Source organism: Tetrao urogallus (assembly GCF_951394365.1).
Source record: "Tetrao urogallus genome assembly, chromosome: Z".
NCBI classification, from domain to species: Eukaryota; Metazoa; Chordata; class Aves; order Galliformes; family Phasianidae; genus Tetrao; species Tetrao urogallus.
In genome coordinates this window covers 29,462,751-29,534,839 of record NC_136816.1, presented here as the reverse complement: position 1 = coordinate 29,534,839, position 72,089 = coordinate 29,462,751, and the positions used below count along the sequence as shown (strand labels likewise).

The 72,089-nt window shown below is 41.0% G+C and overlaps 1 protein-coding gene across 1 annotated transcript; it reads right to left on the bottom strand.

Annotated features, from left to right (window-relative positions):
- Positions 1-19,649: 19,649 nt before the first annotated feature.
- Positions 19,650-69,291, bottom strand: ST8SIA4 (ST8 alpha-N-acetyl-neuraminide alpha-2,8-sialyltransferase 4; the record flags this gene model as incomplete). Its single annotated transcript, XM_079548654.1, has 5 exons — positions 19,650-19,932; positions 45,731-46,024; positions 53,075-53,332; positions 64,635-64,766; positions 69,179-69,291. The coding sequence occupies 5 exons, from the start codon at positions 69,289-69,291 to the stop codon at positions 19,650-19,652; spliced, it is 1,080 nt and encodes a 359-aa protein (XP_079404780.1).
- Between the last annotated feature and the right edge of the window lie 2,798 nt (positions 69,292-72,089).

Genomic DNA, 72,089 nt, shown 5'->3' with positions numbered 1-72,089 from the left:
ATAAAACCATAATCTTATTCTAGGGAATCCCAATGATCCAGGAATTTTCTTTTTAGGAATTATCATCATCTTTCCTAACATCTTCAAATGCTCCAGATAACAAAATACAAGAAGTGTAACAGAGAGAATATGGAGTGGATTCCTATTCACTTGCCATTCTTTTACAACGGATAAAGCCACATAGCTTTGTCCTTCCAAACAGCTCATTTCCAATTTGCTAAGTCAGTGATAACTTATATGACAAATTGCCTGTCGGTTCATCCTAGTAACTTAACTGGAGAGTCCAGCACAGGGCAAAGAAAATGACAAAGGACTAAACACACCTCTTCTGCTGCTATAGGGAAGACAAGTTACACTATAATTCCTCAGCTATAACAGTCTGATCCTAATTGAGGTACAGATATATTAAGAGGAATTCATCAGTCCTTGCAGAGCTGCAAACAGGCATTACAGGTGCCTTTGCCTGTCTGAGTCTGAGTTTCTCCTATCTTCAGAAGATAGATCCTCTGCCTCATGCTGCAGTGGTGGATATTGGTGTGATTATTGAGCAGGCAAGCAGCTCAGTCAGAAGACTCTGGAAGACACTGGAAGTAGGAAAGATGAAAGGTGGACAAGCATGATACAGCTGGCAGAGGAAAAGCTGAGTTACTTCAGGACATCACTTTATGTAAAAATAAGGATCTTGACATTCTTGTTTGATGAAGAGAGTGGGAGGTATTATAGTACTTATTGCTGTTTGTATATTACAGAGCACTCTTCTACATCCTGTAGAAGCAGATCAGAAAGCATTACCATGATGCAGCATTCAGGCTACTTCATCCTTCCTTGAAAATAAGCAGTTAATCCAAAAGTAATACTGTACTATAGTACCATTTTTTCTGCCATGTGATTGCATCACTACATAATACTCTTCATACTTCAAATATTCTCTCTTTGCACATAGATTAAGGAGTCAGCTTGCACTTGCCAATGGTCCAGCAGGAGTATGAACAGAGAAGTTGGAGAGCATATAGACAGAAAGAATAAATCCTGTGAATTTATCAGGAGTGGAGGAGGAGGAGAGCTGAAGTCATCTACTCTTATTTTGCTACTTGTTTCCTGAGTTTGGTTGATTGTTTTTTTTTGTTGTTGTTGTTGCTACTATAAAGTTATTAACCTTTGTTCTGACAGTTTTTCTCATTTATCAGAAAATTATGAAAGAAAATGTGAGAACTTACCTACTTAGGCTCCACTGTTGAAGCTTTTGGACCTAAGGGTAATTCCTGTTAGACCAGCAAAGCAAAGGATGAATACAAAGTTTTGAACAGCTGCTGAGCCATGAAACTGATTCTGAAAATCCTGATAGCAAAGGCATGCAGTTGAGATGAACTTAACAGCATCTGTCAGCATCTGAACAGAAGCACCTAAGAATAATATTCAGGAAGTAGTAAGGAATAGAATAAAGGCTGATAAACATTACCTGGGCAGCACATTTTTTTTTTTTTTTAAATGAGGTGGGCACCAGAAAAGACAAAACATTGCTACGGAGCAGAGCTAATTCTGCCATCCAGGGAAATAGCACACTTCAGCCTTTCTGTTTTAGTGAAAAACTTGGTGAGTTTGATTTTGCTTTGCTGGGATTTCAGAAATTGACTGTCTACTCAACAACTTGAAACAAAAAGGCCAGCTAAAAATAGCACAAAAGTTTGCATATGTAATATAAATGATGCATTTATTTCAAGATAGTTTCAATGTACAGTGTGTATTTTCAGCTAGTTGGGATTCTGGGTGCTTCTCCTTACCCACCTTGACTCTGGAGCTAACTACTTTCCCACCTTTGCATTGATCTCGGGCTTTAATTCTGGATAGCATCCTAGCATATTAACAGAATTTCCTCTGGCAGGAAGACTTCTGGGAATGCCCATAGGATACTGTTATGTCAATCTGCACATCTACACAGTAACTGAGTAACTCTCAGATTTACAGATTACAGTTAACCACAGTAAGCACAGATTACATATCTTTCAAATTTTGCTATGAGAAAATGGTGGAAACATCTTGAATTACATATTTGTTTTGAGACAGAAAAGACATGAAGAGGTTAAGAAAGCTTAAACCAGGTACAGAAAAGTCAGGCTCACCAGGCTACTGTTAAAGACTACAAGAGAAAGGACATTTGGAAAGAATCATAGAATCATTCAGGTTGGAAAGACCAATAAGATCATCTAGTCCAATCATTATCCCATGTCTGTGACCACTCTAGACCATGTCCCTCAGTGCCACATCTACACTTCTCTTGAAAACCACCAGGGATGGTGACTCCACCTCCTCCCTGGGGAGGTTGTTCTAACACCTTATCACTCTTTCAGAAAATAAATTTTTTGCAGTATCCAACCTGAAACTCCCGTGGTGCAATCCCGTCCTATCACTGTTACCTAGGAGAAGAGGCCAATTCCCATCTCACCACAACCTCCTTTCAGTACAGTGTAGAGAGCAACAAGGTCTTCCCTGAGCCTTCTCTTCTCTAGACTGAACAATCCCAGTTCTTTAAGCTGCTCACCAACGGACTTGTGCTCCAGACCCTTCACAATTTCACTGCCCTTCTCTGGACATGCTTCAGAGCCTCTACTGCCACTATAAGCACATCTTGATTACAGTTCAAGAATTTTTCATGGTCTCGTTTAGTGATTATCAGTTATATGCTTACATTTCTGCTGTAGTAGGTAATTAAAAGACAGCACTTACCCAATAAATAGTGGTGTAAATTAATCCAATCAATTGTACACGGTTACAAACATGATTCAGCATAATATGGCCTCTTGCATCTGTGCTATCGAAAAGAACACAGCTCAAAAATACCAGTTTTCATACCATTCTCAGATATGCATGAACTCCAATGGGGTGTGAAGGCTGAATACTCTATTATAGACTAAAAATAACAACTTCATTGCAAACAAAACAAAACAAAACAAAACAAAACAAAAAAAGATTTTTTTTTACCAGTTTATTTATGAAGAGTGGAGCTGTATATTTTTCACATAGCTGGTGAAGGTATAGAATTTTTTTATTGGTTGATTCAATAAGCTTTAAACCCTAGTGCAGGGTTTTGGCAACATTTTATATGATTTCTGCAAATTATTTTTCATTTTCTTTTAAGTTTTGAATTACGTACAGAGGTTAATTTTAGTTCTCACGGGATTGTTTAGTTATGTGCTCGCTTTTAACATTTTCTGATAAATTATGCTACTGTTAAGAGATGTTGGGAGCATGGCAACCTCCGTCAGCTGCTTTGTCTCAGGTCTTTCCTGCCCAGTCGCTGGGGCACGCCATGGTGCCAGAAGACCTGGAGTCATGGATACTGCCTTATCGCTTGGCAAAGCTGAGCAAGTATCTCAAACAGACAAACTATCACTTCCCTTGACCTGCTGACAACACTTCACCTATTTCATTCCACCTATTCGCCCAGAATATCATTAGCCTTCATTGGAGCAAGGCCTCATTGCTGTTCCACGTTCACTTTGCCATGCACTTAAATAGCAAAAGTAACCACCAGATGGCTGGTAATGTTGCCCATACTCTATGTCACTGTACAGAACACTATCCTGGGGAATGAATGACAAGTCTTATGGCAGCATTTCTCTCCAAAAAGAACTGAGCCAGGCACAGGATTCATTTCCGAAACAACTTCAAAGACACCTGGTCTAAGGAGAATGGCATTGAATAGGTATATCAAATTTTCCTGTCATGAATCAGCCTGTAGAAAAATGAAGAAGTACAAAGGACAGTAAAGGAAAGAGGAATGGGTGCTGGGGACATTTAACCCTAATGAGGTTCTGGTAATTGATTTGACCCTGCTCAGTCAAAAACGTTACATACTGCAGAATAGAATAAAGTCCTTGTACTGCATACAAAAAGCGTTCTGGGAAAGACAGTCTGGGTTATTCCTGCCTCAGGCAGAGGCGAATTTTTCAATAACCTGAGCATAATCAGCACTACAAACGGGAAGGAGAGAAGAGGTCTGAGTCTTGGAGGCAGAGAGTAAGGTGAAGAGGAGGCTAGATCTGGGGTAATGAAGATGTACAAGGGCTGGCATTATGGTCCGTTTGTGAGAATCCTTCTTTGTTTTTTTGGCTCAAAGCTTGCTTCCTTAGGTATTTTGTTGAGGAGGCAAGTGATGGATGTTGTGTGGCTATCAACATCGCTGTGTGGACAATTTTACATCTTTGGAGCTGTTTGCCTTCGGAAGATAGTGCTCAGGACTGTTTACTGGCAAAAGATCTAGCCTGTTACCAAATAATAACTCCTGTTTGCTATGGAAGACTGGGGGACAATGCCATTGTATCCTGTGAAGGCAAGATACAAGTTGGTGCCTCCCTGCTCCCTCTTATCTGCTGGCAAGGCCAGAAAGATAAGAACAAAGGAGTTTCCTGCTGAGATCCCAGAGCCAGGAGCTGCCACTCAAAGGAGAGCTGGCACTTTGGATTTGAGCTGTCACTCCAAAGACAGCTGACTCAACCACTTTGAAACCATTGAAAAGGGGCCATCATCGCCATGGTCCTCGTTGTTGTCAACAGAACAACTCTGCCTGACGACCCACCGCTACTGAAGATCAAAGACTGAACTACGAACCTTGCTGGATCCATGGTGGTGACTATCTTCCTCTTGCTGCCTATAAAGACCCCTTGCTTCTTCTTTTCTATCTTTTCTATCGCCCTCCTTCCCTTCCCCATTACCCTAATTCATAATCGTGTCCGTCCTCCCCTTCCCCATTTCCCCTGATTAAGAATTGTAATAAACTGGTTGGACCAACATTTGAACCGTTGCTTCTTAATCTCACGCTGGGTATATAGATAATAAAAGAACCTCCTCTCCCTCCTACAAATTGGAGCGAGACACCGTTAAACTGGAAAAAAACTCCCTGGGAGAATCTGTAGTGGTGCAGGCCTGGAGCTGAGCAGTGCCTGCTTTTGAGATGGTATTGCCTCTCACATGGGGAATAAAGTGCCGACATGAACACCTCAACCCTTCCCACAAAGGGGTAGGATTGTCATGTCCTCTTCCTATGAGACAGCCTCATGCACTTCAGGACCCCATAGGCACATCAGGACATGGTGGGCAATCAACAGAGAAAGCAGCAGGAGTGGAGACAGCAATGGCAAACGTGTTGTAAGCAGTGCTGCCTGCTGTCCCTCTATTCACTCTCACTCATGAGGAAGAAGGAAGAGGAACTAGAAATCTGGGCTTGGTCTTAGAGTTACAACATCATCAGCATGGACAAAACATGGTGAGAAGAACCCTGTGGCTGGTGTGTCACAATGGACAGTTCTGGGATCCTCAGCAGGGATATGCTGGGCAGGTGATGCAGGGGAAGTAGCTGTTCATGAGGGAGGGGCTGAGCTGTACGGAGTTCCTGTTTGGCAACGATGTGGTTGAGAGCCTCTGGGCAGGCATAAAAAGACAAGTAAATAAAGGGGATGTTGTTGTTCGGTAGTCATCCCACCCAGGCTGAAAACATTGATGAATTATTCTTAAAGGTTCTAAGAGATACCTCAAGACCAGCTGCCCTTATCCTTATGGCTGATTTCAAAACCACAAGATGTAACCTGGGAACACCACAGATCTAATACAGATAGATCCAGGAGATTCATAAAACAGCTCGCAGCACTGCACTGCACTGACAAAGCCATTGGTAGCAACACAGAGATTTTTCTGTTATATGGTTTTCCTCAGTCTGACACAGTCCGAGCTGCTGAGGCTGGTTGTGCCTCAGCTGCAGGCCCGGCCCTGTTCTCGCCAGATGCCAGCCCAAACGTGGCGAAAGTGAGGAGGGGACACCTTCCCAAACAACCAAGGATCAAGGACCCCGAACCCTCTGCACAGGTGCAGAAGACTCAGTTATGCTTGTGTAACCTTGTAAGCCTGTCATATATCAGTGGGATCAGTATCAGTGATGGGTGTGGAGTGAGACCTTTGGGATTGTAAGTAGAAGACAGTGTAAAGAAATGGGAGTGTTCATTAGTGGAGATGAGCCACCTTGTGCCCTGCGTAGAAATGAAGCAATGCCTCCTCTGTCAACATTTGCCTTTGCAACGTGTTAAGGGAGGTTGTAAAGAAGCAGTAACAACAGCACGGGAGGCCTCCAGGCCCAGCAGAGCTCAGACCTCCCTCGTGCACAGCGCTGACAAAGGCACTGGGAGCAACACGGAGACTTTTCTGTGATTTTATTGCAGTCAACTCTTGGAAAGGGTAGATAACAGCAGGACAAGGGGAAATGGTCTGAAGGTGAGGGAGGGAAGGTTCAGGTTGGATGTCGGGGGGAAGTTCTTCACAGGCAGAGCGGTGAGGCTGCCCAGAGAAGCTGTGGATGCCCCGTCCTGGGAGGTGTTCAAGGCCAGGTTGGATGGGGCCTCGGGCAGCCTGGTCCAGTATTACATGTGGAGGTTGGTGGCCCTGCCTGTGGCGGGGGGGTTGGAGATCCGTGATCTTTGAGGTCCCTTCCAACCCGTTGTTGGCTGTGCCCCAGCTGCAGGCCCGGCCCTGTTCTCGCCATCTGCTGGGGCGGTGTCCTAGTGCTGCCGGCGGGGTGGCCTCTTGGCAGGAGGTGCAGAGGCCTCAGAGTTGCGAGCCCTCCTCTTCGGAGCTCGCCGAGGCTCCCTGCGTGAGCGCTGCCTCACCCTGCTGGTGCCGGAGGGACCTGGCACTGCCTCCCCCGGCTCCTCCAGGGCTGCTGCTTGGCTGGTCCGCAATGGAGCCGGGATGGATGGAGGCTGGCTGGGACCCTCCTCGTTGTCTTCCATGGTGCTGCTGGAGGGCTGTGGGCCGGGATGGGGATTCTGTGCACCACGGGCAGCTGCGGGGCTGCCCTGCTGTCTTGTGGCAGCATGGGAGGCCTCGGGGCCAGGCAGATGTGGCACCGGCCCGTTGCACACCTGTGCAGCTTGCGCAACAAGCCGTTGCACAAAGCTGGCAGCCCGGCTTTGCAGGAAGCTGAATAGCCAGAAAGTCAGAGCTCTCTGGTTCAGGCCAAAGAAACACAGGCCAGAGATGACTTGGCGCTGTGCTGCAGAGGCTGCCCTGTGGTCAGACCCAAAGAGCCGACTCAGCTCCTGGCGCAGCCAGGGCAGCAGGGGCCGGAGTACAGCCGGAGTCTGGCGGGAAACGGACGGCCAGGTGGGCACCGCCCCTGTTTGCTCTTGAGCCGGCGTTGTGTGGTGAGGTGCTGTTCCGGCCCTCTCCTGATGTCCGACGACAAACTCTTCAAAGTTGTCGTCCGCACGCACGGAGTGCAAGATGGACTGCACCCTGCGTTTGCAGAGGGGGCACGTGGGCCTGCTCTCAGCCCACCGCTGGATGCAGCCAAAGCAAAACTGGTGCAGGCACGGCATCACGTAGCTGGCGTCATCCATGGTGTCCAGGCAGATGGGGCAGCGACAGTCCAGCTCAGTGGCCATGCTGTCCAGCTGCTGTGGTGGGCAGGGGAGCACAGGGGAAGAGGATGCTGCAGCTGCAGAGGTCACGCTAGGAAAGGAAGAGAGGCCACGGTCACTCGCTGACCCCGTCAGCGGAGGAACGAGTGCCCGGGTCCCTCAGGAAGGAAACCCTCCCAGTGGGCTGCCCAGGCCGAGGCGTCCCCTTACCGGTTCCCTTTGCTGCTGCGGCCTCCTGGGTGCCCCGGCTGCCTGAGCCAGGCAGGGCGGGGAAGAAGCTGTGGTGGCTCTGGGGACGAGCACTGAGAGCGGCTGTCGGCAGCTCCCAGAGCACGAGACCAGCACCAAGGCTATCCTTGCTGCTCGCTCCAAGCCTCACGGACACGCTCGGCTGGAGTGCAGGCACAAGCCAGAGTGAGAGACTCTGTGCCCGGCTACAGGCAGTGAGGGCCAAGAGGTCACAATCCCTGCTGCGTGTGTCACTATCCCTCACGGAGGGCGTCGGTGCCAGTGATGTCACAGCGGGCGAGCGTCATCTGCAGCGCTCCAACCCCAGCAATGGCATCCGGGTTTTCCGCGGTGCCTCTGTCCGTTCCGTTCCCTATATTGTGTCTGCTCGCTGTTGGCATTTTGCAGCAGTGTCTGGGGCTTTGATCGAGTCTTCCCACGTCGCCCCAGTCGTGACAAATCTCCAGATCCATTCAGCACTGGGATGCCTTCAACAAAACCCACGTTTTGCCTCTTCCTGAGGCAACAGGACACGGGCCTCACTGAGTCTCCCAAGCCAGCACTGCTGCCCTGCCCGCTCCGTGCATTGCTTCCTCCCACATCAGGTCAAAGACGGCCGTGGCTCGCCCCTGGAGATTTTCTCCTGTTTTTCTCCCCTAGCTGGGGGCAGCAGGGCCAATCTCCTCTGCCCAGCAAGCACCAGGCCTAATCCAGGCTCTGCCTCCTTGCCAGAGTTGCAGCCAGGTGTGACGCCGCCCATCCAGAGGGCCTCACAGGAAACTGCTGAGGCAATGAAGCTGGAGCACTTGTCCTGCAAGAAAGGCTTGCGTTGCCAGCACCAGTTCAGAGGCAGCTGACATGAACTGCAATTGGGAGGATCGGGCTGGAGACAGAAAAATCACACTAGTGAGATGTCAGAATCCATAAGGCGAGCTGAGTGCACAGCTGTCGCAAGCCCGTGGACACACAGGCTACTCCAGAAAGAAAAATGTAGCAATGACATCCTCCTTTGCAACAACGTCTAGGCACTGCAATATGAGAAATCAACCTTCACCATTCGGTTCATCAAGAGAATCATTTAGTTCATCGAGAGATTTAGTTCTACCAAGAGAATCTTTCAAAATCTAGGAGGACGGGTGGGAGGTTAACTAACTGGCTTGTTCTACCTAGTGTGCAAACTGCTGGAGAACTTCAAAGCTTGGTGTTTAGGGAACAGACTTCAAGCAATCATCTTTAAGGGAGTAGATTTTAAGCAATCAAGATCATTGCAAGATATCTTGATTCTGGTGGGTCGTTTACGTTGACCCTAACCATTAAGCTTCATATAACCAAAGAACACCCACAGATTTTGCTGAACATACGATGCTCTTAGCAAAGAAAATAGGCCGCACCAGTGAACTTCTGGTGGTTAAACTTGGTAATGAGGCAGTGAGAATACCAGACAAGTTTCTGAATCCTGATGAAAGAAAACATGGCACTGCAGTCAACAGCTCTGCTGCTGCAAGTTCTGACTCTGTAGGAAGACAACCCCATTCCTGTTCTCAGGAAGTAGGACAGAAGATAAATTTTCGTCTTATTATTATTACTAATATTTTATTTTATTAAGAAGGAGAGCACATAGTTTGGAAAGCTAAGGGATTTCTGCTTGGAAGATGGTCTGCTCATGATGGTATTGCTTGCCTTCCCCTTGTCATCCATCTAATTGTGATGTATTAATGTTGTATGGAAATTCTGTCTTCCGGAGAAACTTAGGTTGTGATATTTTGGTTGGTCATACAGCTTGGTTTTTACCATTTAGATTTTCTGTGACAGCATCAAAGAAATACAGATTATGTTTATTTACTTTCATCCTACACAAATGCAAAAACATACCAGGAATCTCAAGAGGTTCAAGAAAGGAGAAGACCGTCATCACCGTGGTAAGAGAATGGTTTAGAAAACTGACAGGAACAGGAAAAAAAGACACAATTTTCTCCTTAGAAATAAATTCGTGGATACAGTTTTCTGTCTCCAAAGGCCTGAATATCCGTGTCATAGTCCTGTGCTTTTGTACGCTTCCTCTTTAGCTACCTCTCCTGAGTCCGTGCCTCAAACTGGCCTTACAGAGGTGCCAGAGAAACAATGTCAACCTCAGTGCTTGGACAAAGGCTGCCTCTGAGGCTGTTTTACTCCAGAAACATCCTGTAGCAGACATCCAGACACACTGTGGGCCTCTCTGTGAAGCTCTCATGGAACCGAAGGCTTACATGGCATTTATTATGATTTTGTGGTGCATGTGTTTCTTGCAGGGTGAAGCTGAATGGCATTTCCAAGGTCTTTCCTACGCACATCTAGCACCACCTCCCGCCCCCTGCCCATTGCAAACGGAATAGTGCATTGCCTTCTTGAGGAGTTGTGTGGTGATCAAGCCGTAGCGTAGGCTGGTGAATTTCATGGCTGTAGCTGTTAACCAGCCATTTACTAAGCTGCCTCACGCTCATTACTGGCTGTACAAAACAACCTGTGAGTGCAGCATTAGCACAGAATGTACATGTAAGTGGAGATTTACAAAGTTCCCCACAAAAGTTAGCTGATTGAAAAAGCAGTTCGTTAAGAAGTAAACCTCTAAAATACTGCTTCTCATGGGGTTTTAATTTTCCCTACAGCACTTGCTGATGAGCGAGTATTACTGCAACTAAGCAACGTGCCTTGTGGTCCGGAGCCCCTGTTTTTTCCTCAGAGTTCAGTAGGTGTTCTGAGTTCTCCTTACAGAAATAATCCCCATCAGCTCCACAGAACAGACACACCTCTGCTCTTTGTTGCTGCCAGCACTGCTGAAACACACCACCCACCGCCTCACTGTGCTCACGTCCACTTTTGGTCTCCACAGATTTGCAGCAAATGCCGCTGGATGTCAGCGGATGCCATTATTTCCACATGGAAGAATTCGGTGACACACCTTTGTTTCATCTGCACCAGATGCCATTCTGTCAGACTGCCCCTCAAGTTGCATTGTAAGCCATTGCTCTCAGCTCCTGGGACTGTATGCTGTGCAACGCTGGTGGACGTAACTTCCCCAGGACACGTAAGGTGCCCTATCCTGCTGTTTGACTGCTTCTTGGTTCTATTCTGTATTCTTTCCCAGCTCTTACGGTAGTACCTCTTCAGTAACCAGAAGCTGACCGAGGTGCTGTTTAGTCTTGTAGCTTACATTCTCAGCCTGTGCGTGTATTTTTGAGGTCTTTGGTATTATTCCACATTGAAGTTACGTGTAGCGCAACAAAAAACGCCTGGTATTGACTGCCAGTTTGCACTAAAAATTTGCACAAGGTGGTAACAACCCTAGTAGCCCACCAGCTCCTGCAAAGCTAACATTAGGTTTGTTACTAACAACAGCAGTACCGTTTTACTGGGACAGCCCGCAACAGGCACAGGCTGTATAGCTGCTTGTGGTGACAACAAGAATTTTTTTTCTGCGGGTATTTTTTATTACAGCAGAGCATCTGAACTTCAGACTCACAGGATCACAGAATGGCCTGGGTTAGAAGGGACCTCAAGGACCATGAACCTTCAACCCCCTGCCACATGCAGGGCCACCAACCTCCCCATTTAATACCAGACCAGGCTGTGCGGGGCCCCATCCAACCCGGCCTTGAACACCTCCAGGCATCCACAACCTCTCTGGGCAGCCTGTTCCAGCACTTCACCACTCTCATAATAAAGAACTTGCAGAGGGGGCATGTGGGCTACCAACAGACACAACCAAAGCAGAGCCGGTGGTGGCACGGCTTCATCTATCTTGTGTCATCCATGGTGTCCTGGCAAATGGGACAGCGATGGTCCAGCACAGTGGCCATGCTGTCCAGCTGCTGTGGTAGGTACGAGAGCGCAGGGGATGAGGGGCTGCTCCTCACCCCACCTCTGCAGCTGCAGGGGTCAATCACCATAGGAAAGGAAGAGAGGCCACGGTCACTCGCTGACCCCGTCAGCGGAGGAACGAGTGCCCGGGTCCCTCAGGAAGGAAACCCTCCCAGTGGGCTGCCCAGGCCGAGGCGTCCCCTTACCGGTTCCCTTTGCTGCTGCGGCCTCCTGGGTGCCCCGGCTGCCTGAGCCAGGCAGGGCGGGGAAGAAGCTGTGGTGGCTCTGGGGACGAGCACTGAGAGCGGCTGTCGGCAGCTCCCAGAGCACGAGACCAGCACCAAGGCTATCCTTGCTGCTCGCTCCACACCTCATGGACACGCTCGGCTGGCATGTGGGCACAGTGAGGGCCAAGATGTCAAAATCCACTGCTGCGTATGTCACCTGTCCTCATGTAGGGATGTCCATTACCATAGACATTACAATGGGCGATCGTCAGCTGCAGCAAAGCAACACCAACAAATGCATCTGTATTTTCCCCAGTTCCTCTGTCCATTCCATTCCCCATATCATGTACAGGTGGCACTTGGGTTTTGCAGCAGTGACCAAGGCTTTGACTGTGTTTTTGAACAGGCCGCCCCAATCTTGATTCATCTCCAGATCCATACAGCACAGTGGTGCCTTCAACAAAACACATCTGCCTTTGAGGTAGCAGGACATGGGCCTAATGACTCTCCTTATATGCCTGCAGTTCTGCCCAGTCCTCTGCATCAAAGGAAGCCCTTGGCTTGCTCTCAGAGATTTTTTCTATTTTTCTCCCCTACTTGAAGGTAGCAGGCCTATTCCAGGCTCTGCGTCCTTTCTTGAGCCACATACAGGAGTGACATCAGCAAGGAAGAGGGGCTCATTGGAGACTACTGCAACACTCAAGCACTTGCTCTGTGAGAAAAGCCTGTGTGGCCAAACCTGGTTCAGTACAGAGCAGAAAAGGGGAGTTATGAGTTAAAGAGGAGTTATGAGGTTCAGGCTGGAGAGAAAGAAAGATCATGGTGAAGCTCATTAAACACCAGTGATACATGGAATCTGTAAGTCTAGAGGTTTTGAAAAGCTGAGTGAGTACAATCCAGTCACAACTATTGTACGTCCGTTTACACCAGTTAAGTCCAGGAAGAGAAAGCACTGCCAGTCTAAAAGGTAGCAATTACATCCTCAGTTGCATCAACATCTAGAAATTGCAATATGAGAAATCCACCTTCTTCATTTCGTTCATTGGTTTCCAAGAGGATATTTCAGAATCTAAGAGATCAGGTGGGAGACTGACTATTTGATTGTCCTGTTTTGCTTTCGAAAGAAATTCCTGCATTGAAATGTTTGGTGCAGTGCTTTGATGTGGCAAAGGATAAGTGGTAAAATTTACAAAAGCAATTGAGGTTGAATTTTGACATCATTAGGTCTATGGTTGGGATTAGTTTCATCTTTCCCACACAAACTGGAAGGAAAGTGGAAAACTAAACATAAAAAGAGAAAATAGTACTCAGAGGAAAATAAAATGTGAGACCTCCCTAAAACGGGGTTTTATTCAGTGCCCAGCTAGCAGCTCCCACTGTCCCTCACCATATGGAGATACTCATGCTGAAAAGAATTCTATTCAAGTAACAAAAAAGAAATGCCATAGTCAGGGTGAGATGCCCATGGGTCCCACTCACTGCCCTCAGGTCCCCTCTGTTTGGGGAGCAGAGCCCCTTTGCCTCCTGCTCCAGCTGGGGACTAACTGTTGCAGGTGAAACAGTCTCCCTGGATGACTCCAAGAGATCAAAGCCCTTTAGCTCAAGGCCTCCATCTCTTGGGGTGATTTTAACAGCCCAAGTCTGAGTGCCATTGGCTTGTCAGAACTGCCACGTGCTGCCCACTGACAACCTTTCTTCTACACCTCCATATCTCCCATTTGCACACTGCATGTGCGCCCGCAATTGGCACAGCAGCACTTCTCATGGCTTCCATTCCTCTAAATTTCCCCAGATTCAGAGGAAACTGCCAAAGATGTCATGACGTTTTCTAAACACTTCTGAAAGCATGTCCTGCAGCAGCCTTCCAAGGAAAAAGGCGTAGAGACCTGCAAAAGAAGATTTGGAGTCAACCAACCCAAACCTAAATTTATGCCTTGGATATATGTCTGTATGTCTATCAATTAGGGAATTTAAGAACTCTGATGGGAGTGTTGAAAAGATTAATCAATCTTTTCATCCTGTCGCTAAGCATGGTTGGGGCCCAAGGCAGGGTTTGTAGCTGTAGCCAGAGCCCTAGTGCATGCGGGGCAGCAGGACAGACTTCTTGTGTATCACAGACAGGCTTTGAGTGCTTGAGAATTTGAAAGTATGAGAATGAATGAGACCAACTTGTGTTCTTCCACTTTTTATCTGTAAGTAAATCACCTACCTCTCCTGTTTGCCCCCTCCTGGTATTTACCACACTGGCAGAGTTTTTGATCCTGTCAGTATACAGCCTCAGCTGCATGAAGCAATCCCCTGCTTTTAACAGCTTCCCTTATCCTATAACCAGTAGTCATTGCTAAGCCTCTGTCCACACTTTGTTAATCCCCTAAATCCTTGCACTGTTTCTCCAGCACAAGGTTGCTCACTCCTCATTACAATGGTGGAAACCACTTTTCCTCTTCTGGATTCTGGAAGTCCCATTCTGAAACTGTCTCACTGGGACTCATGCTGAAGGCGTTAGTTGCTCCTGCAAGATGGTAAATCTGCCTGTGCTGCAGCACCAAGAAGTAACAAGCCTGACAGTAGTCACTTTTTTTCCAACCTTAAGCCTTTGAAAACAAGCTGCCTGGGTCCTGAAGTTTTGTTGTCCAACTGCTTTCTATGTACTTCATCCCTTCATTACAGATTTGGTTATAAGCAAGTCCATGGATATACCTGGATTGTTTTATCCCAAAGCAGTCTAACCATGCCAGATGGAAGAAATGAGTCTGTGAAGGTAACCTGACGCCAACCCTGGTTCTTGGAGGCACTGATGGGTGGGTGTCCGTGGGTAATTTTATCAAATAAATGTGGAGAACTGGTGACCAGGCCTGGAACCACTGAATTGGGCTGCTGGCAGAAATGATCAGCTTCAGCTGAGGGATACTGGCAGACGGATACTAAGCATAAACCATGACCCCGCTTTCTCATTTTAAGCCATGACAAAGTTCAGATACTAGAGTGCAGGTAAGTTACTGCACTTAACTTACTGCTAAGTGATTGAAGGAACATGGCAGCTTCCTCCACCTGCTCTGCCTCAGGCTGCTGCTGCCTGGCTGCTGTACAGCTGGCTCCAGCCCAAATGCTGCCCCCAGCAGCCCCACACATAGGACCCCACATCTGAGGGGCACAGCCTCCAACCCCGGGGATGGCAGAGCCAGCAGGCCCTGCTGCAGGCCCACATGCAACATCCCTGCGATATCATCAGCACTCACACACCCTCCGCTCCCAGCACAGAACAGCACAGCCCCTCTGTGGCACAGCCCCTCTGGGCTTCTCAGCTGCCTGTGCACCCCCAGCTGCCTGATGCCCCCAGTTTGACACTGGGGCCTGGCACCCCGTCCATTCATTCCTTCCTCAGGAGCCGGCACCCAATCCTTGACACTCCAACACGTGTGAGACAGAGACAGAGATCACAGAGAGAGATTGCTGAGAGAGGATTTAATAGAGACAGAACAGGCTGTGGTGATCAGACGCAGACCTCAGACAGACAAACGTACTGACTGGCAAGGATTCACACGCGAACAGCCCCTTCCTACCTATCTCTTCTATCTGCTCCCCATTTTGCTGACCCCTGTCCCCTTCCCTTACAGGCCACCCTGTCAGCTGACACAGTGCCACTGACCCCTCTGACATCCTGGACCCTCATATCTACATCCTTATCACTGCGAAGACCTACTTTGTGTGCAGTTTCTTGCCAACCCATCAGTTAGTGTGAGTGACCAAGCTGGTTTCTTGTTCTTGTCTCTGTTACATTTGTATACCAGGTTTGTGCCTCCGTACATTTTATTGCTTCCCCCTTTCCTTGGCATCCTACTTAACAAGGTCATCAATCAGATCATCATACTGCAATAAATACTTTCACACTCCACATTAACAAGCAGCATGACTGCTTCTGTTACCATGTATGGATCAAATTTGTGTCTGTCTGTGTTCTTGTTTATGGCTTCCACCTTTTCTTAATGTCCACTTTTGTGCTGAGAAAGTCCTCAATCACACACCCTTAAAGGAGAAGACACTCTCCCACTTATCTTCACAATTTGCACGTAATTGAAAAATCTTATCAACACTGTGTTAGAAAGGAATATGGACTAGAATATAGCAGAAAAATGAAAAAAAAAATCTTTATTTTTACAGTTGTACAAATAAGAAAACAATCCCCAATAGCTGTACTTGGAATAATATTAAAGTGTCAAACATGACAATTCTGACAGAATACATATCAATACTTTAAACCACAGAAATTGTGTTACATATGCTCAGTAGCAGTAGTACTGTGCAGGAATGATGCTCTCTGTAAACGCTCTTCCTTTATTTTATCTACATTTAGAACAATTGTGCTTTTCCCAACACACAGCAACAGTGCTCTTAAAAATAAATAACGTGCAATTTCAGATTAATATCCTGAAATATGCTAATCTAGATCCCCATCTAAATCCCGGACACATCTCTCCAGGAAAGTCACTGTAAGGAGTGCTCAGCACTTTTTTCAGATCAAACACTAATAAAATGTTCTGAACCTACACCTATTTTTCTTCAAATTGCAATCAATTGAAAAAAGAAAGTTTTTTAAAAAAAAAAAAAGGTGCTGACCTCAGGCATGTACTGATTCTCTTGTTTAATAAAATAATGATAGTTTTTACTAGACATTGTACTGTGTAAACAAGCCAAAGTCTGAAAGGTTCAGTGGAGAGTGGCTCAGAGCTGAGAGAGAAAGAATTTTCCCAAAGCTGAAAACTTAACAATGAAAGGTATTTATATAGCATATATTCATATTATCTTTATGAAATATAAGAGAAAGACTGTCTGCCGCAGCAACATTAATATACAAGATGTTAAACAATTTGTAATAAATCTACATGAATGAAATTGAGTTCTTCAACGTAGAGCTGCGATAAGATTTGGAAAAATATGCAGGGCTGTCCTGATGTAGCTCCTGGTTCTTATTTTTAACGTGTATTTTAAAAATATGGCTGGCAATTACCATGGCTTATGGGAGGATAAATTGGAGGAACACTCAGTCAATGGGTATTCCACAGATGATCATCGCAATATTAAGTATCTTTCTTTTTATGCTATCTACTTCATGTTTGTTGTGGGTGGTGTTGGATGATAGAAGTAGCAATTTTAATAAAGCCTGTTATCTGATAGGGAACACAGAAGGTATGAATATTTATAGAAAAACAGAAATGATCTATGGAGGTTTGGAGGTATGGAGGTTTGAGCTGTTCACCGCTGCACTGAGAAGGATCAGTAGGTGAAATATATCCCACTGTAAAGTCCTTATGCAGCTGCTAAGCATTTGGGGTACCTTTGCTTCTCCACTAGGTCAACTGTAGGGAAAAAGTCATACAGGTGACCCGGGACCTGGGATGCCAGGAGAGACATGTACAAAGATCCCACAGCAATACAGAAGCAGGTCTAAAGGAAAGGTGAGAAAAGATGTTTGCAGAGTCCACTGCTACGGCTCCCTAGCAGTAACAGGGCTAACAACCAAGGCCATTAAACCTACCAGGAAAACTCCAGGGTACATCGCAACTCAGGTCAACCTAGAGCAACTGGTAACCACTGTCACAAACTAATTCAAAATGGACAGCTTGCAGCACAGTTTGTACTTTGATTTACTTGAATTCTCTTTTTGCTGATAGACTAACACCACTTCGAAGAAAAAACATTCCTGGAGAAACAGATGAAGCTCACTAGATGCTCTTCTGAGCTTCTGCGAGACTGGCATCTGTGAATTCACCAAGGGAAAGTCAATCAATGTGTACAAAATGCATTTCAAAAACTTGACACTAGCTGTTGGGAAACAATATTAATATGCCCACCTTCTATTAAGGAAATATCTTGTCCTAAACTGCAAGTTTTCACAGTGTACACAGAACATTCTGTTGCTGATCAATATCAAGGTAAACATTCTACCTTCTAAACATTCTACATTCTACTAAGTACTGCTACTTAGTTCCTAGTCATGCCTTTGTTTCAGTGGTGTTCACGTTAGGATCTTATCCCACACCTCTGTATATAGCTGAAGTAAATTGTCCAGGTGAATAAGGAAAGATGCTACTCTGTCCTAGGTAAAGCACAATAATTTCTGTTTCTCATCAACTTTTAGCAAAACTGTCTGAAAGGCAGTGATTTAATCTACTAAAATGGCATAATCAGAGACCTCTAGCCATGTGTGATGAAATATATGCGAATACATAAAAAGAAAAGTAGTTAACAAGTGGTGTTTTTAACTAGTAATATTTGTTAGTGCCATGCTACATACTGCTCAAACTAGGATAGATAAAACCAAACATCACTGGAGATGAAAATCTAACCTAGAGCTGAAAACATCACAAGAAAATACTCCTGGCATCCATCTCCTTAGTCTAGCCTTACGTGAGAAGGGTGAAACCATAGTGTTTTTACTTCACCTGCTCCTGAAGAGCTAAAACATACTGTATGCACACATGTACTGCATATTGTTGTATGTTTTACTGACCCTCCCATGCCCTCCTATATCCTCTTCATTTCTGAAAGAAAAGAGGGAAAGAATTCTGAATTTCATGGATAAACAAAGTTGATGCTCAAAAAAATCAGTGTAAAATAATGCAGCTCTGTGTTATTTCAGAGAATTATCCATCAGAACATCAAGTTGATAGAAAAGAGGTATATCAGATGGGGTTATCATCCAACACATTAGAAATGTGAGCTTTAAAAGAACTTTTTGATCTGCAGTTCATTTATTTTCCATTTAACTGGACATCTTCCTCTTTAACCATATTCCACTGTGTCACCTGAGTTTCTTTAGACTTTGTATTTTCCATTCAATTAGGAATAAAAATCACATATATATTTGAATGTATGAAACAATTTCTTTACTCTTGCAGATTTTTCTGAAGAACGAAATTATATAGGCAAAGTCTTCACTTTTGAGATGCTTAGTTCAAAAACTTAAACACGTTCCCCTCAGCAGCAAAGAAGCATCGTTAAATCTACTTTATTTCTTCAAGGAAAAAGGTGTATACACTGTAAGAGTAATCTTTGGTACCAAAAATAAGGGCACCTTTTTGTAAATGTCTTCAAATATGAACACAACAGAAACACTCTTAAAAAAATGGCTCAAATGACCTATCTCTGAGTGCTCCCATGTACTGACAGCTGTAGCTAGAAAAACAATTGAGAGGTTAAGAGTTGTGTGACAGTAGGCTACAACACAATAACAACTGACACAGTATTTTATGTTTCCCTCCACCCTCCTACCTTTATGTTTTTTTGTGGTTTTTTTTTTTTTTTTTTTTTTTTTCCTAAGACAATTCCATAAAATATTTACTTTTAATTACTCATTACATCCTCAAAATCCTTTAAGGATTCAATTACTCAAAAGCAACAAAACCCAACCAACAGCCATAAGAAAAACAGCAACAAAAGCTCAGGTTATAATACAAGATCAGAAACAGTCCCCTGACTAAATGCATTTACTTGTTTGACCTTATGGATTTCACTTTCTCTACTCAATTCCATCATGATATATATATATATTTTTTTCTGCCAAAGCCTAGTTTCTTTACAGAAGAAAATATGTTGTCCCCAGGTGATGTCTTCTCTCTGACCACAGTGGTAAGTCAGCAGTAAGCAGGCTATATTTTTTTTTCTTTAATTCATGATGAACGTATCATTGGATACTGTAAACACTACTGAATATACATTCAAACTTTGTTCTTAGTGAAAGTGGCACTTACTTGAACCCTTGCAGTCAAAATAGCTTAGTTTTATAGCACTTTGCAGGTATAATAGCTGGTTATGTAATTCTGATAAAATTCCTTTTTCCAATGGCTGAAAGGGTATTGAAGCATATCCTCACTGGGATCCCACTGCCATTCCACAGCATCTTTATGATGAAGAGCATATTCCAAACTTCTTACTGTACTTCACATGTGCTTTACTGCTGTACACATTTCCCTGTTGTTAACTTAAGTGCTCCTCTGTTATGTAATACATATAACGTTTTAAACTCTAATGGCATCCTGTGAGGACTGGCATTAGAAAAGTACCGATACTTCAGATCATCATAATAATGATATTTGACTGGTTTTCCATGTAAATCCTTTGGGAATGGCCAAAATCCATACAGGTGAATTTCATCACAAAATCTGGTAGCAAGTGTGTACATGAGGAGACCAGTGCTGGGTCGTTTGATGTGGACCTTGTTTGTCAGCCAGTAGCTGCAAAGAAAAAAAAAGTACATTAAAATCCTCTCATACAACTTCCAGTGAATAAATCATGTAAATCATGAGAAAGTGCTCAGAGACAAAAACAAACTGGTGGAGCAGTTGAAATATTGGAAGGAAGGGATGCCATCTGGAGCACGTTTGAGAGGTGTGCACGGATAAATATCATAAAGTTCAACAAAGGCAAATGCAATCCAAATCCTGCACATGAGCTGGGGCAATCCAAAGCACAAAAATGGACTTACAGCAGCTCTGATGGGAAGGAACTGGAGGAGCAGTGCTCTGCGCTGCACTGTATCACACTGTGAAGTACTCAAACTGACAATGTGAGCTCGCAGCACAGAAAGCAAACTGTATTGTTGGCTGCAGTGAAAGAATTGCAGCTAACAGGTTGACAGATCAACAGAAGAAAGACATGGACTGTCAAGATTGGGTCCAGAGGAGGGCCACAGACACAATCATATGGCTGGAGCACATCCCCTGTGAAGAAATGTTGAGACAGCTGGGCTTGTTCAGTCTAGGCAAGAGAAGGCTTTGGGGAGACCTAACTACAGTTTTTCTGCACTTTACTTACAGCACCCATTAAGAAATGCAGGGAGACATTTTTTTCCAGGGCCTATAGTGATAGGACAAGAGATAATGGTTTTAAACTAAAGGAGGGGAGACTGAGGTTAGATGCTAAGAGGAAATCCTATACTCAGAGGGCGGTGAGGCCCTGGCACAGCTGCCCAGAGAAGCTGTGGATGCCACAACCCTGGAGGCACTCAAGGACAGACTGGATGGGGCCCTGGGCAGCCTGAGCTGTTGGAAGATGTCTCTGTTCATGGCAGGGAGATCAGAACTGGATTATTTTTAAGGTCCTTTCCAATTCGAACCATTCTATGGTTCTGTGATTCTACACTTATTTTTATCTATTCATTTTTTAAACATCCATTTTCCCCATCAAACAAGCAAGTCTCTTTCTTCTCTCTAAACTGAGATCATAATCAGTGACACTATATTTAATATGCCTTTGTACCACCAGGAAGAAAAACAACAGTGCTGGAGAAAGGGTAGCTAAATTAAGTTTCCCTTTCAGGCTTCAACTCTGATAAGAACCCACAATGTCGGCAACTGCTAGAAAACTTCCATTAACATCCTTGATGCTGTGATCAGGAAACACAGCTCTTGTCATAGGCTTTCACCCCATGCAGTATCCAATTCACCTCATCAAATCAACCCTACACTGAATATCTGATTAGCCTTGCAATTACTTCACAGATTATTTGACTAAATATAGAGAAATATAAACAAAGGTAAATACAATGTTTGTAACTAAATACAAATTTAGCTTTAATTAGTTTGCTTGGAAGTACTTAGAGCTTCCTATTTTCGAACAGCAGTCTCTGGAAAAACTCAAAATCTTGTATTTATAATTGTGAAATGGTTTGATTTTGTACTCAACAGCACACAAACCCACCTAAAACTACAGGACTGTTACTCTTCTGAAGCAATAACAACATTTGATTGGCAGCTTAAAAGCTGCAGGTAGTTTTCAAAGACATAAGTGGCAGGTAGATACAGAAGGCACATAGAAACTGGTCAGGATTCTGGCACATAACTAACTTTGGTATCTTCAAAATTCACTACCAAAATTTTTTTACATTCTAAATCTTTAAAAATTAGACTTCAATAAACTAATGCCATTCTATTATTATTGCTAACATAACTTTCCCATCCTTGATTCAACCGAGTTACAGAAAAAGAAGGGCACTTAGACATTTAAACCTGTTCATTCTGCTGGTCCAGATAAACATCATCCACACACATAGCTGTACTGGTCAAACTGTGGGAACAAGAAGCTGTAAAACCAGAAAAATAATCAAGTCCTTATACAGCACTGCCACACAAATCTAAACCATTGCACTGTATCACTACACTCTTAGAAGGGGTCAAAGGAGATTAGCCTTACCAGCACAGAGTTAGTCTTGTGTTAAACAGTTATAATAAGATTGAAGCTTAGATAGTATCATATTAAAAGCGTTTAGAGAAACAGCAAAATGACTCTCACCCAAATGACAAAAAACAAGAGCATGTTTTTAACCAAACAGTGAACAGACTCAAAAGCAACAGATGCTATATATAACATTAATAATAATCTTTGCATTGCACTTGGCCTCTTCAGTTTCCCTTTTCCAAAAACACAGGCCCTACAGGCTAATGTCTTTGAATCAAAGATATGTGTGAATGAGATTATTTTCCATTGTACTCAGTTACTTTTTTGAAAGCTGAAGGAATCTATGAGCAGAAAGCAATTCTAAGCTGACTGACTGTCTCACCAAAGACAACAAAGCAAATGAGTCAGAATTTTGTTTGACTGTAAAAAAAAAGGTAGCACAGTAATAAGTGCAGTTAAGAGGCAAATACAGTGCGGGATAGTTCCAAGTACAAATGACCAATGTACTGAATGTACTGCACATCATTTTTCATGAACTTGAGCTTTGAGACAAAAGCTCCTGATATATAAAGCTAAGCATTCACTTCCTACTCTGAGAAACTGATACAACATTTTTAAAACAGGACAAGTTAAAGGAGAGACTCTTACTGATTTTGTTTGACGTGAGTCAGCAGTGTGTGCAGGTGACCAAGAAATAGCTAAGAGTAGCCTGGCTTGTATCAGACATACAGTGGCCTCATACACTGGAGAAGTGATTGTCCCCCTGTACTCAGCTCTGGTAAGGCCATACCTTGAATGCAGCACTCAGTTTTGGACTTCTTAAAAGATGCATATTGAGTCACTTGAATATATTCAGAGAAGTGCAATGAAGCTGGTGAATGGACTAGAAAAGAAGACTTACAAGGAGTGGATGAAGGTTATAAGGTTATTCAGTGAGGAGGAGACTGAAGGAAGACCTCAACACTCCCTCTAACCACTTGATAGGAGGCTGTAGCAAGAAGGATGTCCATCTTTTACACAGGTGATACGTGACAGTATAAGGGGAACCACTCAAGTTGCATCAGGGAAGATTTAGACTGGATATTAAGAATGGAAGGGATATTTAGGCACTGGAATGGGATGACCAGGGAAGTCGTAGAGTTGTCATTTGTCTCCTGTAGCACTTAGAGACAAGGTTTAGTGGTGGACTCAGTTGTGTTAGGTTGATGGTTCGACTAGAAGACTTTAAGGGTTTTATTTGTGACCAATGATCCTATGATTTTTTATTACTGTTACTTTTGAAAGTTTGCTTGTAGAAAAGTTTTTGAAAAAACTAAGCTTAGCACTTTTGGCAGTTTGTATCATAGATGTAGTAGAACAGACTGAAAGTAAAACTTTTTAATATTCATATAAATTAGAATTTATATCTTCAGAAATAATTTTGTATCTGCTCTAATTACATGTAGTCAGCTATCTACATGACTGTCTCTAGCCAAACAGTAATCAGACTTGATGTATCTAGTACAATAGCCTACAACTGCCATCATTCAAACTGAATTTCAACCTTACAAGATGATTACTGCAGAGAAGAAAGGGAACAGTAAATGGATGTATCTTAATACCTGAGAGGGCCACAAAAACTTCTAACTGAGAGCTTCTGTACAGAAGTATTAAAGACATAATGAAGAGCATTTCACAATTTCAGGACTTAAAAGCTCCGTCTTCTTTTCTGCTTGTCACAGAAAAAGTAAATTTCTCTCTTTGGTTTCTCTTAAACATGAAAAAGATATCCAAGCTCTGCAGTTCAAATGTGGTACTGACTGCACTTACTATCAAGAAGGTAACACAATTGTCTGATATTGTGGAATAGATAAAACATTGCTGCAGTGAATGCAAATGGCATGGGCAAAATTAGAGGATTAGATAAAATCGAACAACTCATGTACTTCTTCAGAGGTGCATGCAGAGTTCAGAACTGGTCATGAACTACCTGTGAGTCAGAAAGACAAACCTCTTATATCTTATCTGTAATTCAAGACACCTTCGTGCTGTGAGATATTTGCAGGTCAATTATTGTTATTTCAGGAACTGCAAGAAGGCTTTCAACTACATATAGAGAAGTAGAAGTAGGAAAACTTTTCTCTACCTAGAAGTTCCTATCCCATACTTGCTGTACCTCCATCACAATCAATAAAATTATATTAAAAAATAAGAGCTTACGAATTTGTTACTACTGAAGTCAAGAAATTCTCAGAGTTCTTGAGATTAGGACTTTCTACATCTACTTTTGAGCATATTTCTATTTCTTCACAACATTTCATGACGCCTTTACATCCTTACAAATATTCATCTTTTTGGTTTAACCGTGAAATGGTTTAACTCAACCTCGCATGAAAGAAATTGAAATAAAGCGAAGCAAAATGAAAAGCAGAATGTGAGCAGAATACAATATAAAACATTTCTGCTTGGATCAGATAGTAAAGTTTCTGTCAAAATGGTTATTCCCACCCAGATACACAACTCTCCAATTGCTATTATCAATCCTTTGACACTGGGAACAGAGCGGTAACACGCAGTACAAGTTACGAATCAGGTGTACTCTACACTGGTCTTAAATCTTGAGTCAGCAGTATACTTTTGTAATTTGTTATGATCTGGAAAAACGAATAGAATTTTAAAGGAAATGAGTATGAGCTCCAAAATTCCTTCAGAAAACAAACGAAGAAGTAAAAGTCTGCCCTAATGAATGTGAGATACATCAATATTATACACATAATAGCCACTGGTAAAAGACATGCTTGTCTTATGTAAAATGTCAGTATTTTGGCCTTTACACATATTGAACTTGCTTCTCCCAGATGAAAATATCACCTGTAGTTTAATTTGCAGTCAAAACCCCCAGACTTCCATTTACATCTAGCAAAATACCTTTGCATTTATAAAAATGGAATGCAGTATTAAAAGCATGATTTCAGAGGAAATGTTAATTGAATAGCATATTGCTACCTGGTCAAGACTCCCTGCTGACAAAAATTCAAATAAACAATCAAAAATATAGACATCTGTTTAAAAGATAGTGGACAAATGATCTTTTCACAATGACAAATACATGAAACAACTGATGTCAATCTTCATTACATTAAATGGAGAATCTAGATGACTATTATTTTCTCTGCTGCTGTGGAATGGATGAATTCTAACTACATTAGAACATGATATGTGCTTTTCCTAGGCTCTACTTCGTTAACAAAGAAAATCTGAACTGATGGGCTATGTTAAATTATCTCATAATTTAGCATATTTAACGCTTTTACTTGCTGTATCTGTGTACCAAATTCAATAGTGTTGCCCAGCATGCTAGATCAGAATCTGGATGTGTGTATTTCAGTGCATTTTTAACTGTTTTCTTGGATCAGGATTGAACAGGAGGAAACAAAAAAGTATGTAAATCCAAACAGCTCCTAAAGATTACTTATTAATCTCTGTTCATAGATAGGTATGTCAGTTTCAGTGTGAAACTGCTTTTGTACACTTGTCTGGCAGTGAAATTCTTTTCTTTCTAAAGCCACTAAATTGAGAGAATACTTTTAACTGAGCTTTACATTTCATATAGTACTTATATAAAATATATAAATGTATATAAAATATACATTTATATAGTATTACAAGAAGAAGCCAGAGCTTCCACACTGTCTCAATTACATTCTTTCAAAAGAATTTTTAAAAAAAAAGTTATTTCTGTATGAAGACAAAGAAACTGGAGTAGCTTGAAAAAGGGGACAAACAGGGTTTTAACGACCTAAACAAAAAGACTGCAATATAAAGGCTATGCATCCATTAAATAGTAGACATTATATAGTATGACAACATCTAACCTACTAAAAAGAGTGAAACTCAGAAACTGACAAACACTGGGTCGCAGATGAAGTTCCTTCTCACGGATCTGCTAAGCTGTTGGCCTCAAGAGCACAGCTTGGCACCTCCTCTGTGTTTAACATTTCCATCCAGTTGGCATTCAGTATCCATATGACAGCAAGCAAGGAAAGAATCTAGTTCAGCCGACAGTTCAGAGAGAAGACAGGGTCTTAGACCCAGATGTCTAAGACGTTGGATGTCATGCTGGATGGCATGTTACAAATAGCAATTTATATTGAAGAAAGAAGGATCTTGTCACAGAAGCATTGCATAGCTTACCATAAAACAATGCTTCTAACTGTAGTCATTTTAAGTAATTATTCTCAAATAAGGAAAGTTGAATCAGTTGTCTGACTTTAGCCTTTTAAAGTCAAAGCTGAAACTTCCACCATCTTCAGTGAAGCAGGATCTAGACTCAATTTATTTAGCTTATTTTCTAGAAGACGTTAGTTAAAATAACACTCTGAAGGAATAAAGCCTCTGCTAGTTCTCAGCTACTTCTTTTTGAACTTTCATGTTTTCAGTGGGATTAATCACATCAGTGATATAAACAACCCTTCATCTGACCCTCTCAACTGTATTAATTAAATGCATTAATGTATTAATTAAAAATCTATTAGGCAGAATACTCCATAAGGAAAGCATGAAAGGATTCAAGTACAAATAACACTGAGAATGCAACAGCCACTACGAAAACACTGCTGAGGGTTTGCATGAGACTGCCTTCTATCTTTCAATGTATGGTATTTTGAAACAGTATGTATAATTACCTCAGCAAAAGAAACTGTTGTTTAATGAAGAGATGAAACATTCCTCAAACTGTCATTCACTTTCAACTAAGCTTAATTAACTACATCAATATTAAGGACTGTTTTTTCTTTATTTTCCCATTATCCCATCATCTTACACTGTTAAGTTCCAAATTCCAATTTTTGCTTATGAAGAAGATTTAAAAGACCGCTCAAGAGCTTGGACTGTGCATGGAAACTTTGCTGTGAAAGAGAATGAAAAAAATTAATGACATCAATGGTGAATATGACCGTGGTACATGGTACACACATTATATTGCCCCAGCTATCAGTACTCATGGCCTCCAGGCCGCTATGAAGCTCTACCATCTTTCCACATACATTTAACCACTGTGTACATAGTCTATTCTGGATGTGGCAAAATAATTTAGAACATATTGAAGCTTACTATTTCCTGTCTCCAAAAAAAAAAAAGGAATGATCTGCTCCCAGGGCAGCCTTATCAATTTATGGCAAATCACCTCGTAAGAAAAGGATGAGCTAAGGATAAAGAAGTATCAAGTCACTGCATAGCACTGCATTTCTTTTGCCAGTTAATTAAGAATCACTTGCCAGTTAAAACCATGTAAGCATATGAACTCTTTGTTCATACATGAAAAGATTTTGGTATCATAGGTGGAATCCTCCACAGCTGTCAGTGACATAAACCACATAGTATTTGGAAGTATAAGGCAGAAATTTTTATAAATGAAGAAGAGAGTCTTCTCAGACACTTTACAGAATACTTGTAAGACTGACAATGTGTCAACCTTTGACCCACTTCAGCAGTATTTCCAAGCCATCAAAACACTCTCATTTGAAACCAGATGACCTTCACTTTTCATATCTAAAAAGTAAACACTGAGCTTGGCTTGGAACAAGACTGAAAGATGAATAAGCCTCTTTAGATATTTAATAAGAAAATTCAGCAAAAGAAAGGAAATACCCCTCTTTTGGTCACTGATGAATCAGTGACAACGGCTTTTTTTATGTTAAGCTGTAAGATTATGTGATAAGGAACTCATACATTTCAGCGTACTAAGGTGGTATGATCAAACTGCAGAAACATTGACCCTTCATTCATAAACAAGGACTTTCAAAAATGCCCACGTTTTTGATTATCATGCAGAAGCATTCCAGCAGAACAGAGGGACAACTGTTTCCTCAGAAATGCCCACTAACAAATATGAGACACACCATGACTGCAGAAAATATGGGCCTCAGTTTGTCACATCTAGGGGAAAAAAGTTTAAGTCTTCCGGTCCTTTGCAAGTGCTCTGTACCCAATACTGTACTAAAAAGTGGGAATGGATGACAATATCTTCCATCTGTTTCAGTAGCTTCTGAAAGAAAATATAAGTGTATGTCTGTGGGGCCTAATTTTTAACAGGCAAGGGCCACCACAAAACACATCTACAAAGCCAGGATCTTATTAGGCTGAAAGAACATCACACTGCCACACCACTGCAAAGCTTAGCACTGAAGCACTGGACACCCTGCTTGTAGCTGTCATGGTTAGATATTCCACAATGTGAGCAAAAGCTGAACTTTATATCAGAAATTCCAAATTGAAAAAAAACAAAAAACAAAAAAACAAGCTGTTCTTCTAAACACTTGTGCCTCAATACAAAACTGCTTGTACAAAATATATTTCAACTGAAGAGAGAATTTCTTCACTTAGCTATGAAACTCTGGTAAATGCTCTTATTTTCACACTATTATGGGTGCACTCTGCCTATGAAATCGTTGATCTTTAAGATCTAAGGAAGAAACAATAGGAATGAATGTGGGCACTATTATACTTTTATTAGAAATAATTTAAAAGAAATGTCAAGGTTTCTATTAGGAAAATCCTCCTTTTTGAAGAAGTTGATTGTTACTTGTATTTTCCATCTGCAAATAGCAAACTCTGGAAGAAAGGAGAAATAGGAAATAGGAAGCTTATGGAATAAAAAAGAAAAGTGAATGTGCAATTTAATCAGTAAACAATACATATTTATTATGATTCTGCACACAATCTACAGAAGTAGTTGGAATACTTCTCTACATATATTTTTAAAAAGCAACTGCAATTATCTTTAAATAGCCTTTATACAAGAAAGAAAAATGTGATATAGCAGCTGTTTCACCTTAGATTTCACTAATGAAATTGTTGGCATTCCTGTAGAAAGTAACAGTGCACAATCCTGCTCTAGCAGGTTCATGAAGAATCAGACTATAGTTTTAAGTCTTACCCTAAATTTCAATTGTTGGGCTAACTGAAAATGACAGGAGTGCAGAGATACTAGCCCATGCTTGTGTAACTTTTCTTTCAAAATGTTAAGTTATTCACAGCACTAACAAGAGACGTCTCCAAGAGCTTCTGTGAAAAGATAATTGATGCAGCTACCAAAACACTAAACATGTCACAGTAGGAAAGTGAGGTCTTTTTTCAAGACAGCTACAAGTGGGACTGAAACTGAAAAGTGATGTTTCACTTTCATTCCATAAGCAGTATATTAATGATCAAATAGGCAAAATAACGTTAATGGCTATTCACATAGATACTATCATTCACGTTATTTAGACACCAGACGAGTACAAGTACTCTGAGAACATAAAGCAAATTTCCAAGCCTATTTTGTATATACATCAATTGCCTTTTTGGAAAACACAGATACATTTCTCTAAAGAGACAATAACAGTGAAGGCCCACCTTCACAGAAGTAACTTTAATAAGGATATGTCAGGTGACTGACACAGATGCATGAGCGTGTTTAAATATGAGACTTGCAAAGGAGATTGGACAGATATGAGGACAATAACCTATGTTAAATTTGAGTTTCATTTACATGCTAGTGGCCTGTCAGTTATTTTGAACTGACTTGAAAATGTAGCAGTTAACATGCCAGAAGAGATTTCTTGATGAAATAGTTTAAATTCTTCTATGAGTTATGCATGTGACATACAGGCAACATCACTGAAGTCAGATACTAACAGAAATACTTCCTTGCCTGATCAGTCTGGTGGCATTCTGTGATGGAGTGATGGCATGGGTAGAAAGAGGAAGGTCAAATGATGTTGTCCTGGACCTCCGCAAGGTTCCATACCACATCCTTATCACTAAGTTAGAGAAACATGGATTTGAAAGTTGGATATTTGGTGGATAAAGGGCTGGTTGGATGGTTACAGATAGTGCTCTGGTTAACAGATCTGTATCCAGGTGATTGTTCATGAGTGGTGTCCCTAAGGCGGTTCATCTCAGACCGCTGCTCTGTTTGGTTTGCTCATTAACCAAAAATACAGGCAGTGGGACTGAGTGTACCCTCAGCAAGTTTGCTGATGACACCAGGCTTAGTGGTGCAGCTGACATAACAGAATGCCATCCTGGACAGGCTTGAAAAGTGGGCCTAAATGAACATAAAGAGTTCAACATGCACAAGTATTAGGTGCTGCACTTGTTGTTGGAGTAATCCTGGATCTGAGTACAGACTGGGAGAAGAACTCATTAAGAGCATCCCTGTGCAGAGGAACCTGGGGATTCTGGCAGATGAAAAGCTGGACATGAGCCATCAGTGTGTGCTTGCAGTCCAGAAGGCCAACTGTATCCTGAGCTGCATCAAAAGAGGGCTGGCCAGCAGAAAGAGGAAGGGGACTGTCCCCCTTCTGCTGTGCTGTTGTAAGGCCTCATCCGCAATATTGCATCCAAGGCTGGGGACCTCAGAGCAAAGAAGATGTACTGTTTACATGGTTCCAGAGGAGGGTCACAAAGATGACCAGAGGACTGGAACACCTCTGCTATGAAGAAAAGTTGAAGGAGTTGGGCTTGTTCAGCATGAAGAATGCTCCAGAGAGATTTCATTTCAACCTTTCAGTACTCAAACTTTTTACACAGCCAGATAGGAATAGTGCAAGGGGGAACAGCTTGAAAATAAAAGGGGAGATTTAGGTTACATAGGAGGAAATTATTTATTCATACGGTGGTGAGGCACTGGCACAGGCTGCCCAGAAAAGCTGTGGATGCCTCATTGCTGGTGGTATTCAAGACTAGGTTGGATGTGGCCTTGGGCAGCTTGAGTTGAGACTGGTAAGGAATGTCTCAAACCAACACGAGACAATTAGCATCACTTTGTGGACAGTTTTATATCTGAAAGCATTTCTGTGTTAGCCTTCGAATGGGAGGGCCCAACAGTGTTTACTTGCTAAAGATTTGGCCTTGGAGCAAATGAAAGGAGACTGGGAGATGATATCACTGCATCCTGTGAAGGCAAGATAAAAGCTGGAGTCTCCTAGCTTCCTCTTATCTGTTAATTTAAATTTGCAAGGCCTGGAAGACAGGAACAAAAAGTTCCTGCTGAGATTCCAAAGCCAGAAGCCATCACTCCAAAAAAGCAGGCTCAACTGTCGCTTTCAGTTGGCAACTGACCAACACAACCTTGGACAACCTGTCCACAGCAGGGAACTGTGATATTTAAGGAACCTTCCAACTCAAGCCATCCTACGGTTCTACATTAAGTTATTTTGATTTCTGCTCCCACGGAATTGGAAATTCACAAGCGGTGGGGACAATCTGAATTTGCTCTGTGGGGTAGGAGATTTGGTGCTGTATATGGGATGTCCATATCATACAAAGATCTTTTCCCACGTGGCAACACATACTGAGAGCTCTTTTGCAGTTAGGGCATACTGAGTGTGCCACAAGAATAGCCCTGTTTATTTTTATCTGACGTACAATTGCTTTAAGAAGCTCCTGTGAAGAACAGTAAAGTAACAGAACATTTACTTTAAAAATGCCCCTCTGATTCACACTAGAAACACATGACAGTTAACTATTGACTTAAATGGTATCAATAAACGTCTCAAAGACATTTCCTAATGATTCTAACTAGCATGGTTGAAATGTTCTTTGAGGTCTCTCACTAAAACTAGCCTACTGTATTCAATAAAGCAACATAACATTTATTTTTTCCCTTCTATAATGAAAGAGATATCATTCTTATTCTCCTCTGAGACGAAGTCTGTCAAGAATTAAGATTACGAGAAAAGATGCCAAATCTAAGCTGGGTTTGTTGCTCATTAGGAAAGAATGTAAATATGTCCGTACAACAGCTATATCTTACTTGCCCATGTCATGCTTTAGCTGTCACTACGAAGAACAAAATAAGTAAGTAACGGGAAAAAAAGAAGAAAAAGAAGTAATTGTGTGCACGTGTGCTTGTGAAATTGCAGTTTTGAATCAAAACATTATCTAGGAAGGTTCTTATTTTCCAAACTAGTGAGACCAAAATCAATGCAAGAAGGGCATTTTAAATGTGAAAAATTTGATCCCAACTGAAGAATGAAACTGTTTATAATTCAGTTATATTATTAACAAACTGGGCTTGAGGTACTTCTAGCTAAATCCTACTAGAAGGATCACCGTATCAATATGTTCTTCATTTATAATAACTGTCTTCTCATAGTCTTACTGTGCTGCCTGTAATTACACATCCTGTAATGTTGTTTTAAGACTTACTTAAACAAGTTATTTTGCGAATCTGAAAATCTGTTAGGAATCCTCAGGTTTTAAGCCTTGGCCTGTTTGGCATTCCCTTGATAGCTTCTAGTAGACATGACTAGTTCTGTTTATTATTTGCGGTAGAAAAGAGTTTTTTTCCTGCTGATTATTGATCTTCCAGATCATTTATTCACTTTCATCTATGATTACCCACATCACATTTTTTCAGCTCTAAGGGAAGATGTGTCTTCCCTTAATTTTCATACTTTTTTCACTGTGCAACTCTCATTCAAAACAACTTTTAAAATAAGTCTGAGCAAACCTTTTGCTGATGGGACAATATTTTGTTCCATCTGTGGAACACCTTAGTCTTCAAATTGTGATTGTGCTTAACTGCCCAGCATTCTCACAGAAAATCCTGAACGGGACTTCTCTGTCTGCACAGCTCCTTTTAACCTCTTCCTTTATCAAAATATATGAGCTTCTGGGAAGTCACCTCAATCACTTCTGTTTTCATCAGGACTTTCAAAGCACAGAAAGCAGTCATTGCACTTGCAACTTTCCTAACAAGGTATTTATCTGCTCAGAGACATGATTTAGTGGAGGGTTGTTAGGGTTGTACGGTTAGGCTGCGGTTGGTCTTGATGATCTTTAAAGGTCTTTTCCAACCTGAGCAATTCTATGATTCTATTTACATACCTGTCTGCCACAAGTCAGTATTCCCTACTCCTCCAAGCACTGAGTTTGCCCAGACATAAATCTTCTTCCTGCTTTCACCTTGAAACATTTTGAAAAACTGATCTGCTGCTTGAATAAATAGAAAAGGAGAGCAGAAGCTTGTGTAGCCACCAATAACAGCAAAGAATATCCATGAATATATTTTTTAAAAGTCATTTAAACTCCTCGGAACTCATTACACCTAAAATAGCACTGAGCTGTTGAAAATGAACACATTTAGTCTTCTACTGCACGCCAGCTTAAACACTTATCTTTGTTTCTGTCATGAAAGACACCAGCTGACGCTCCTAACACACTTTACTGGGCTTATGTAGCAAGACTTTTGGCAGCAGCCGGGACAGAGAGATGAAGAGTACAGCGCAAGAGAAGAGCGGGAGGTGCTCGGGGTGCAGAACAGCACCTCCCCATGGCCCGGGAGAGGCCCACAGAGGAGCAGGCCACCCTTATGCAGGCCGTGGACATCACCCCAGAAGGGTGGGAGCGGCCCCGGGACGGAGCTGCAGCACGCGGTGGGGCGGGAGGGCCAGGGGCGTTCATTCATGAAGAGGTTGCCTTTTTCTTATTTTTTTAAATACCGACTTCTTAATATTTTAATCAAAGTATTCTACAACTTCAAATTGATTAGCATTTCTTTCCTCTGCAAATTTTAACACCATGTTACTGGGGTACACCTTGCACTAACGATTTTGTCTTTCACCAAGAGAGCAAATATTCGTATCAGTAGGAAAAAGAAGATCTAGTTTCCAGCAGTAACGCTTTTATAACAGAAGAAAAAAACAGCACAGCAAAACAATAATTAAAAATAAGAGCAAACAATTTTCTACGTCTTAGTTAAGGCCATAAAAGAAAAAATAATAATAAAAGAGAAATTAGAATATAAATTAGACTACTTCAGGATGCATTCTGCTCACTGGACTGATAGCGTAAAACCACTTTCAGCTTGTGCTCTACTCCCCTTGAAGCCTGACATCAGTCTAACATCAGCCCCCAGTTGATACAGTAGATCAACATGTGCAGTGCTACGTTACTTGTTTTATTTGCTCAACTACCGTCAAGTGTATAGAAGAAAATCCGACCTCTTGGTTTAATCAATAACATTTGAAATATCTCTTTTAGAAATTACTACATAATATAGCCATTACAGGCATTTAGATTTGAACAGTACAATGAGGTAGAGCAGATTAATCAAATGCATATAAAAGATATTGATTTTACCATAATAAATCCCACAGCTGCAATGAATTAGTCAAGCAGACGAACCAGACTTCATACTAATACAACTACTTCATATAAGAAGAAAGTAGAAGCTACTCCCTAAGATAAAGATTCCACAAGACTTCAAACAGGTAAAAAACATTCTTTAAAGCCTTTTTTGAAGAATGTGATTGAACAGTACTAATTTGTTCCATCACAACTTAATATAAAGATCAGGAGAAGTGAGACATAGCCTTACGAAGTCCATCAAACGTGAAAAGCTTTTTAACAATACACTGTAGCCCATATTGTGGCTTTTCAGTATTTAAAAGGAGTTTATAAACAGGAGCGAAATAACTTCTTACACAGGTCGACAGTGACGGGACAAGGGGCAATAGTTTTAAGGTAAAGGAGGGAAGATTTAGAGTAGATGCTGGTGAAGTTCTTACTGATAGATTCAAGAGCATGTTGCTCAGAGACGCTGTAAATGTCCCATCCCTGGAGGTGTTCAAGGCCAGGCTGGATGGGGCTCTGGGCAAACTATCTAGTACTTAATCTAGTGGCTGGCAGTCCTGCATGTCACAGGGAGTTTGGAGCTGGATGATCCTTGAGATCCCTTCCAATCCAGGCCATTCTATGATTCTATGCCAAAGAATCAGTGTATTTAAAGAGCAAAATGTTCATTTTTCATATTCTGTTAAGCTCTAGCTTCATGGCTAGAATGCACGGCTAGAACAATGCCAACCATAACGCTATTTATCAGCAAATAAAATGTGATCAGAGCTCTGCCAAGCCCTCCAACTGGTTTCACAAGCACATGCAACAGACTGAGAAAAAAATGGCTTGAGTCACTACTACACTGGGTCATAATTTAGCATGTGATGACTATGAGAAAGGCTGCAGATTGCACTGATAAATTTTCCAGGCGATTTCCAACACAAATTCCCATGATTAATGAGCAAGGAGATCAGTGCTTGATTTTCTTCCAGAAAGACTTCCTGTATTTATATTGCTGTCCTCCCAGATTTGCCAACATGACAGCTTCCTGCATCAATTTGTCTGTTATACCACATATTTCAAAAAAGAGCATAGAAAAATATAAAAAAACCAAAAACTTTGTCATGATTGGCCAGTATTTGAAAAAAAATCTGCACTGACCCTACAGATCTGCTCCTATACGAAACATCCCTCGGGTCTCTAAGAAATCCAAACTACAGAGCTTCACATCCTCTAGAAAATCACAAGATAAATCTTTTACAGGCAGTGGAAATCTCAGTGGTCATCGGTGGATCTGTAAGTCAAGCCCTGCACTCTTTTTCTAGCACCAGTTTACACCCATCCCTTACAGCAGCCCCACAGTCTCTGCAGGATGTTCACAGCTTATGAAGATTCATGTGGCCATCCAGCTTCCCAGCTGCTGCCAGTAAGTATACCTCACTGCTCAAAAGGGAGAACACACTGCAGCATCAAAAGAAGTACTCTTTCTTGGGTCTTGTCTTTAACAGCCTTCTGGGCTCTAACCTTTGTGATTTTTAAATGACTACTAGCTTTGTAGAAGGAACAAACAAACAAACAAACAAACAAAAAAGAACAATAAAACCCGAAAAACCAACACCCCTCCCCCCCCCCCCCAAAAAAAAAAAAAAAAAAAACACCTAAAACACTCAGGATTATCTTCTGAAAGTTTCCTGTCTTGAAGAGCAATATGCCATGGTCTACATTCTCTTTCTTACATCTTTTACTTTGTCCCTTACAGACTAAACATGAGAAGGACCCCATCTGGAAAGTTCTTGCCAGCATGCATATTCAAAGTTTGGAAAGCCTGCAGATGAATTTTAGATTGTAAGATCTGTCTGGAACATGAAGAGGAGGATACTACCCTTTTAGGCCTTCTGCATGTTACAGGCTTCATCTGAAGATAAAGATTTTGACATAAGACTAAGACATGCCACCTGTTGGTTTCAGTATGACTCCAGCGTACCCACTACTTCCTCTCCTTCCAGCACCTCTGGTGACTGTGCCCTCTTTTATACTGAAATGAAGATGGGAAAACAAACAACAACAACAAGAAAAAATCCAACACAAAACCCCATGAACCTCCTAGATGTTCTGAAACCAGCAGTTGCTCTTATTCTTTGTAGGGTCTTCTCTCAGATCCTTTTGCAAATGTTCACTTGCAAGTTGTGAGAGAAAACAATTAGTCTGGTTGGAAATTCTCCTGTATCCTTCTGCTGGTTAATAGAGTACAACTAAGATTAAAAAGAAATATAAGCTCTAGCAATAGCTTTCTCTAAGTCAATTTTCTTTGACTACTCCACTAAACACACGCTTCAAAGAACACAATTACACTTATGCCCACTAAAAACAGAAATGTAAATAACACGTCTGCAGTGCTTCTGAGGCATATCAAGTGTTATTTCAAAACGGAAATACTGAAAAGCAATGTAAAAATAAAACTACTTTCTTTTACATTTACAAATACAATTTATATTCTTTTCTTGTGATCCATAAATTCACTTGCCGAAGATTAAAGGACAAATCTCAAAATCAGACTTCATATCAGCAAACTCAATCTGTTAGCGAATATGAACTCACATACAACTTGATCTCCCATACACAAAAAACATGTCTTCATTGTCTATACAGGAGCATTAGGACAGCAAGACACCTGAGAACAAGATTCCCAGGAATCAGCTGAAAGAGGTGCACAAGACAGTGTACAGCAAGGCAGAGGCAAGAAAACTGGCAAGAGATTAAAACCTTACTCCCTGTGTAGCGAGCTTCTAACTGAGCTGTGGTGTGTCAGAATTCTAATTTAAAAGAAACACAATCTAGAACTGTTACCTGGTTGGTCAACTACTTTCTTTCCAAACGTGTTCAGTGCTTGGGAACTCTGTACACATTACAGCACTGACCTAACCATCTGGCCTTTTAATTTCACAAATACATGGAATAAGTAATGCTCACCCAGTTCCTTATCTTGTAACTCACCAAATATTTTAATTCTCCGATGCAAACCAAACAGACTAGAAGCTCTTTTCTAGCCATTGAAAAACTCAATTTTGCTTGAGTTCACTTCCCCTACATTGCTGCTCACTGCCTCCCCAGTGGGATGGGGGAGATGACAGGAAGAGTGAAAGTGTGACAACTCATGCACTGAGATAAAGACAGCTTACTAGACAAAGGAAATGGAAAAAAAAATCTGAAGTTATGCACAGATAGTAACTCAGCATCTTCCACACACAGATTAAAGGCCCAGCCACTCAGTATTTCAGCAGTGGCTGTGCTGGAAGACGAAAAGACAACAACAAAAAAGATATTATCTACTGTGAGTTTTTTTGCTCAGCATGGCTTTATGTGGCACGGAACATGCATTTGGTGAGCTCAGGTCAATCGTCCCAGCTGTGCCTCTTCCCAGCCTCTTCTCCACCCAAGTCAGCTCACTGTGGGGAAGAGCAAGACATGGAGAAGGCCCTGATGCCAGAACAGTGGTATGCTACCAACAGTGATTCAGCCACTAGTCCAGAACACAGCCTCTGTGTGCTGTGGCACAGGGCTACTGTGAAGAACATTAATGTCATTACAGCCAGACCTAGCTGTACACTTCACAAAGCAGGGGGAACACATGCTTTTTTGTGTAACATCTAAGTACTCTTTTAAGGAACAGGCAGAGTGTTTCCTCACAAGCAGTCTTTGGAAGTAAGGTAGTGATTAGCTTCAGCATTGGTTAACTTTAAAATGCCTAATTCTATTTAGCTCTGACCTGAAGTATTGGAGTCTTTCTCCATACAAGAAGAATCCAGGAACTTCAAACAAACCTGTTAGAACATTTTTTGAAGAAGCTCACGTGAACTAAAACGGGAGGCTATGATGACATCAAGCCAAACTGCTCATTCATGCACTGGCACTATTTGTCCCAGAGTACCACTTCGCTGAAGGACTGGACTGTCTATTCAGTCTAATAAACTATCCAATTATTTGAGCTGGAGTAAAAGGTAACTGTAAGGGCCTGCTGGAATCACTGCTCCTCTGCCAAAACTGTCCATTCTGAAAAACATGGCATACAGTGTTCCTTTTCCAGCTCAGTTTAAAAAATCAATGGGACAACCAGAAGTATATCACAGAACAAAGGAACCAGAAGAAGTATGCGTATCCATTTTTATCTTCTTTTTTTTTTTTCCCTATGAAAATATGTAATGAAGATTAAAAACAAAACAAAACAAAACAAAACAAAAAACCAAACCACCACCACAACAAAAAAAACACTCAAGTCTTCTAAATTTTCTTTTTCTAACTATTTTTATTTCTTATTCCAGATGAAGAATCAGTTTGGAAAAGAGATTAATATATTTAGAACTAGTAGAATCTACCATATCATACTAGTGCTTCAATTTTACTGAAAAATTCAGAATCATCTATGCAGGAAAATCAGCCATTTTTAGTCACATCTTTTAAAACCATATCTGTTTGCTAATTTCCACTCTACTTAGGAAATTAACTGACCATATGAAGAAATAAGTTACTGGCTAGATACACGACATAACTGCTCCTTATCACAGAAGTTCATTAACATGAAAGCTAAATACACAGATTTTTGAAAACTCTACCTAACCATTTCAGACAAAACAAAAATTAGCAGAACTGTAAGTTTCACCTTCCTTTAAACAAATAAAAGTAAACCTGACAGAACTTCCTCATTCACACATGTATCATACAGAAATCGACAGCTTACTTCATGCATCAAAAGCACTGAAAAACTCTTCTCCATCCTATTAGCACTGCCCATCAAACATGCCTCTTTAATGGACTCCAAGGACCTCCTTCACAGTCTGTGAAAACTGTTTCTGATTTGCTTTTCTGCTGTGCATCAACCATTATTGTTACAGGAGCAAGATACAGACAAATAAAAATTAATTAACTTTGCACTTTTGTAGACTTTTCAAAAACACAGAAATTAAAAGATTTTATGCAAGAGCATACAAAACAATTGAAAAATAACAGATCAGTAGCAAAACTGCTGTCAAATATAAAGATGTAAATATAGTGCATGAATAAAATATGTGTAGTTTATCCCTCCCTTAGATGCTAACAGTCATGCTAACAGCCACAAACTAAGCTTCAAAAACTTGAAAATAAGCAATTTCCTTGCTATTTTTCATATAACCAAGTCCACTGCTCTCATCTGCTTGAAAGCTAAAATTCAACCTTAGTAGAGTAAGTTTTACAATTCCTAAGAACATTCATTGCTCATATTTAGGAGCAAAGCAGTTGCCACAGCAAAAGGAACATGCACACACACACACACAAGAAACAACCCAGAGCTTTATTATCAACAAATAAATAAGAATAAAGGTTGTCTCTCTACAATCATGACCTGACTTTTCAGGTTCTACTCTGCTGAATGGACTAAACTATGAAAAATACATTTATAAAAAACAAACGTCACTTCAAAAATCATGCCTCCTATTTCTTTCCATGGAAACTAGAACAGATACAAAAAGCACAACAACATTATTTGACAGAGAAAGCTCTCAGCTACAAAACACTCCTCTTTCAACATAGTCACAACCACTAGCCATGCATTTTTGCCAATTACAAACAAGAGCTCACATGCCACACTCATGCACAGTCCAGCTTTTGCTGTGCTCACATCCACTGTTTGGTTTCCAGAAATGTACATCAAACAATAAAAAACAATCAAAACAATAAAAAAAAAATTAATGAATATTCAGTGTCATTTTTTCCACATGGAGGAACTCATTTACACACACCTTTGCTCATATGCACCTGCGTGTCAGATACCATTCTGTAAGAGTGCTACCATCTGCCACAAGGCAACAACGTGTAATGGAATATTGGTGGCAAGGTTCAACTTCTACTTTCATATCATCAATGTCTGCCCCTGTTGCAAGCCAACATAATAAGATAGGAAGCACTACTTTTCATATGTTCTGTTTCCCCTTTGTGTCTTCCCCTACTTTAACTGAGTTTGTTCCCATTGAAAAAAGACTTATTTCTCTCAAAAAGCATCACATCTCATCTTTCCTAAACTTCCCCAAACCAGAAGAAGAAAGGAGATTTTGTGCAAAGCAATCAGCAGGACATGCTGAGGAGCTCTAAGCCCAGTTAAGCAGACTGATAACTTTCATGGCATGCAGGGCTCCAGCAGCCCTGGCCATCAGCTGCTGGGCTGAGATTGGCCTGGGTGCTTTGGTGGTGTCTCTGCCTCAGGAAGAGGAGTGCCACATGCTCTTCTCACATTAGGAGAAGATCTTGAGATATGGTGAATGTCTTCACACAACTCAAGTTCTGAAAATCCAAACTGGCTGGTGTCCCCTTGGTTTCAAAGAATCTGGCAGACAAAGCCAGCTCTACTAATAGGTTAGACCAAACCAGAAGGATACTTGTGACAGAAAAATGCTATTTCTATCCCCACATTTATAGAAAACAGGAGAGTAGTTCACTGGAAAGCTGAAAGAGAAATCTGATTTTTTTTCCACATATTGAGTATTTTTTCTGGTGTGATGTAAGAGTCTTTCTTATTTTATATTAAATCTGTTCTCTTATTTTCAGCTTATTGGCCATCTTTTTCAATCCTTGATTTCTGCAGTGACTGTAATCCATGTAGTTCAAAATAGCTTTTCTTTAGGAACATATTTTAGCAGTAAGAAACAATATGGTAGCAGTAAAGAAAGGAACTGACTGTTTACAGTTTCAATTGCTCCTGGCAATTGTTCCTTTATTAGCAGAGAGCTACTGGAGAAGTATTCAATTTCTGCCCGTTTCAGTTTCTCAGAGTACTTCTGTATTTCTCACAGCGAAGGACTCCAGAGCTATGCTGAAGCTGTGCAAAAGGTCACTCCACTCAAACGACAGCTGTTTGCTTTCACTGACAAAGGGAAAAGGACTCTGCACTGAAATGCCCATAAATAGATGAGGCATACTCTTCACACAGGCACAACACAGAGATTTCAGTGGGAATTCTGCTGTGTTTAGTGTAGGATCAAGTCTAATACCACTCTCGTAAAGGCAGTAGCAAGGAGGAAGTTAGTGGAGCCCAAGCTAATCCCACAGGATGCTCATGCAGTTGTTGTGTACCCCTAAGGCTGAAGGAATCTCCTGTGAAGCAGTTGCAACAATTTACTGCTGGTGAGTGACTCACAGTTCATGGGATGACTCCAACAGGAAAAAAGCCAAGAAAAGATTCTCACACATTAAGATAAATGTGAGAATTTTGTTTTGCAGAGACAGGGAGGAAACGTGAGAAAAAAGTTCTCAGAAAACTGCAGAAGATAAAAGGACAGCGTTGGCAGGAATGAGAATGTTTCCGCATCTTCAGCCCATGTCTTCCAATATACGCCAGCAGATGTGGGCTCTGAGAGTTAACTCTAGCCTCCAATGCATCAACAACGTGCCTAGCCTCAGCAACTCTCCCTGATCCCCCGGGGGAACTGAAAGACAGCACCAACAGCAAAAAGCATCTGCTCCTCCTCTTTCCAGGTTTAGTTGTTTGCCACCATCAGAAATAAACACGAGCATCTGGACTCTGATCCCTGTAAGCTCAGTTCCTGTTTGCCTACACTACAGTTGAGCACGCCTTCCAGTGGAACTCTGCTACTGAGACTAGATTATACAGACACACTTTACGCTTCAAAGGGTAACCACACACCTGGAATAGATCATTAAAAATAATCCTAATAATGAAAGTGTTCAGTATGAAATCTCAGATCTATTAATAAATCAAAGTTTCTGAAATTTGTTGCTCAATTCAATTAAAAAAAAAAAATAATGCTCTTTGTTCATCTTAATTATTTAGAATTAACCTTCCTAGCACTGGCATTACAGAGCAAAGAATCCCTTTAATCAATTAAGCTCCTCATTTATAGATTCTACCTCTATCTTGAACTCAGTTTGGTATTAACTACCTCAATTATTTTGTCAATAATCTGTGCGCAGTTACATTAAAAATTCCATTAAAAAAGCTTTTAGAAACACTTCAAGAGGAAATCATGCAACTGCCCCCCAAACACTTTTTAAATCCCATTTTTTAACTTGATAAACGAACTTGTTGAGCAAGAAGTACAAAAGTTAAAAAAAAAAATTAGAAATTACCATATGGAACTACTAGATCATCTTGGTATTAGACAGCTCAAGTTAAATATATGTATACCTCAGCCATCTAAAATTTATGCTATCGGTTAAGATACTAGTTGCCATGCTGGACTTAGTGTTTATATAATCTCTTCTCAAAACTTTGAATCCCTCTGAGATTTTAGAGGAGAAGACATCATTCACATAAGTTTAATAAGCCATGGAATCCACCACCAAAAAAAAAAAAAAAAAAAAAAAAGCAATTTCTTTTTTAAACACCACATTACCTCTCTTATGACCCAAAACATGCAAGAACAGACAGAAAAAATGTTTTCAGAATGTTCTCAGAATACAGACTTTATGCTAGCATGTGACCAAGATCACCTCCCAAACACTAAATACTGCTCAGAAAATTGCTTTTATTGAAAGGGAAAAAAAAAAAAAGGACAGAATCTCAAACATGTATGCAATTGCAGCAAAACTGCTGTTATTATTTAATAGAGCACATAGAGTTTAGTGACTCTAGATTACAACAGAAGTCCAAGAAAACTACTGTCCTCTCTTTGGCAACTAACTATGCCTTATTGTTTACAGACTAATGAAGGAAGAATCTAATTTGCTTGAACAATGTGGCAGTGTGATACGTACAAAAAGAACAGGGGCAATCCTTTCCAAGCCTTATGGCCATCAGCCTGCATCCTTCAGCATTAAAGATCTCTATTACTACTAAGTATGACTAGTCAGACTGAATTTATAAGCATTAGTTATTAAATTATTTAGCACACAATACACTACATTTCTATGTTTTTTCATAAAATTGTAGGTGTGTTAAATAACTCAATATCAATTTACGTTTTCACAAGCAGTCTGTTCTTTAGGAAAAAAAAGTCAGAACTGAAACCTGTTAAGGGTAGTTATACGCTCTTTTTAGTAAGTTTTCAGGCTGCAGTACAGAATTGTATATTTTTGGATTATAAAGACCTGTAGTTGCAGTGTAATACGTTTCAAATACAAGCCTCATTTCACCCAGCTGAATGATAAGGATGTGGTGTAGCCCTCGAAACAAAAACCAGCAAGGCTGCTGAAATTCTCAAAAACAGCTGAGGGACTACTTTAGCTTATTAAAGATAAAACTGCACCTTTTGTTCACCTCCATAAGCATATACTTTCAAACTAAGTATGCTAGTTCAGTACAGCCTCCTGGTATTATGTCTTTGGCACAATCTAAGAAAATTCTCACTGTGCTTTAGTTACACCAGGATGATTTAAAAATGTGGGAAGCAATATGAGCCAGGCTGACTTTCCTGAGTGATCCTCTTATCACTGAAGTCTAAGTTAAAGTAGTTCTAACTACCTTCATATCAATTATTATTAAATCCAAAATATGGCTTCTCGAAGACAGAATGTTTTGGTATTATTAACACAAGAGAAGGAGAATAAGTGAACTTTTATTTGTATGGAAGTTGAAAGGAGCTTGAGGATGTTACAGTAAGAAACAGAGGACAACGACTGCTCCAAGCATTTGTAAATTAAAAGATTATTATGCCGCACTGAAACAAAGATAGAAATATTTGAGAGCACTGCACTCTACACAACGGAAGTTGAAAATGTACATGCAAGTCATTTCCTCATGTAAAGGAAGACAAACGACAGAACACACCTCCTGCAGTTCAGATTTCCTTATCATTCTTTTATCAACAACTCAAACTTCATTTCCCTCTAATGGCTTAAGACACTGAAAGACACAGCATAAGCCTTACAATCTCAATTGCACACATGTGCTCAGACACCTATTAAGAAAGGTCTGCACAAGCCTTGCAGTGTTTTAACTGCAGTTTTTGTGGGTAGATTTCCTGTTTTCTCATCCAACTAGAAGCTGTTTTCAGGTTGTGTTTATTTTATCTTTTCTGTTTTGCAGCACCGTGAGCCCTCCACAGGTCATCACTGTTTACTTTATGTGGTCACGAAGACTTACACTTGCAAAATGCACAGCTTGCAAAAGTATTGAAAATATACAAAAATAGTTCAGATTCATAAAACAAGGACTGTTTCATAGGTGTATATTTTAGGAAGTGTCTCTTCATAAGCTCATAAAATAGCAGTTTACCAGATTTGAAAAAGACATGAGCGTAACAGAATAAAACATGAATATTTGACTTAAAATTATGTAGCTACACTGCACATGTTTCTTTAAACAGCATTGGGGTTAGCTGCCCTTTAGTTTCAAACTGAAATTAACACCCAAGCTTGCTTAAATTCTCCCACGTCTTACTGCTCAAAATGGGCTGATTTAACACTCAGTTCACTTGCAGAAAATATTAATTTTTAGCTTAATTCAAAAATATTTTTTGCTCATTTGTTTCCCATACTGCCATGATATTCCATTTAAAATAGAAACCAACCACATCTTAGAAAAGTTTAATGCAACCTATGTAGAGTTAACTCTCACTCCTTACATTTAACCTACATTTAACAAGCCTCATTATTGTGGACTGTGCTATAGGCACTTTGAACACTTGAAAATTCAACACAATCAAGGCCCAAAAGTAATTAAATTGTAACTGTATAATAAAAGAAATATCCACCTGAAAACTGAGAAACATAGCGAAAAATCAATGAAATCCCAAAAGTGACAGTGATTTCTTTGAGTGCCAGAATTATACCATATGAAGAACAAAGCCGTCAGTCTATCTGGGACACGGCAGAAGAGGAGAAACACACTCAAAAGCACTAATACCCAAAAGAAAAACACATTTCTAAGCTTTATTCTCATGTTCTCATACTACACTGGGCTATCAGATGAAAAATCCCCTCTGCTCCCATCTTTGCTGCTGTAACAGCAGCAAACTTTCTAGGCAGATACATAATCATTAATTGCTGTGCAAGCTTTAAGACATCTCCCAAAACTCCATGAATTAGACAGCTCAATGGAACAGATGCTGAATATTATCACACTGTCATATTTCACATAACAAATAGATATTGCACTATCGTATTCTGAATATTTTTCATATAGAGCCCTACATACTCATACTTGCAATGGAGCCTTCAACTAAGAGTTCTGTTTGATTATGAGGTTGAAAAGAAGCACACCTCTGTACAAAGAGTGAATGTGAATCTTTCTGGTCAATACTCTTGAAGTGACCAAGCACCTGGCTGAATTAAAAAGAAGAAAGTTTGCTACAAAATCTTAGGCATTTTGGGAAGGAGCTCATTACTTTCAGATCTGCCCGACTTCATTATCTGCATGGTTGTTACCCTACCTCCAATACGTTGCCTGAATTTATATTTTTACTCCATAGTCTTGCCCAAAAAAAACCCAAACAGCACTTTTATTGTCCTCTGATTTGTTAAGAATACAAATACTCTTTGATTCCTGTCTGTTTTTCATCAATTTCTCACTCTAATGAGCATAAAAATACTTTGCATGTAAAAGCAGAAGAGAAATGTTATTGTGCTGTCGCATTTCAATTGTTTGCATTACAGTGGGCTAAATGAGTGGATGACATTTATTGCTGAACAAGCTTATTTCATCATAAATGCAATCCATTACAACAACAGGGGAAATATGCTAATAGTTTTAACAATTTACGCCCTCTTTTTTTCTGGCTGCTAGAAATTCTAGTTATGAGTTTCATTGTGCCAAGGACAGACCAGTCTTTTCCAGACACTTACCCTCTGACAGCATGAATAAGTCTCAGTGATGGATAGGCGGTTCGCACTTTCAATTTATTCTTAAGGATTAATGCATTAACCCACTCCACATGCTTCTCTCCGCCTTTGACCATGAAAGCAGGGATCCAAAGGACACTGTCATTCAGCATGGATAGTCTACGCACAAATTTTTCTCTGTCACTCTCATTCCGAAAGCCTCCAAATGCTCTTTGTACAACTGATGGGTTCATGGTAATAAAATCAGATTTATTTCCCACATCTGCAGCAAACTCCACCACGGGAGCTAGATTGCACCTGAAGAGAAAGAAATTAATGGAAAAAATGAAAATAAATATGAAACATTAACTCAGAAAAATGTATGCATGAAGGAAAAGCTAAAAATGAGCGTGCAAGCCTATTTCAATTGACATGAGGAAAAAATACCAGTGATAGTAGGTGTGACTGCACATAGCATTTTGCCAACATTTTCAGACTTCGAAAAAACAAAAGGCATTGACTGCAACTAAGTTAGTTAGAAAAGACTTTTTGTGTATTTGAGAACAATGTCATTATTCTTTAAAAAGCATAGCTCAGAGTATGCCTTGCAACATCTATTACCTTTCATTAATGCTCGTTTCTCATCTTCTTGTTACCAACAACGCACATGCTTACAGGAAATCATGTCAGCCAATTTAGGTATAATTTATATACTCATTGCCTTTTTGCTCAGTACAGTATTTAAGTATAATTGACAAATTAAATTTAGCTCATGTTAAAAAGATTTTTGGTTTTTTTAGAATATCACTGCAGCTGATCAGATGTTTTGAAATTTAATGTTTTTATTTCGTTTTGAAATTACATTTTTGGAAAAAAAATAATTGCCGTGATGTCTTATGGTCAAACCTTGTCCAACCTGCAGTAATTTTGTCGCTTCCATCAGGCCTTTGCTCTCCATATCTTTTTGTCTCTGTCATATAAATACACGTATCATAAGCAGGAAGCCCTTCTCTATGGGCAGCACAAGAGGCAGGTGTCTGTAGTTCAGAAACTACCTGTGATTTCAGTGATGAGTCAGACCTAAGACAAATCATCTCCAGAAATCTTCTGTGAATTCACCTCTAGCTGATACGTACCAGTGCAGCACCTTGACACCGTATATTCATGATTCAGCAAACTTTTTAGCTGAGTGAAAGGATGCTAAGTGATGTCAGATGTCTTTTGAAACGTTTCCATGTTATTATATTCCAAACATAATGTCATTCTACTAGTTCTGCAATTATTTTCTGGCACAATGAACTTATTGCTTAAGCTTAATCCCTTAGCATCTTCTACTGGTCAGATACTCATGTTATATAAAAATAATTCAGCATGGTGATAGCAATTAACACGCATGATCTAGGCCTAGATAACAATACTAATTTCTCAGAACAACACCTTATTCTGTAATTGTCAAGTAAAGTGGTGCAATCATCTTCAGAAATAAATGTTCATAAGGCTACTAACCCTACATACTCTGAAGAGATACAGTTGTCCAGCTTTAGCATGACGTGAGTTTTCTTGGGAAATGGATTTATGTTTTTCTGTAACTTTACACATCTGCTCAATAAACTTTCTCCGCATGTGTACAAGAGTTTGTGTAATGGTAACACTCATTCTGAACTGCTTGCACAAGAAAATATGTATTTCCAGATTATTTCCAGAAATCTTTGTAGAAAAGTACATTTCAAAGCTAATAAAAGGCTATCGTATGTTTGCCTTCAGACTTGAGTGCATTTAAATAACTTCTGTTACTTAGTTTTGAGTTTTATCTTAAACTCTAATGCATCTTTATATGTTAACATAGCTTCATATAGCTATTGAAATTTTAGAGTTAATTTTGCTAGCCAGTATCAATAATCTACCAGGATTCTTCCACGACAGTTCTCAGGATTCTTTCATGAAAACACCCTATACGTAGACTCATATACCTACTTTCTGCCAAGTAAATTAAAAAGTCTATTAATTGAAACACTTTGAAACAGACAATAGCCTTTCCTGCTTATTTAGGCACAGAACTCCACACACATCCACAGGAGTAAAAACTGCTTTGACACCTCAGCTTTGACAGTAAGTACCTAGGATTCTGCATGCAATAAATAAAACCTTACTTTTTTATTAAGTTGCCACTGCTATACTAAATCCATCAGAATAAATAGAAGACTGTCATTTACTGAGCTCCCTCTTTCTCACATGCTGCACTGCTAATACTTTGCAACAATACTATTGTTTAAAATTTGAGCCCAAAACACAATTTTCTGCAACATGCTATATCTTCCACCACATACATACACTTTCATTCTAGAAGTATTTCTTTGCTACCTTCACCTCAGACAATTGAACTAAGTGGACTGCAGATCAGAGTTGAGTAGGACAAACTTTACAACAAGGCTATTAATATTGGGATAGTAAGAACAGGTTGGAAATAATAGTCACATGCAGCACAGAAAATCAGCTCGGTCAATTACAATAGCAGCTGTAAACACCAGCACTGTGAATATACATTAGTTTGTACCAAGATTTGTAAAGCTGGTTCTCCTGAGCTCGAGCTCTTGACTGCTTAAAGGGAAAAAGATGAAATGTCTCTTGCCTCAGGAAAAAAAAAAAAAAAAAAAAAAAAAGCCAAATAATGACTTCCCTGAGTTCCTTTTAGTTTTCTTTTGTTTTTCCATAAAAAAAATCATTTAAAGTGCACTCTTTACTCTTTTAACCTAACATACTGATGAATAATATTTTCTTTCTATATATATATTTAAATCAGAATCTCTAGCTACTTCTTTCTAGCTACTTCTTTCTTTTGCACTAAGATGATGACTATTCACTTATTCCCCAAATTCTTCTAAGCATATTTTCTACAGTAGAAGTGTTCAGAAGGTGGTCTAATGAGACAAAATATTAGGTAAAGCTGGGAGAGGGAGTTAGGACAAAACAAAGAGGGACAAGGTTCCTAATGATAGAATGTGAGACAACAGCAAAAAGCAGCACCAAGTAAGGTTCAGAATGGATATTAGGAAAAATTTCTTTATTCCAGTCTGATCTGGAATGAATTTCCTAAAGAGGTGGGTGATCTCCATGCTTTCCGTGCTTGTCAGTGTTCAAGATGCACTTGGATAATGTGGAACTAGGTGAATATGAGTTTATAGAAGTCATTTCTTATTGCAATTCCATTATTTTTCTAAATTTAGGTCCTTAAGTCACCTCTTATATTAGGAATTAACTTTTATTTTTTCCTAAAAAAGAAAAAAGATAGAAGAAAAATGCTCCAATGTTGGACTTCTAACTACTAATGGAATGTATTCCATACTGTGGCCCACCAGCATTTGTGGCACAGGTGCTACTTATTGACAGAAGTTCAGCTTCATAGCGAAACATCTCTGTTCCATTTCTGTTCCCAGAACAGGCTGACTGACTGATTATGCACAGCACCGTCCAGCACTGAAGTTATCATTAGGTAAAGCCAAAAAGAAAATGCAGCCACAAGAAATCTGAAATCTGACAAGAAACCAAGGATCTCCTGAGGCAAAGGCTGCTCATGAGTATGGGAGGCCATACAAATTACTGAGAAGAATATTTGTAGATTGCACTTGTTAAGCATTTTGACGCTAAAGAAGGAAGAGAGAGCAAAGGAAAAAAAAGAGTGCCACATTTAAAAGCTGAAAATATTCAAATAAGCTAGTGATGACACATTCAAAGGAAGTGTTTTGTATTGAAGTAAAGTCTGTTTAACTGGCAACATCTCTTTTGACAGATCTAATTCCTTGTGCATCCAGCTCCACTGGCACAATGGCTGTACTCCAAGCAAGGCAAATTAAATGAGTATTGAAATATAGAAGCTAATACTTCAAAACAAAAAACTAATAGTTTCAAGATATAAGTAAATTACTACCCTCAAACTTAGGGTTCTGACAAAATTACAACTGTTTCTTTACTATCAATTTAAGGAACAAAACAGAAGAAAAAAGATACCATCACTGTCCACTTGGATTAAAATTTAAGGAGATACAGAGAAATTCCTGCTATCCTCCTGAAACGAGAAATCACATGTCCACAGTATTGTTGGCAGGTCTGTCATTTTATTCTTTCTGAACAGAGCTGCTAATTGTCTGCTGCTTACATCACAATTGTCCACAAAACCAGAACTAGGAGAGGAATTAGGACAGACTATCCTTCTCCTTTCACAGGATCAAGCAGCAGATCTATTAAATGACTACAAGGCTTTTTCCACCTCAAATTCACTAAGTATGAGACTGGACAAGGCAAGTAGTTAAGTGACACTGAAAAAATGAGAGCTAGGTTTGTCTATTAAAATATCATTACCAACGATAGCAAAAATTTCCAGTTTGATTCCTAGATTTTGAGAGTTAAACTGGAAGGAAAAAATCCTGTGCTGAGCAAGAGGATTTGTAATATATAAACTGTGCACTTCAATCCAAAGACACAATTAAATACTGATATCCTGACATGGTTGTTCACTATGGCAGTGAAGAAGCTTCACAGCTTCATGTAACGTGTCTTAACTATTTCAGGTCTATTTTCCACATAGACCAACTAAAACAAAAGGGATTTCTCCAGAAGTAGCATCACCAGGAGTAAATCTACAAGATTTTGCTACTTATTTACATATTTTATTTAATCAAAAAATTGCAAAACTCTAGTTAGCAACTGCTTTTGAAAAGGTTCTATAAACTAAATGAAATGAAACTAAATGAAAACTAAATGTCCATTATGAAAATGAAAACTAAATGAAAACTAAAGTCCATTAAAAAAGAGGAAGGGAGGAGACAGGGACAGGGGAAAGAAGAAAGGAGATAATCATAATGTATGCAGGTTATTCTGAAAGTAATCCCTATTTATTTCCATAGAAACTATAACAGAAACAAAGATTACAATAACATCAGTTGAGATAGGTAATGTCTAAACCAGTTCTGGTCTCTGACCTCCAAGACGAAAAAGTGTAGACAACAGGAAAGCAAAATGTATCTCAGATTTAACTCTCAGATGTAGTGAACACCATTTGACCCAACAGCTATAGAAACAGCTGAAAAGAGCATCGTGTGAAAAACAGCTCCTGAAACAGAACTGTGCTATTTAAACATTTAAAATGCAATCAGATTAATTACCTAACATTTTCATTCTAATTTACTTTATGGAATCAGTGATTTGGGAATGCTTCAGAGTCTTTTCCAGGCATTGCAGCAACATGCACTTTGCTTTAGCTTGCCAACACAAAAGTTCTAGAGGTGCAAGGATTGATAAGGTGTAAAAAAAACAAATAGAAAAAACAGAAAGGATATGAGAAACAGGGTAGTATAATATAGTGGTAGTATAGACATCCTAAGTTTTTTTTTCTTTTTTTTGTTAGTGAAGAGCCCCTGTGCTTGCCATTTTAGCAAGGTGTGTCACATTTTCTGCTGTCAAAGCAAGCATGACTACACTAAACTTGTGGAACTAATCCATTTTATCCTGGCAGAAGACATGTCCCTAGACTCTTCATTTCTGATGTTACAAAAACAAAGTCCCCAAGTGATCAAGTAACTAAAAAAGAGGCCACTTTAAAATGTCCAGTAAATACAGTAAATCTGCTTATTCTTATATTACATTCCTTGCAAAAATGACTCTTGAGTAAAGAACAACTGCACTGTTTTACTTGTAAAATTTGTAGGATTTCAGGAATGCTTACTACTTACCTCTATTTTAGATGTCTATTTTTAAACATTCATCTAAATTTTAGTATTCTAATTACTTCGTGTCTTTGTCAGATGAATGCTCTTTGAGAAGCACTGTTAAACAGAAGGCTTGTCTCAAAGAAATATGGCCAGTTATTAGCAACTTTGGATGACTTTCAAAGACACTAATTTATACCTGATAGTACCTGGGAAACCACTAGGTATTGACTATATCTTTACTCTTGATAGAGCCTATATTCTCTTATTCTCTGTCTTTATTTGTCATTACTAAGATCTTCATATCACCTTAATAGAAAGATGAAAATTTAGGGTTCCACAGATTTTCACCATTAGCTTAATCATAAAATTAGTGGTATTGTTGGTGTTGGATCTACCATTAAAATTCCTGTTCTAAGAAATGACCTTCTCTCAAACACAAATACCTTCGTTTTAGATCTCATAACAGAAAAAGAACATAAATTAGTATCAAAATCAACTGGATCATAAATTTAACTCCAATAGTATAAATTACTTTTTGTAGCACTTAAATATAATGCACTCAGCATCATGAGATTCTGCAAGTCTTGTTCATCAGTCAACATACCTAGATGCACTCATGATTTTCTATATACACTAACTGCTTTTCAGAACAGTGCTAGGTAGTGAGCAGAATTAGTACGTATTACTTCTAGAAAAATGAGCTGAAGAAAAACACAGCTGTCTGCCACACTACAAACACCAGAATCCCAAAAGCCAAAGGTGAGTGGTTACCAAATGTATTGGTAATATTAGATCACGTGATCATGTATGTTGTATATAACTTTTTTTTTTTTGTAATGTAAGAAGACGAATGTAGGAAACTATAACCCTGAAGTATGCTCTGACTTTAATTTGAAATAACAGGAATTCTCCATTTTACTCCCTTTTATCATATTACATACATTAACCATGGATAATCTGTGATCTTGTGATCTGTATCTCTATAATGCCAGGCTCTCAGATGAAGACAGCTACTATTCTGCATAGTTTCTATTGATCTATGAAGGCCAACAGTATTCTATTGTATGTACTTGACAGATGAATGAATAAAAAGTGAAGCTTATCAGCATTTTTTTCCCAAACTGCATGGATACGTTTCTAAAGCAATGTGAAAAAATTTATGTGTGTGACTTCCGATTACCTTAATGGCAGCCATCTGGTTCAGCATCAACACATCACACTGAAATTTTACCCCATGCTGCACAGAAGTAACATAGTAATTTACAACAGGCCATCACTATTGGCTAAAGAAAGAAAAAGCCATCACTACTGAAAGAAAGAGTACTTTTGAAAAAGAAAATATTTTGCATTTTTTGTACTATGGGCTCCATAACAATAATTATTTTGTTTGGAATAAAAACAACAGCAAAAATAATTAGCTCGAATCTCTCTCCTCTCATCAAGTGCACTTCTTGTTTCACTTTCACTTTAGAAAAAAAGTCTCTTGTAAATAATACAGGAACATATTCAAATCTGGGGAATCCCATAACGAGGAACACAGTTTCACATTAATTTTTCTGTAATTTCAGATAACCCCTGAAATCTGTAGGTGAGATTAAAGCACTTCTCCCAGCTTTTGTCCAAGAAGCAAAGCAGGCCGTGTGTTCAAAAGCAGAACACTCACCTTATAACAAAGTCATGGGTATCAATCTCTTTTCCACACCCGCTGTCCAGAAGGATGCCAGAATTTCCAACTACAGCACAGGTTTTAAATCGGCGATTCTTCATCGGGGAAATCTCAGGGAGAAGGCTGTGCAAATCCTGAGAAATATTTAGGGTGCGACGTCTGTCAAGTACATAATGGATTACATCTCCTGGCTTGAAACTGCTTTTGACCACTGAGACATCTCTTTCCGCATCCAAGAATTGAAGAATACTCTTTCTGGGTGGGAAAAAAAAAAATGAGTCATGGGTAAGACCCACTGTTCACTGCTGCATGGAATTATCTAACATAGACCATGCAGAGCATGCAGCATACTACTGCAGGTAGTTAGCAACAAGACAGACAGAAGTCACTTCCCATGTTCTAGAATGGAATTAGAGGAAAGCTGTCACAACAGAATTCAAATCTTAATTACAATATCACAAGTAAAGCACTACAGCAGTGGATTTTAATTCCTCCATAGAGATGAAAGCACTGAGAGACCAAGGGAAGATGACTTTAAAAATTACACAGTATATACTATTGTAATGTTTTACAATGCTTCAGAACATTCATATACTTCAAAGAGGACAAGAGCTGTTTGTTTTCATAGAAACATGACAGTTTAAAACATTAAGTATTTATAGCTCAGGAAATAAGTGTTTCAGTACACTGTCATGTCTCGCAACTCAGCTCGGTTCAAGAATAGCTGTGTTTTCATACAGCTCCTTATTTCACTGTAACACATTCAGTTTAGCATAAACTTAGTACTAATTAACTGAAGCTCAGCTAAAGTTATTCTAATTAACATGAAATAAGAACACCCACTGTCTTTCACACTGATTTAAGCAAAATCAGCTTAAAAACATGCTGGAAATTTAAGTACTACAGCTCAAGGTCTAGTTAAACTGTTCCCTGAACTCATAGAACACTTCCTAGAAAACAATCATTACTTTAAATCAGTTTAATTCAGTCCTGCAGCTTGCTTCTCTGCCACTAAACGTTTGAACTGTTAACAGGGTTCAGATACATGTGATCAAGATCAGGACTTAACAAGCTATCACAGATCAAGGCACTATGATAATTAAGCATCTGTACACTTCCAGTGCCCAGAAAATAACAAAGCGTATCTGCTTAAAGGTTAGTTTTGGAAGTTAAATCATGGTAACCTATACCTGCTTGTAAGCATTTTAAGGATTCTTTTAAGGACTACAGTTAGTATGGACTTATCCCAGCATTGACAGTCTCAAGCAGTCTGCAGTACATGTCTGTCCCTGGGATAAAAAGCTACAAAAGGTCAGAGCTGCAGGAGAATCTGCTGGCTCAGGATGACCACTGACCACAGCCTTATGCACCCATGCCCATGCCTACTTTGCCCTGCAAAGTGTGAATATTTGGGAGCAGATGTGAATACCATGGCTGAATTTAAGCTCATGCTAAAAGTCCAATATGGAACAGACAGGACTTGATGAACTGAGGTAGGTCATCCCCATAGCTGTTAATATGAACACACTTCTTCTTTCTATTTCTGCAATACTAACAAGACAAGAAGAAAAGCAATAATTTTACATTTTCCACTGCTGTCAGCAGATAAAATAAGATTTAAAATAGATTACTTCTTGAGTAAGAGAATACTATTTTTACGTAACCAACTTTTAGAGCAGAACTTCCTTAAAGCAGATCAAAACAGGAAAAGAGACACTGCTCCAGCAGTTGCAACACCTGCTGAGAGATACAAAGGAGAAATAATCTCAAGTAAAAAGGAGTGAACTATAGGAGCACCATGACCAGACAGCTCTTGTGTCACTGCCTTAAGTGGAAAGGGCAAGTCTAAACCTTGCCGTTACACAAAGCGCTCAACCTGGAATTGACTTTAAAAGCCACAGGGGAAGGGAAACAGGATAAAAATATTTTTTTGAGTGCTTCCTCGCACTTGCTGCAACAGGACAAAGGGGAAAAAAGAAGAATGTTCTGAGGTGTCTTTTACAGTTGTCAGGTATAAATGAAGGAGCATTGGGGCAAAGACAGCCTACACTAAGGGTCTCAGAATAAGGGAGAATGGTGGAGAATATTAAAATTCTGAGTACTGAAATCTTCCTGCAAATGGTGTAAAGGGCCAGGCAAAGTGCTTCTGTAACACAGGATAAAGACTCCACTTCAGCCTGTAAGTCTAATGAACTTTAATCCTCCCAGGCCGATGAATTCATTTTGTAATTTGTTGCTCTGCAACAAATAAGAAACTACTATGAAATGAGAAGGAGAAAAAAAAAAGAGCAAAAAAGAATGACTTGTCTGATCTAGCAGTACTATAAGTGACAAGAATTATTAATTATCTAAGAAGATCCACCAGACCAGTGGCTGTAATGCACCAGTGGCTGGACAATTAATGCCCTGAAAGTTACCAACACATCAGCCAAAGTATCCAGAGACTCATTTCATAACGCATTCTAATGTGAGATGGGGTGACCACAACTAAACCAGAAAACACAACAGAAATTACGTGAAACCTAGGGCTCTGACTAAAAAAAGGCACACATGATCACTACCAGCTTTGTTTTAATTATTTACAGCACCCATACCTGATATCTGGAACAAACTGACCTAAATATTTGTGTAACCAAACAAGTAGCAACATTTACTCATCAACTGAGTATCTTGTACATAATTCCAAAATGTAAGAGCAAGGCAGTGAAGTTATGCAAACAGAGCCTGCTCCCCCCTGCCTCCCCCCCCCAAAAAATGCCTTGGCTTCCATTACTTATTCGGCAACTCACAGTTAAATCTTTTTTACCTGACTACATTTGCTCATGGAATTTCTCCTCAAGTCCTCAAGTGGACCTGAATCAGATCCATACAGCCAACCACGTATTAAACAGCTGAAATATTTTAGTCTGAATTTTTCATTAGAAAATTCAATTGTGTGCACAGATATTAAGTATGCATAAGAATCCCTTTGCTGATAAGAAATGTGTATAATGCCAGCATTAAAATACGTATTTTAATATTAAAGGAAATATGATTAAGAATGCAGATGTTCATATTATTGTTTTAAGTTCCTCTCTGCTACTGACTCATCTGTACCACAGAGACAGCAGGACTTCCCACTTTCACGTAAGTGTTGAGATAAAAAGATATGCTAAAGGATGTGATAACTTCAAACTATGAAGCACATATGGCTGTCTCAGTCTTGATCCTGGTTAATAGTAAGAGCACTTTTAAACTTCTATTCTGTCCCAAGCATAGAGTCCTGAAAAAAAACAACACAAAAAGGCTGTAAAAAGGCTGAATAAATGGACTTGACAAATAATTTTAAGAAAGTGCTAATTCACATTCTGATGCACATAAAATTCAAAAGCACGCTCAATTCGAGGAAGGAAAAAAAAACAGCATAATTTTTAGTTGAACCTTCTAGTAAATGTGTTAAACAGATACAGCTTCTGCAACCTTAAGATAGAATGTGGAACAGAACTGTTTCATTTGAGGTGGTCTTTAAGTTTTGTTTGGATGAATAAAACTGCAACTGAGCCCTTCGTGGGCGGGTGAGGCAGATGTGGCTCAGGCTTATCTGGAGGCGAGGAACTGTCCACTACCTGTTTACGTGACTTATACAAACATGGTGTCACAACGCGTGGTTGACCTGGGGCTTGTCTTCAATGACCAAAACCAGATGTTCGTAATACTTAAACACTGAGTACAACTCCTGATTAACTGTCAAGGGATATGTAACAGATAACACTGTCTTCAAATACCTTTCCAAACAATGTAAAGTTTCTGGGCAGTGTGGTGACATCTTTCTACTTATATGCATTTTTTAGCTTTATTTTGTTCAAAAAGCCTTGAACTACTAGCAACTACACTTACAATTACACAGTGGTTAACTCTTCCTCATTTTCCTCCAAACTGTGTGAATTATGGAAAAAAAAAAAATCATTTAAATACTTGGCTTTTAAGACTGCAAATAAATTTCTAAACTGTGGTCATAAACACTAATATCAGTGAAAGCCAAAGTAGGCCACAACCCTATCTGAAATACCTTTCCAGAGAAAATCCTTCCTCTGTGCATGGAACTGCTGGAAAGCCTTGTCACTGGAGTGTCCCAGCTTTTCTGGCTAGGAATTCCAGGATTTGGCGAAGTGCCTGACTGGTATCCTCGCTACTGAGCTAGCTGAGGTAAGCCACTAACTACTACCTTATGGAAACAGAAGGATTGAGTGATCACCTAGTCCACTCCCTACCCCTCTGAAGATAGATCTTTTTCAACATCACCCTGCACGTGTTTATCAAGCTTAGCTTTAGCAGCCTCCCCAGCAGTGCAGACTTAATGGACTCTTTCATGATCTTGATTAATTTCAGTGCTTTTTTATCCTCACTGGAGCACAATATTCCAAGTGCTGGTGTGGGTGTTTCCCACAGCAACTGAAGCCTGTTTTTCCATTTACCTTGCATGCAGAGGACAGATTACTGCTTACTCTTGGCAAGAACCTTCATTTAACTGAGGCTACGAAGACATCCAATTAAAATATATATATATATATTTTTTTTAAGTACAGGTCATGTGTTTGAGGTCACTGACATTTCTTGTAGCTCTCCTTCAGACTTTCTCCAACTGATTTACTCAGGCCTTTAAACAATTTGATTTTCCAGCGACTCCAGTCTAGTCAAGTATTGACATCACTTCACCCTCCCCAAACGGAAGGCAGAATGTGGCTCTCAGCTGTTGACACCCCCAAGGACAATGGACACTAGACAAAGACACTTTTTTTTTTTGCCACTTAATTAATTCTTTCCTTGAAGAGCTTTTTTTAAAAATTCTGTTTCAGTCAGACAACAGAGAAATACAGAAATTCCATTGGCCAAAACCAACTTAGGTGCAAACATCTCTGCCTCCTCTGAAGGCAAACAGGAGTTGCAGCTGCCTAGAAGGGCAGGCTGTGACTTCACGTTACTGCAGAGTTCTTTTTTGTTTTGTTGTTTTTATTTAAGACACTAAAAATACGCCTGCTCCAGAGGAGCCATGCTCTCCAGCTCTCTGCTTGCCTTCAGCACTGAAAGAGATATTTACAAACAGTGAATGTTTGATTAATTATTTTTCCTTTCCAGGACATCCTTTTTATGCTCTGTGTGTGCCAATCACATGGAGACTCCTAAACTAAGATCAGTTAGTTATTTTTTTGAATGTGCTCTTCATTCAACTACATGGAGTATTTTTCACATGCTAACAAAACTGAAGGGTTTTTTTGTTTGTTTTTCTGAAGAGCTACTTACTACTGAAAGGCCAGCAGCTACTTATCTACAAACATTTGGTGGGTATTTTTTTTTCTTCCGTAAAGAAATAATTATTTAAATTTTTAAATATTGTTTTGATCACAGTGATAACTAAATAAACTGCTGTCTTAGATCTCTCTTAAACTGAAGTTAGACTTTTCAAGTTTTAGGTATTTTGGGACTCATTTGATTTTTATTTTTTTTCATAAAACAATGTAAACAATTCTTTTGATATATAACTAGCATATGCCCAGCAACATCTCACTCTCAGAAGTTCCTAATTCTCTTAAGTCACCACAGACTCTGATTTGCCTTCTTCCTAATAATTTTGCAAATTCTCAGAGATCTGGATTCATTACAACCATGCATACTGCATCCAATACGGCAGAGGTTCCTGGCAATCACCAGCCCACAGACAACCAACACCAAGTGCTGGCTGACAGTTAGTTTCTGACTGTTTCCATGCTGACCCCCCCCTCTCTACTTTCAGGGCACCATGCTCCTCCTTGACCAGAAAGGTCACTTCAGCAGCTGAAGCATACATTAATCAAGCTACAATAATCAAGCTACAAATCTTTAGAGCTTTCCAGCAAAAAGAAGAGTGGACTTTTAAACATAGCATGGCCTAACTGCTGCTTAACAAATGAAGGCTAGAAATACCTCAGCTTTCAATGCACTGAAGAAAGCCAGAGCCAAAGGAAAGGAGTCAGAGGAGTTAACTGCTTCCAATTACAGAGAACACTGAATTTTTAATTGACGTTAAGGACTGAGCAAGAAAAAAACTCTGAAGTTTACTGTGACCATAGTGGAAAGCCCCAGTTTGCAGGTCTCAGACTCTGGAGGAAATGGCCAGTGACTGGCTCTAAAACCTCCAAAAGCTCCTATAAAAGCTTCAGAGCAATTTCACTACTCCAGTGCCAATTCAGTGTCTATCATTTGCTGTTCAGTGGCTTATCATAGCTGTTTCATATTAACTTGAAAGATAAACAGTGATAATAATCAAAACTCTTCAGAAGGGGAAGTCACAACAGTGTTTTTTCTTGTGTTTTGTTCTGTTTTTTTTTTTTGTTTGTTTGTTTTGTTTTTAATGATGCTGCTAACATCTTAGAAGTTCTCACACTTTCCAGAAAGGAAATTTCCACTCTCTCACATTATAAAGAGATGAACACGCCTAGACACACATCATTTTTTCATTTTGTCTTCTCGAAATTCAAAACCCCTATCTAGTCCCTTCAACACAAACACATGCCACACTTAATCAAAAATAAGTGGAAGACCAAAGTCCCGTCCTGAAACTTCACACTGTAATTACATGATTTCACAAAGGTTACAGAGGTGCTAGCATCAGTCCTCCATCAGAGAGGATTGTATAATCTCAGCCACACCTCTCCTGTTTGAAGGTACAGCCCCTTATATGACCAAAATTTCCTTGTTTCTGTACCAGGAAAACCTTCACATTTCTACTAAGAATAGGAAGGCCTTAAAACGCGCAATTTTGCAGAAGGTGGGTTCCCCTTACACATGGCTGAAGTCATTCTGACAGAAAGGGAATCAAGCAAGCAGTCTTCTACCCTCAGGCACAGGAATTACTAATTATTTTTCAAAGAAGTTGTCAGCAATCAGTAGGTAACATCAGTTGGAAAAATCTCTCCCACTACAGCAACTGTGACCAGCTAAAGAGCAAATATGCTACAGTCCCTTGTTATTAATAACATCACCATTCCCTCCTCAGTAATAGAAAAAAGCCTAGCACTTTCTTTTAATGCTTGCTTAGCAACTCCTCAAAAGGGCATCGGCCTCCCAGAACAGCTGCTACATTCCCTTACCTCTTCTGGTTGCAAGGTCCCAAGAGAGTGCAGTCTATGACACCAGACACCCTGCAAAACCTTTATGGGTCTGGATAATGAATCTTTTCACTCACTGACTCACTAAGGAATGACCTGGCCAAGATCCCCTATGACCTTTGTGGTTGACAGAAACTGGTCACTACCCTGAGCTAATAAAATCAGTACATGAGCAAACAGAGAAAGCAGCACAGTATAATAACAAAGGGTAACATTCCAGCTGCCGGACAGCAATGACCAGACATACCACTAAAGAGCAGTCCTTGCACAAAGCAAAATTCACTGACAAGTATTTTCCATGTTCTAAAATAGTCATTGTGGGTGTCAAGCTGATGTAAGACACAAAGGTAGCTGCAGTTTATGACTGATGAAAAGTTTTATGAAATGTCTCTAGGCTGTACGCTAATAGTTACACAAACTATTTCTCCACTCCTTAGAAGTGATAAGTTTTTTTTATATATTATTCAAAAGGTGCTAGCTTTTTTTAAAGTGTTTCTCTCCTACCGTTACTTACTAGGATGATGCTCAACCACAAGAGCATTGCTGCTCACATTAACAGTTGCATGAATCATCCTCATGGTCTTCACATGCTCTTTTGAGGGCTGAAGAGTTAGTTTAACCATGAAAACACTACAGGAGATTGCTAGATACATTTGAAGATAATCCTGAAAGATTCCTAAGAGTACAAATATTTAAGGTTAAGATGCGTCTTGCTGCTGAAATGGGGAAGAAAGGTTATGGCAATCCTCCTGCAATAATGAAAGAAAAACGTGTATTGTTCAGTCAGCATCAGGAACAGAACAAGTTTCACAAGGGGGTCCTCAGGAGAAAGTACAGCAAAGTTTCCTTCCTCACTGCTGAATATCATAATTGAATATGCCACATATATTAGCAAAGATGATTTCTGGAAGGGATAGGACTAGCAGGTGGCATGGACTCCTTTCATATACTGTGTTCAGGACACACATTTTTCTTCACTGCGCTACTGAGACAAAAAGCATTCTTCACTGTACCATTTTTAAGAAATACCACATGTTCACATCATATGCTCCTTCAGAGCTCATTAATTATTTTTTAAATGGCAGAATTTCCCAACCTCCAACAATACGAAAAGGTATTGATTTTGAAACTCATCTTTTGAAACTCATCTTAGATTGAAATGATAGCCTTGTATTTACAGACTTTAAAAAAAACTTTCAATGGCATTCACCATTGTTTGACCCTCTGTCTTAATGATCTATGCTGCTTCTGAAGAAGGTGAAAAATGAGCATAACCTAAGCTTCATTTTTGCTTTTAAGTTTAATCAAAAATCTATTGTAAAATTTTTACTTGTTTGTTATTTGGCTTGAGCAGTAAAGGTGTATTCGTTGTAAATGGTTCCGAAATAGGATAACTGATTTTTCCAAAAAACTAGATAACTAAGAATGATAATTACCTCCTTCTACTCACAGTCTTTCAGTGGCTTCCAAGTTTACTTCACAAGTACAACAGTGTGCTGTTTTCTTCTCATTGTCAAAACTATAATATATGATTTGAAATTTCTGCAGTATTCTTCTGAAGTTGCTTCCTACTTTTCCAATTTAAACTGTCTGTTACATGCATATGAATTTTAGATATTGGTACAGGACATCACGTATCTTAGCCTACCTTCAGAGCGTAATTTGTCCATTACCTCGTGACCAACACACCAGCCAAACAGGTGACAAAAAAAATTCTTGGGAAAAACTCCAGTGCTGAGGTCTGGAAGTGCATCTGTAATGGCTGACTGCCAGATGCTCGCTGGTATGAGCCTGGAAAACAGCGGGGAGCCCATCCAGGGGACAGCGCACCACAGCGCACAACAGAGCTGAGACACAGCTACAGGATCCGAAGTACTAAGAGCAGCATAGTTCACTGCCTACTCAATTCTTGCTACACTTTTCATCCCTGACCCCATTCTCTGCTGTTGCAGTGGGAATGCACTTCACTTGTCACAGCAGAGGACTTCCAGAATGGGGTGACACATACAGCACTCACTGCTTTCGCTACCACTGTGTACTTATTAATCATTTTTGAGGTAACCTTGTGCTCTAGAGGCACTGAAGACCAGGTTGGATGGGTTCCTGGGAAGCCTGACCTGGTGGGTGGCAGCCTTGCCCAAGACAATGGAGCTGGAACAAGATGATCTTTGAGGTCTCTTCCAACCCAAATCATTTAGTGGTTCTACGCTTCTGTGTTTCTCTACGTGTTTTAGAATTAAAAACATATAACTGTAGTCATAAAAAAAATTCCACAGTTCCTCATTCAGAATAGACATTCTTTCATAAGACGAAAGATTGCTAGTTGAGGGGTTTTTTTAAGCTGGCCTTACTTTTTTGTTTGTTTGTTTTGTTTTACTTTAAAAAAAAAAAGGAAAAGAAGGAAAAGAAAAAAAGGAAGAAAGAACAATCACACTGAAAATACAGTTTAATTAGATGAAATTCCAATTTAGCATCCTAATATTCCAAAAATCAAGGCTATTCTAATAAACAACTGCAGCTAAAATTTGTTTACTTTCATGTTTCTCACCCCCACACTGCTAAGCCCCGCCCCATATTCCTCTCCTGCTGCCTGCCCACCTGACTGAGACAAGATATGATGGCAATGCAGTACTTGGAGATTCACTTGCTCTTCCCCCAGGCTCCAGCATGGGTAGGCCCACTCTGTTAAGACACATCAGAGCTACCATTTGCTTTAATTCTTCCACTGTGCTCCCACATTCAACATGAGCCTAAGGCTCTTTCTGGCCTCTCTGCCTCTGAAAAAAAGAAAACTCTATGAGATTGTCAGCATCACCAAGCCATGTGTGCCTTCTGACTCAGACCGGCCTCAGGGAGGTCAGCACCTCATGTCGCAGCTCTTGACTCTTACATCTAAGTCACACGCCTGAACTCCCTTTGTAGTTAGGAAGAAAAACAGGTACTTTCAGGCTACATCTGTCTTATTTTAGTCCTCTAGGATGAGAGGAAATCATATTCTAAAAGTGCCAGTTTCTCATCACTGACTCCAAGAGGGTTCTTGACAACATGCATAATGTAGATACTGTCCTCAAGGTCTGACTGACATAGCCAGGTGAAAACATTTTATTCATTCATACAAAGGTTGACTTTACTTAGCAGCCTAATGGCATCTAGTTGCATTTAACACTGCACCTTTAGAGAGTACAGTTATAAAGCCTTTGACATGGTCTCACACAGTATCCTTCTGCGGAAACTGGCTGCCCGTGGCTTGGACAGTTTTACCCTCCGTTGGATAAGGAACTGGCTGGAGGGCCGTGCTCAACAGGTGGTGGTCAATGGAGTGAAGTCCAGCTGGAGACCTGTTACAAGTGGTGCCCCCCAGGGGTCGGTACTGGGGCCCATCCTGTTTAATGTCTTCATTGATGACTTAGATGAAGGGATTGAGTGTACCCTGAGTAAGTTTGCAGATGACACCAAGTTGGGAGGTGGTGTCGATCTGCCTGAGGGCAGGGAGGCCCTGCAGACGGATCTAGATAAGCTGGATCGCTGGGCTGAGGTGAATGGGATGAGGTTTAACAAGGCCAAGTGTCGGGTTCTGCACTTTGGCCACAACAACCCCAGGCAGCGTTACAGGCCTGGGGATGAGTGGTTGGATGAGTGTGAAGAGGAAAGGGACCTGGGGGTGTTGGTTGATGCTCAGCTGAACATGAGCCGACAGTGTGCCCAGGTGGCCAAGAGGGCCAACGGCATCCTGGCCTGCATTAGAAACAGTGTGGCCAGCAGGAGTAGGGAGGTGATCATCAGCCTGTACTCAGCACTGGTGAGGTCGCACCTCGAGTACTGTGTTCAGTTTTGGGCCCCTCACTGCAAGAAAGACATTGAGGCCCTGGAGCGTGTCCAGAGAAGGGCAACGAAACTGGTGAGGGCTCTGGAGCACAAGTCTTATGAGGAGCGGCTGAGGGAGCTAGGATTGTTCGGTCTGGAGAAGAGGAGGCTCAGGGGAGACCTCATTGCACTCTACAACTTCCTGAAGGGAGGTTGTGGTGCAAAAGGGTCTGGCCTCTTCTCCCAGGCAAATAGTAGGACCCGAGGAAATGGCAAGAAGTTATACCAGAGGAGGTTTAGGTTGGATATTAGGAGAAACTTTTTCTCTCAAAGGGTGGTCAGGCACTGGAATGGCTGCACAGGGAGGTGGTGGAGTCGTCGTCCCTGGCAGTGTTCAAGAGGCGCCTGGATGAGGAGCTACGAGAGATGGTTTAGTAGCTTGTGGTACTGATAGGAATGGGAGGGTGGTTGGACTGGATGATCTTGCAGGTCGTTTCCAACCTTGTGATTCTGTGATTCTGTGATAAAACATCCACCTGCAGCAGTAAATCAAATGACTTTGTTCTGGACCAAGAGAACTGTAGGCAATAGTAATATGAAATGAATTATGTGTTACTTAAGACACTCACCTTATCTCCAGTACCAAAGTAGAATTGATTTTCCAACCTTCTACAGAATGCTGGAAGATAGCGGAACCGCCCTTTCGGATTGTTTTATCAGAACTATTGATCATTGATCGACTCAAACTCAGCTCACCATCTCTGCAATGCAACACAGAAAAAACAGTTACAGCAAGGCTAGCTCTGTTTTTAAGTACCTTACTTCACAAGCACCAGCACTGTTTCATTTTCTTCACAAAAAGAAGCAGTTATCTTCCCTTCTCTTATTCCGCTTGCCAAGCAAATGAGCTCTCCCTGTGAGTAGTCTATGAGACATCTATAGGTAACATTTTAACGTGCCATTTAAGAGCTCTAGTATGTTTTTGTTTTTAATGAAATGTATACATACATATTTAAAAAAAAAAAAAAACAACAAATTCCAAATTGTGAATCTACACCAAATTTCAGCAGGTGTACAAAGCAGATTCTGCACTTCCGTATTAAAATTTACAGCATTAAACTAAAAAATAAATGTTAACCTTCAATCTTTCCCCCAGTAATTGGTCACGTTGCACACAATAATTGCCTTGCAGACTTTCTTTCCCTCCCATTAGTACTTTCATGAGCGGAATTTTGGAGTTTAATGGCTCTAACCACACAAAATTTCCTTTCGTTAAACTTTTGCATGCGTATATCCAAACATTTTCAGTTGTCTTAAACCTTTTCATTTACCTCATACTGAAATTTTGGTAGCTATTTGAGTAAATTAAGAACCATAGTAAGCTGTGACTGACAACCACAGAGTAACTGATGAAGAATCATAAATGTTATCAACTATAATTATATTCATCAACAGGGTCACACAAATAAAACAAATGATAAAACACTGCAAGCACAGTGTAAAGCCTTAGGTCTGAATTGTGTTTTATCACCGTATGTATTCATTATCTTCCACACTGTTTCCCCGTAAGCAACATTCAGCTCAGTTCAATCAAAGCTGTTAATCATAAATATATCACACATGTATATATATATATGCACAAGCAAATGTGTATATACATATAAATATATCAAAATCACTGGATTTAACATTTTACCATGCAGAATGTATTGAAGAAAGAATACGTATCACAGCAATGTACAGAAATGTCTTTGTAAGTTAAATAAGCATGGTCTGAAATACCACTGACAATAAAGGCATCGCTTGACTTGCCAAGAGAACTCTTGATCACCAACCATTCAACCAACAGGATCTAAGATTAAAGATGTGTGGCCGAAGGTCATCTAGGGGATTGCTGGCTTTTGTTTTCCTGTGGCTGTAAGTGCATGAAGCAACTGGATCCTGGTCCTTAATGAGAACTATGACAATACAGAGCCGCACTGAGCATTAACATTTGGATCAAGGCTGGATCAAGCCCTGGCAATCTGATCTAGCTGCACACGTCCATGTTGACTGCAAGGGAGCTGGATTAGATGACCTCTGAAGGTCCCTTCCAACTCTGAGGATTCTACAATTCAATGATTTTGTAAATTATAAACCAGACTAAACTTGATCTATCCTTCAGTGGGACATTAATTAAGCTAACATAACTTGTAGCAGCGGTCATCTGCAAAAGCTGCTATGGCTGCAGAAGACCCTGTAGCCAACAAACCAACAAAGCCAAAAGCAGCCCAGCATCACTGACAGCAGTCTCCCTCCCTCCCCGATGCCAGCACACTGCAGCACCAGCATTACACCGACTCATAGGTAAGAGTGCCACCTACCGAAAAATCTACCACTGTAAGCAACTGTGTATGTGCATGATGTGCATGCAAAGCATGCTCCCTACTCTAATTTATTCACAGGATGTGAGGATGACACTGGACACTCTGAATTCACTAGTCAGAATGTAATTAGTATTTTCTGCTATCCTTTTTTATTATTTTTATGTTATTCCTTAAAATTTTCTGTATTGGTTATGGATAACCACATATATTTTATTGCAGTAAGATCAAGCATATACACCTTACAAAAAACTACCAAAATGCATCTGGTGAAAGTACCCGGTCTGAAAGCACCTCACAGATGCCCCCAAGTCCTGTCCCACAGGCGCCTTAAGAGTGACACAGGTGACACAACTCTGGGAGAAATTATGCTGACAACACCTACAGTGCCCTTGCATTTCAAATGTCATTGTCTTCTGCACTCATAATTTACACATGCAGTGAACTGCACAGATTTTCATACAGTGGAGCAGAACAATGCTGAATTATGTTCTCATGAGCTAAAATAAGGTCCTAAGCACTAAAGTTCTAGCATGAATACAAAGATGTTTGCTTCATGCTCCCCTCCATTTACTGTTACTGGTTCATTCAATTTTTACTTAAAATAAAATGAAATAAGCTGATACATAAAATTCTCAGTTTATTCCAGAAAATTCTTCATTGTTTAAAAAAAGCGTGAAACGGATTTGGGCCTCCCTGTACCACCCACAACCACAGCGAACCCTACCTGGTGCAACAGCAATGTGTGGCTGATGACCCAGCCCCAAGCCAGCTTCCTCTGGTGACCAACCTGACTGAGACAGCACAGGACAACAGTCTATTCTCCCGAACATGGTTCGGGTTCAGTGAACATGGTTCACTGAATACGAGTAACTGCTTTACAGCTTTAAGTGGCATATTTCATACCAAGACAATGATATGTAGGAAACAGCCCTTCTATGTAATGAATATTTCATTACTCACATTACTTCACATAACCTTTAAGAGGACACTGGGCACAGTCTTGCAATTACCATCCGTGAGAACTCAACTATGAAAACACAGCGGATGGTACCACCACATGCCTGTGCATCACACAGACAGCCTGGGATCTAACTGTGGTGCTACCAAGAACCCCAAACAGACCATCTCCTGCCTTCACAGCCCTGTTCCTGGCACTCCTGGAAGTAACACGTCCCACAGAAAAAACAGTTGGATCTCCTCTGTGGCAGCCAGAAACAACCCATGTAATACCAGAGAGCCCTTCTTTCAAGAGGAAGGGAGCCTCATGCCAGCAGTGGTGGCAGACGGTCACAGTGCACCCAGCTGTGGTCCTCCAGTGAAGCACATGACAGTGGGTGAGAAGGGCCCTCATTCCATCACCTTCCACCCTGCACACGACATCCTGCTGCCACCAAAGCAGAGACTTGGCACTGATGCCTTCTGAAGCACTCCTAAAGACATACATACCTATGCCTAAATACACTTTCGTTAATGTTAATGCATTGCTTCTCCTTACTACCTCTTAAATAATGTAAAATAGAATGCGTCATAACAAGTAGGGGACTTTTCTGGCAAATACGGGTTTTACCTAGTGACTAATTCCTGAATCATTTAACTTGCCCCTAATGTGACAGGAAGAAATGTCTGCTAAAAAACACACGACCTCTGGTCGAGGCTGATAGTCCCTCACAGCTCTGTATTCACACCAACCTCTGTGCACCCCACAACCTAAACACTGTACACTTCCATACATCTCCAAATATGCAGGTGCCACAACACTGCAGCAGAAGCATCACACCTAAACTGAACAACAGGGAAAGTTACAGCAACTTGTGAAAATCCTTAATGCCAAAAGAACCGAACACCACACCAGAGGTGCAGAGAGGCACGATCAGCCCTATTCATACAGTCTGATATTTAGGTGGTGCTGTGTGGAGCCAGGAGTTGTACTCGACGGTGGGTCTCTTCCAACTCAAGATATCCTATAGTTCTGTCATTCTATGACCTGCCACTGCTGCGAGGCACGGCACCGCTGTCCCACTGCACCGCAAATGTGCCCCGCACCGCTGTGCCGCCCTGCGCCCGAGCAGAGCTGGGGGAGGACGCGCTTTCTGCCCCGATGGGGGGCAGAGCGGTGCGCGGGAACGCATGGGGACTGCAGTTGCCCTCGCTCCCTCCGGGCTCTTACGGGCACTTTCAGCAACTTTATTCTTTTTCCTCAAATTAAGGGCTTACACCCAAAGAGAACGGGTACTGAGCGCATCTCACCGCAACAGACGCGCACAGGCGAACGCGAGGCGCGAGCCCTTTCCGCGCCCTCGCCGAGCTGACCGTGCCTGTGGGATTCACGCATCCTTCACCCGAACAGTGCCGGTTACCGCCGCCGGGAAAGAGGCAGCTAGAGCGGAACACCCAACTCCTGCACAGGATGGGTGCAAGTTAGCAGGGAGAAGAGGAACGCCGGCATGCACGTACACAGCCAAGGTGACCAACAAAGAAAGAGAAAGCTGAGGTACAGCGCAAAGCGGGAAGGGACTTTTCGCCTCTTATTTCCACAGGCTGGCGGTGGGGAGCGGCGGCTCTTCATCAGAGCAATGCCAGGCGCAAGAGGGAGGAACGCCCCGAGTTACGCGCGGAGCCCGGACGAAGTTCGGGGCGCGGGTCGGGGCCACACTCGGCTCTGGGCGGACCCTCCCGGCCTCCGGGAGAGCCGCGGCGGCGCGCACACCGCGAGGCTCAGGGGTGCCGCAGTCGTGGAGGAGCCGAGGAGCCCCCAGGACAGCGCCGCCGCCCCCGCGGGGACCCTCCCGGCGCGGCGCCGCATTTACCCGGCGAGCGGAGCCTCCTGGCGCTCCTCAGTGCGCGCGATCTCCTTGGTCTTGTAGAAGATGAGGAGGAGACTTATGGTGCACACAGTCCACCTCTTCCTGACGGAACGCATGTCTTCTGCGAAGCGCGGTCCCCCTCCCCCTTTTCCTTTGTTTGTCAGCGGTGCGCGGAAAACAACTCCGCACGCGGAGCAGTGTGCCAAAAACACAGTGATGTTTCTCTTTCGGAATAATTCTAAGGAAAAAAAAAAAAAAAAAAAAAAAAGAAAGAAAGAAAGAAAAAAAAAAAAAAAGCGGGCGGCCGCGGATGCCGGAGGCTGTTGGGCGTTTAGTTTGACTCTCCTGCTCCCTGCCCTCCCCTGCCCGGTTGGTGGGCCCGCAGCCAGCGCCTCGCTCCCCTCCGCCCGGGGCACAACTCCGCGCCGCGCTCCTCCCGCCGCCGCCCCGCTCCGCGCCGACCTCGCTCCGTTAGCGGCGTCGGCGACGGCCCGAGGGGGACGCTTGCGCCTCCCTCCCCGCGGCGGGGCGGTGGCGGGCGGAACGCAGCCAATGGGCGCCGCGCGGGGGCGGGCATCCAGCGCGTCCGGCGGGCCGCGGGAGGGGCGGCCTCCGTTCCCCCGGACGGACCGTGGCTGGGGATTTGCGGGGCGGCCCGGACGGGGCACCGGGAGGGGTGTGGGCGCTGGCTGCGGGTGGTGACCCGTCCCCGGGGGCGGGAGGGAGGAAGCGGTTCGGAAGGTGCTGCCGGAGCCGGTTCCTCGCTGTCCGGGTCTCATTTCATCGACGCCGACGCTGTGTTGTCATTTGCCAGTTTGTGCGAGGACATTTTCCTGAAATGCCCCAAATGCCCCTTCCTCACAAATCAACCCCAACAAGCCAACCTGAAACTTGAATGCGTAATGCAACACGAGAAAGAAATCACGAGCTGTGCCCGCTTCCTTCTGTGTTGTTTTGCCCTTCGCGATGTGGCTGGGCTGTCCCGCGCTGTCCTCATTCTGTGTGACAGGGATCTGCTCACACAGGTTCACATTTGTGGAGCAAAGCTCCCACGGAGACACGAGAAGGTTTTCTGGCAAATCGAGGGTGACTCTTCTCCTCCCAATACAGGGCAGATACCCGTGTGCGGGATGACAGAACCTTCCCCGTGTCTCATTAGTTTAATGGCCTGTCTCCAGAATTGTTCAGTATCAGATATTTCACATGCAAGCAGATGGGGAGATGGGTAGGGATTTTTCCTACCCAAGAGAATATTCACTCACAAGCATAGTATATGAAGCAAGGTTTAGAAAAATCCTTGAGGATGCCAGAGCTTCTAATAGTTGTGTTGCTCTAAAAATCAATTTTCTTTAGTGAGAAAGGTTTAATTCAGCCTCAGTGGGAAAGAATGGAAGCTTAGCAATTTCCTTCCACACAAGCCAGATTGAGCTTTGTTTTCTGTGGTCTGCGCTTCTGCAGCTCCAAAAACCTTGTCTCAGAAAGTGACCTCCAAACAGCATCACCAGCAAAAGGAGAAAAGCTCTTTTTTTTTTTTTTTTTTTTGTGCATGTGTGTGTGTGAACCTCAAATTTCACTTGATATAATTCATACCAGACAGGTTATTTTTTGAAAAAATAAATAAACAAGTAACTTAAAGAAAACCCCAATTTTGATACCACTGTACAAACTACACTATTTGTTCAGCAGAAAGTCAAGATTCCATCAGTCCTGTTAACCCTGCTGAGCATCTGAAATGCTCTTCTTCATACATTACCTTATTGTTGTACTTTTTTTGTAGCTATATATGGGCTCATCAGCAACAGATATTGAAAAGCATACAGAGGATCTCTGATTCTTCTATCTTCAGTAGTGGCTTTACTCAGCTCCACTCATAACAAATGATGGCTGCTCACAGTATCACTGCAGCAGCACAGCACTATGACAGCAGTAGTTCTGGTTTCATGCCAGGCCATGTGTATATTCAGAAAGTAGTGTGCTGTCGCCTTCTTCCTCTTCCTTTTCCTTGTCTGCAGCTGCACTTTCTTCCCCTGAAGCTCAAGATGCAGCTCCTCAGGTGCAGGCTGATCTTCACCCCATACAAAGACTAGCCTGCTCGCATCAAAGAGACTTAAGAACTAAAGGGGATGGATGCAGTGAGGGAGATCCCTGCTCAGCAGAGTACTTTTTTGTCTGTGCTTGACCTGCATGCAACCAGTCTACCTAAAACCCACTTCCATCACCTAGAGAGGCCAAGTAAGTTGGCTTCAGACTGCCTTCATTGCAGGGAATGCACTGAAATTTTTGATACAGGTATACTGTCTCACTCCAATTTATAGGAGGGAGAGGAGGTTCTTTTATTATCTATATACCCGATGTGAGATTAAGAAACAATGGTTCAAATGTTGGTCTGACCAGTTTATTACAAATCTTAATTAGGGAAATGGGGAAGGGGAGGATGGACACTATTATGAATTATGGTAATGGGGAAGGGAAGGAGGGCGATAGAAAAGATAGAAAAGAAGAAGCAAGGAGTCTTTATAGGAAGCAAGAGGGAGATAGTCACCACCATGGATCCAGCGAGGTTCGTAGTTCAGTCTTTGATCTTCAGTAGTTGTGAGTCATCGGGCAGAGTTGTTCTATTGACGACAACAACGATGACGACTGTGGCGATGATGGCCCTTTTTCAATGCTTTCAAAGTGGTCCAGTCAGCTGTCTTTGGAGTGACAGCTCAAACCCAAGGTGGTTGAGTCAGCTCTCCTTTGAGTGGCAGCTTCTGGCTCTGGCACCTCAGCAGGAAATTCCTTTGTTCTTATCTTCCTGGCCTTGCCAGCAGATAAGAGGGAGCAGGGAGGCACCAACTTGTATCTTGCCTTCACAGGATACAATGGCATCATCCCCCAGCCTCCCATACCAAGCTGGAGCCAAATCTTCCGC